Source organism: Cebidichthys violaceus, unplaced genomic scaffold (assembly GCF_023349555.1).
Source record: "Cebidichthys violaceus isolate CVI_PGR_0920_01 unplaced genomic scaffold, fCebVio1.0.p SCAF_39, whole genome shotgun sequence".
NCBI lineage: Eukaryota > Metazoa > Chordata > Actinopteri > Perciformes > Stichaeidae > Cebidichthys > Cebidichthys violaceus.
In genome coordinates this window covers 571394-640324 of record NW_027176583.1, presented here as the reverse complement: position 1 = coordinate 640324, position 68931 = coordinate 571394, and the positions used below count along the sequence as shown (strand labels likewise).

General features: G+C 45.7%; 6 protein-coding genes across 9 annotated transcripts; 4 read left to right on the top strand and 2 right to left on the bottom strand.

Annotated features, from left to right (window-relative positions):
* The first annotated feature begins 3623 nt into the window (after window positions 1–3623).
* Window positions 3624–16961, top strand: grhl1 (grainyhead-like transcription factor 1). Of its 2 annotated transcripts, none has more exons than XM_068726462.1 (16): window positions 3624–3784; window positions 5912–6101; window positions 6354–6532; window positions 6900–7033; window positions 7123–7358; window positions 7839–7921; window positions 8256–8409; window positions 8590–8701; window positions 8900–8994; window positions 10775–11018; window positions 11246–11373; window positions 12575–12603; window positions 12820–12905; window positions 14301–14386; window positions 14934–14998; window positions 15603–16961. In XM_068726462.1, exons 1-16 carry the CDS (start codon window positions 3765–3767, stop codon window positions 15715–15717), a joined length of 1956 nt encoding a protein of 651 aa, XP_068582563.1. In that variant the 5' UTR covers window positions 3624–3764; the 3' UTR covers window positions 15718–16961. The 2 variants fall into 2 exon arrangements, with proteins under 2 accessions (XP_068582563.1, XP_068582564.1); XM_068726463.1 differs by having other exon boundaries at window positions 3625–3784; window positions 6354–6427.
* A 9473-nt stretch (window positions 16962–26434) lies between these two features.
* Window positions 26435–29891, top strand: LOC137884591 (Krueppel-like factor 11). Its single transcript, XM_068726444.1, has 4 exons — window positions 26435–26606; window positions 27425–27700; window positions 28085–29021; window positions 29286–29891. The coding sequence occupies exons 1-4, from the start codon at window positions 26568–26570 to the stop codon at window positions 29585–29587; spliced, it is 1554 nt and encodes a 517-aa protein (XP_068582545.1). The 5' UTR covers window positions 26435–26567; the 3' UTR covers window positions 29588–29891.
* Window positions 29892–31519: 1628 nt separating this feature from the next.
* Window positions 31520–33752, top strand: LOC137884590 (protein kintoun-like). The gene is made up of 2 exons (XM_068726443.1): window positions 31520–33441; window positions 33521–33752. The coding sequence occupies exons 1-2, from the start codon at window positions 31723–31725 to the stop codon at window positions 33725–33727; spliced, it is 1926 nt and encodes a 641-aa protein (XP_068582544.1). The 5' UTR covers window positions 31520–31722; the 3' UTR covers window positions 33728–33752.
* Window positions 33753–33893: 141 nt separating this feature from the next.
* lrr1 (leucine rich repeat protein 1) lies at window positions 33894–36977 on the bottom strand. Of its 2 annotated transcripts, XM_068726454.1 has the most exons (6): window positions 36700–36977; window positions 36433–36609; window positions 35639–35737; window positions 35195–35447; window positions 34634–35108; window positions 33894–34543 (listed from the first exon to the last, which is right to left on the bottom strand). In XM_068726454.1, the coding sequence occupies exons 1-6, from the start codon at window positions 36790–36792 to the stop codon at window positions 34288–34290; spliced, it is 1353 nt and encodes a 450-aa protein (XP_068582555.1). In that variant the 5' UTR covers window positions 36793–36977; the 3' UTR covers window positions 33894–34287. The 2 variants fall into 2 exon arrangements, with proteins under 2 accessions (XP_068582555.1, XP_068582556.1); XM_068726455.1 differs by having other exon boundaries at window positions 36433–36780.
* A 901-nt stretch (window positions 36978–37878) lies between these two features.
* Window positions 37879–43219, bottom strand: si:dkey-13p1.4 (transmembrane protein 151B). The gene is made up of 2 exons (XM_068726453.1): window positions 42571–43219; window positions 37879–40375 (listed from the first exon to the last, which is right to left on the bottom strand). Exons 1-2 carry the CDS (start codon window positions 42697–42699, stop codon window positions 38753–38755), a joined length of 1752 nt encoding a protein of 583 aa, XP_068582554.1. The 5' UTR covers window positions 42700–43219; the 3' UTR covers window positions 37879–38752.
* Window positions 43220–43334: 115 nt separating this feature from the next.
* On the top strand, window positions 43335–53642 carry rpap1 (RNA polymerase II associated protein 1). 2 transcript variants are annotated; one of them, XM_068726390.1, is made up of 27 exons: window positions 43335–43404; window positions 43705–43919; window positions 44017–44165; window positions 44239–44331; window positions 44447–44582; window positions 44691–44855; window positions 45006–45224; window positions 46002–46117; window positions 46225–46323; window positions 46805–46906; window positions 46991–47158; window positions 47390–47572; window positions 47745–47879; window positions 47991–48161; window positions 48254–48411; window positions 48519–48689; window positions 48837–49032; window positions 49172–49281; window positions 49422–49617; window positions 49705–49851; window positions 49969–50111; window positions 50233–50662; window positions 50758–50876; window positions 50969–51200; window positions 51324–51500; window positions 52033–52089; window positions 52953–53642. In XM_068726390.1, the coding sequence occupies exons 2-27, from the start codon at window positions 43709–43711 to the stop codon at window positions 53103–53105; spliced, it is 4236 nt and encodes a 1411-aa protein (XP_068582491.1). In that variant the 5' UTR covers window positions 43335–43404; window positions 43705–43708; the 3' UTR covers window positions 53106–53642. The 2 variants fall into 2 exon arrangements, with proteins under 2 accessions (XP_068582491.1, XP_068582492.1); XM_068726391.1 differs by lacking the exon at window positions 43335–43404 and having other exon boundaries at window positions 43430–43919.
* The last annotated feature ends 15289 nt before the right edge of the window (window positions 53643–68931 follow it).

The following is a 68931-nucleotide window of genomic DNA, read 5'->3' as shown; positions in this document are numbered from 1 at the left end:
CAGGAGCAATGAGAATCCCTCAAAGTCCATAAAATACTGTTTATGGATCATCCAGATGTGAATAACAAGCCTGCACTTCATTCCAAACCTCAGCCGTCCTGTGTGCACATTTACGACGCCTGTTAACATTCAGTCGGATAAAGACCAACAGCGTGATGATGAGCTTCAAACACATTACAACACCGTTTCATTATTCACATAAGCTCCACAGCTGTTTACCCAATAACAGCAAGCTGCACCGTGAGCTCCCAAACCTCAAACCTTCACTGACGGTCCAGTGTGACTCAAACAGACCTCGACACAGTTACGGGCTCAGACAAGTGCTCACATGCTAGAAAAGTGGGATGGATTTGCATCTTATTTCCATCTCGGTTCGATGCCTGGAGAGAGGCGGGACGGCGTTAAAAAACCAACTGTCTTCCAGGAGCAGGGAAGTGGGAAAGGAGGGTTGGGAGAGAAAGGTCAGGGGGGGGGGGGGGGGGGGGGGGGTTGAAGCCCGCTAAGCAAATTGACAAAGATGTCACGAAGCATACTGGAGGGTTTGAGTCGTTGGAAACTGTTGAGATCGGCTCCGTGTTGCATCCAGGGTGTTGCCGACGCACGCTTGGATGTCCTTTCGTCTGTGGTTTATTGCAGCACCTTTCATTTCTCGCCGTGTGTTCGTGTCTCGCTTCGAAGCGGCGATGAGATCATCTCTTTGTCTGTTTGAACACCAGCAACGACCGTGGGTTAGGGTCACCTTCTGTGGCAAAGTCTCTACCGCCGATCTAGTAAACAGAAGAAAGACGTCAGCTGCTTCTAACAAGTGTGCAGATATCAAGCAGCAGAGAGCTGCAAAGCTGAGAAGCTATATGACTTTGATTTGGAACAAGGAAACACAAATAAAACCCGAGCAGAGGATCTCAGAGACCTGCCTGTCTATCAGACCACGTCATGAAAGTGAAATACAGCTAAAGTGTCGCTTGATAATACACCTTTAAAACTTCTTAATATGTGTAAAAAGCACAAGAGATCCTAGAACAGCACCCCAGAAGACAGATTCACAGATGAATAGAGATCTGACTTTACTCTAGTATTCATGTTACATTTATCTGACAGTCAGCATTAGTTATTAGTTCCAGATTAAGAAACAAAGTACATGATGAGTTTATTAAGCTTGGGATCTGTTGTCACGTTTCAGATGTCATCATTCCCCCTGTGAACAAACAATGGAGCGACATTTAGGTTGTGACGACCTGTTAACTGTAAATGAACTAGTTAAACTAGCTTCACCTGTTAGTGTCTTATTCTATCAGTACCAGGGGACATTCCTCTACCGGAGCACTTTTACTTTTGTCACTTTCAGGTCATTTTGTTGATTATTCTGAACTTTTAGTTAAGTTGGATTTTGAATGTAGGACTTTTATGTCTGTCGGTGACTTTTGCTGTTATTTATTGGAGTATTGTCGCACTTGTTACTCAAAGATCTGTCCAAATCTGCTTCTTTTACTTCTCGAGAATAACTCAGCAGATCTTTCCTCAGGTTTCAGTCCACTCGTTTTTGTTTTGTGTGTTTTCCCCTCATGGTTTGACCTCTCTGTCAAGTCAGCGTCAAGTCAGACCCACCATCAGCAGCCCAGGTACATATTCCCAGCCTCACACACACACACACACACACACACACACACACACACACACACACACACACACACACACACATCCTTGTATCCCTCCCTCCCTGTATTATCCCATGTCCTCAGTGCAAACACAAACAAGCTCCTGAAGAAGCAGGTGTCTTTCCAATGGGATAAATAAACAGTAAACCAGGATCCAGGAGCAGGAGGTTGAGTCTGTGTGTGTGTGTGTGTGTGTGTGTGTGTGTGTGTGTGTGTGTGTGTGTGTGTGTGTGTGTGTGTGTGTTACAGACAGTGAGTGAGTGAGTGAGTGGGGGGGGAGGGGGGGATTACAGTTAGTTTCTGTCTCAGTGTGTGTTTGTGGGGAGACACTTTGAATATTGCTGATAGCATCTTTTAAGCTCCCTAAGTTTCTAACAAAGCTGTTTGTTTTCACTCAGGGTGTTTCCTTTCATCTCCGGTTTGGGGGTTTTATGATTGTTTTGTGAATGTATGTTTACTTTTTTAAATCTTTTTTTTTTATCATCGCAGCTAGAGGATTATGAAAAGTAACGCAAATCTAGTATATGTCACATAGGCTCGCAGCAGCTTATTAACTTTATGAAGTTGGACACTAATCATTTATTTGCTTCATGCTACTTGCTGCATGACGCTGTGGAGTGGGCCCCTGATTTGGTTATGCACTTCTTCATCCTTTCATTTGCTCTCTTTGATGACTCTGGAGGTTTCGGGACTAATTTGCCTTTTTTTCTGATCTGCAGCTGTTACTATCTTATTAGCTGATGCTAATCTGTTCTCCAGCAGAATGTCAACAGCTCTCTGTGTTGTCATCCAGTAACGGTGACACAGGTGGGGAGTATTAGTTCATGAGATGAATAGAGCGGTTGACTTACAGTTTAGGAGGATGCTGAACTATAACGGAGTAAAGTCAACCTCACTTACTTTTACGTCTGATTTTACTTCATTTGATCTTTTTACAAATGTCCAGGCTCAGAAAATGCTCAAAGATGTAAACAGACATTCAGCCTTTTACAATTTAAAGATAGATACACATTTCTAAAATCATATGAATAATCAATTGTGTGTAACTCAAGTGATCCTGCGACATGCTTTGAAACTATTAATCAGAGGTTGAGAAAACTCAACACAAGGATCACTACACACCTTTTTAAGTCTGTCTCCGACCTGGACGACGACTATAAATAAAATATACTCACTGGACTGCTGCAGATTCATGTTGTATTCATGTTATATATCGACTTCAGAACACGTTTTGTACAAAACAAGCCCTCTGGATTTTGCTGCACATCTTTTACATTGAAAAAATGATTTATTTCTCCACAACAAAACCTGTTTCAATCTTCATTTGGGTTCCTGAACACACCCTTTATAACCAGCTTATTACATGTTTTAATTCTTAGCTTCATGTTAACTTGCATTAATGCTTATCAAGGGTTTCCATGAGCTCCATGCAGTGATGTTTACAGATTTTTTGGGAAAAGAGAGGCCAGGAATCTGATCATACCTGCAGATACCCGTGAGGTTTTTAAATTTGATTCCCGTTGAAGGGCAGGACTGAACTCTTACACGTACAACCATTATCACAGAAGAAGGGTGTTCCTTTGCTCATACAGTGTAATTACATTTTTCAGTTGTGATTCAATTGTAATACTGGTGCATCCTTGTTTGTTTTGTCCTTTTTTTATCTTTTAATTTAACTCTTTAATCACCTCATGCCAAAAAAATAATGAAATATTTGAACACACATTATTTTCCAAATGAATAAGCCAGCATGATGAAGTCCCAGCTGTTGAACCCTGCTCCTCCTCTGGCTCACCCTGAGTATCCTCCACTCAGGTAGGCCACCGGCTGAGCCAATCGCCACCTCAGAGAGGGTAATTGACAGTACGGCCCCGCCCTCCCGTCCACCTGTAATCCAATCCGCGCGCCTGTCACAGGTAAAACCGGCCTCAATTTCTCAGCATTGCCCCAAAAAAAAGCGAGAAAAGCCGACAAAACCCGTTCTCTCAGAAGGGGACACCTTGTTTGTTGCCGCAGCCCTCATCCAGCGTTAGCGGCGGAGTTTTCCACGGTAAAGAAGACGGATCGGATTTTCAGTACCAACTAGAAAGTCCAGTTCGACCGACCGAAATGTCACAGGAGCATGACAAGTAAGTGTCCTGACTCTGCATTTACAGCATGCGTAATGAGCACGAGACATTATAGGCTTGAAATACATACTTTTAATGTTGTGGGATTTTTTTACTTTGTTATTGTGGGTTCGTGGCACTGACGGGTTACTGAAAACCCCCTTTAAACACGGTGGTCCACCTCTGACCTGCAGCTGCTGTCTGATGTTTTAAAAAGTGTTCGGATTATTTTTTTTAGGGTTATTGATCATATCTTATTTTTTGTTCAGGGTGAGTTTACTCTAAGACTTGGCTGCCGAGCTGGAAAGCGATTCGATCTCGTAGTTTCCCATGGTGTGACTCCGCTGATTTCACCTGTCATGTTCAAGCCCGTACAGGTGTATCTCCACCTGTCGTGCGAGCACAGGCGCCCCGCTCGAATGAAACAACCGTCCCGTGATCGAGAGAGATGGGCGGTTTATTGTTTGATTTTAAGCTCGGAACAGTTATGTGGATAAGAGTCTCGATGATGTTTGTTTAGGAATAAACATGAACCTCAGCAGCGAGCTGTCAGCTGCAGAAACGGGCTCTGCAGATGGACGGTTGCACGTTCATGATCAACAGCGTCACCTGAACAGTAAAAGTAAAAAGCATGTTGGTAAAAAAAAAAAGTGCTTAGCCTGTATTCTGTATGGTTTTTGAGGGACGTTTTGAGGGGAGTGAAATTGTACACCTGCTAGGCGTTGGCTCGACTTTACTAACACAGACGTGAGTCTAAGCAAGCACAGGGCCACATGAGGCGAGTGGATTTTACTCTACAAATGTTTGAAGTGTCAGAAATGTCATACTAAATGCATTGCACGGTTCTCTAAATATTATATATATATATATATATATATATATATATATATATATATATATATATATTTTGAATGCTCTTGTACTTTAAAAAAAGAGAAATCATGCTACTACTTACTGACTACAAGTGAAATCTAACTTTCAATCTCTGTCTAAAAAAAACAATCAAACTCTTTTTTTTTGTTGTTTTTGTTTTAGTAATGGTTTACAAGCCTTTAGAGTTTTATTACCAGTAAATAATGGATATTATCAGGTTGCCGTTTATGAATAGCACAATTAGATATAGGATTACTAATTATCACTTAGCTTTAACAATTGAGTGGAACAGAAAAGCTGTATTTGTTGTAGATACTCAACATAGAAACTGAGCCAGTCAGCGTACACTTTGTCATAATCGCTTCGTAGAGGCAGAAAATCAGCCAGTTGGATTCAGTGGCCGGATGATTGAAGGCGTTTTGTAGATGTGTGTAGTTTCCAACAAGGAAAGCTCATGGTAGAGGAAACTTCAATAACAACGAGCTCCAATAATGACTTCACCTTGTTGGCTTAACACGTCTAAGTAAATATAAGCTGAGCAAACATTCAAATTTACTCCGAGTTCGGTGTTGAAATGATCAACGTTTGTCACTTGTTGATATTGTGTCTTCATTTCTTTTACCACGTTAAAAAGAACGTCACCAGCAGAAGAGACGCACGGAAACACAAGCCGCTGTGTTCTCATTGGTCCAACTCTGTCCTGTTGACAAAGCAGTGACCCTAAAGGCCTCACACGATGGAAGAGGAAGAGGAGGAGAAAAGACTTTGAGTGAAAAACTCGTGGTTCTCTTGCGAAAACACTAGCATGGCGCTGGAATGTGGCAGGGTCGGTTTGCGTCACTCGCGGTCAGCTTCTCAGCCAATGAGAAGTTCCCGAGTCGTCGCACCGGACGAGCCTGTAGAGCATCTTTCACCCGAGACGCCTCGGTGGTTTGATGGCTGAGATTTGTTACACAATCGTTGAAAAGCTTGAACAACAGGTCTTACGTATAAAGAACATCTAATTGGTTGATCTCTCGCTCTTATAACCTGTTTGTCTGTTCTGAGCGAGGTTGTGATTGCAGGTCTTGGCTTTGTGAAGTCGATCTGTGGAATGCTTGAGAAGAAGCTTTTTTTAAACACGTATGAGTAGTGTCCATCCGGTATGCGCCTTAAACTGTTGACAACGGAACAATAACGCGATAAAAAACAATTTAAATGCATTGTTCAAAAAGCTTTTAACAGCTTGAAAATGAATTTGTACACACCGCTTATGAAACTCTTGTCTCCTCACAGTAAGCGCGCGGTCCTGGTTCTCCAGAACGAGCCGGGCTATGGCGGCCAGCGTCGCTCCTTCACCACAGAAGACGAAGCCTGGAAATCCTTTTTGGAGAACCCGCTGACGGCTGCCACCAAGGCCATGATGAGCATAAACGGGGACGAGGACAGCGCCGCGGCTCTCGGCCTGCTGTACGACTACTATAAGGTAACGGGAGGACCTTTTAGCAGTGGATCTGGAAGCAATCAAAAGTGCAAAATCTTGTATCGGGAGTTAGTCACCAAAATCCTTACAGGCTTTACCTAAGTGATCTTTCTCCATACTGACACCCGACCATCAAGCAGCATCTGTGAGGCAGAGCTCACGTCATGTAACTGATCTATAGACAGCAGGATGACCCGGCGCGTTGGATGTTGATGTGGTCAGACGCTGAGCGGCTGTGTTTACCCTCCCATACAGGTGCCCAGGGAGAAGAGAACAATAACCCAAAGCAAGCCAGAAGCCCTGGTCTGTGATGTGGATCCCAACAAAAGGTACGCAACAACACGAAGAGCAGAGGGGAACCACGGCAAGGAGGCAACAGAGGGATTCGAGCCCCTTTCGCATTCTCCGAATTCTGAGTCCACATTTGCATACAAGTGAGCAGTGCAGAGTGCAGCCTTAACTGCTCATAAAAGAATTACGCTTGAGAGCTTTCAATGGTGTGTAGTACCTGAATCCAGTATTAGTGCGTTCATGTTGCTTGTCTACGCGTATTCAATCACTTTATTTGTCCCTAAATTGGTTGCACAGCAGTGAAAACATAGAATAAAAAACACAAATCCCATGAACACATATACAAAACAGGAAAAAACCATAGAAGTATACACGTTAAATTAGAATAGTGGTCCTGAAATGGTGGATGTGCTCATATCAGGGTATATGAAAGAGTTTTTATTGTTAGTGTGTCGGTTAACGAGATTCACAAAAAAGCCAGATAACACCAACAATTGTTGTTTGTTGCAGACACCAGATCCAGGCCGGAAACCCCTTAGGATCCCTTCAGGAAAGCGGTATGGAGAACAGGATCCAGGTCCTCAAGGGGCCCTTCAATATTCTTCAGCTGTCCCAGGAGAAGAGGGCCCAGTTCCCCTCACCAGGTCTGTTCGCACCCAAAAGCACGAACAGACAACGAGCAGCTGAAAAACTGAAAATCTGATTGTCGGTTTGCTGATTTTTTTTTTTTCAGACACGACCGTCACTGTTTCCATTGCCGCCGTGCCAAACTACCCGCCCGTCAAGACGGAGGGGCCCACCCACGGCTTCTCAGTGACCGTGCCAAACAACTGCGCCGAAACCGACGGCCACGGGGGCGTCTTTGACCGCCAGCTCACCCACAACGCCGTGCAGTTCAGCCCCAGCACCCAGTCCCGCACGCCCCCTGACTCCACCTTCTCCGAGAGCTACAAGGATGGTTCCCAGGAGGTGTGTGTTTCGATCCCCCTCTTTCTAAACCCCGCTAATGCTCTCCCTACAAACCCCCCCTCCCCCCTCCTTTCCTCTCCTCTCCGCTCTCAGATCTCTCCCGTCACACAATGGGATATTCACCTGATCCCATGGAGCCAGCGGTGGGCTCAGCCTTCCCTGGTTTTATTTGAACATGCCAAAATAGCGGCCAGTGTGTTATTATGCCATTGTCTCACCACCACAATAAAGTGCTGTACTCTTCTCCTTCAATAGCCAAAGCCCTTCCTCTCTCCTCTTTTTCTATTTTACCTGGAGGCGAATTACCTTAGAATAGAGTAACCCAACAAAACAACTGTACAGGGAAAAGTGAAGGGGGAATTAAAGGAAGGCTGTTAAAATGAAAATAAATCATTGGAAATCAAAGCAAAGTAGCTGTTTAACATCCTCTTCTTCGTGGGCCTCACGTCACTCTTGGTCTGTTTTCTTTGTGCGCTGCAGGTCTTTTCCTTCCCTGGGGAGATCCAGTTACGGATGGCGTCCATGGCGCCTGAGGACTACACTCAGTTTAACACCGTGCCGGGGTAAGTCGCGCCGCCGACTGCACCGCCGTCCGGCTTCCACCGCCATTCAGCTTTTTAACACAACGCCGCAGAACGGCCTCATTGATGGCAGTCACAAGGGAGACACCGGACCACCCTCGGCGTGAAAGACGAGAGTCTGCGCACACGGCCGTTATCTGGCCCCGCGCACTCGCGTTGTGATAAATGAAGCGTGCCCCATTATGCTTTGGTTTTTGAACGCTATTGTTGCATTGTCATCCAGCTTTACAGAAAATAAAAGCCTTTTCTACATGTTTTATTCTTGACGTTTGCTTCATTCTGCTGCTTTTGTTTTGTTTTTTTTACCGTATTTTAGGAATAACTTTGAGTACAGTCTCGAGGCGTCCAAGTCTCTGCGTCAGAAGACAGGTGACGGGACGATGACGTACCTCAACAAGGGACAGTTTTACCCGATCACCCTCCGGGAGGTTGACACCAAAGGAATGCAGCACCCCATTACCAAAGTCAGGGTAAGAGCAAGAACTAAATGTGGAACAAGACAGCAACATAGGATTAATCACTTTTAAATCAAATGCTAAATTATCATTTCAACCTCATCATTGTGTGTGTGTGTGTGTGTGTGTGTGTGTGTGTGTGTGTGTGTGTGTGTGTGTGTGTGTGTGTGTGTGTGTGTGTTCATCCACTGCCAGAGTGTAGTGATGGTGGTGTTTGGAGAGGAGAAGTGCAGAGACGATCAGCTGAAGCACTGGAAGTACTGGCACTCCAGACAGCACACTGCCAAACAGAGGTGTCTGGACATTGGTAAGAACCACTGTCCACATTCAAACTGTCAATCACATCAAGTAAACGAACAAAGAGGGCTGCAGTAAAGTGTCAAATGAGCAGCTTAGCAGTGTAGCTAACAGGGAAAACCTCAGCATGTCATAAATAAAGACAAAGTTTATCTACACTTTGTCACACTGCTGTTAAATTCACTGAACTGTTGTCTCATTGTGACAGCTGACTACAAGGAGAGCTTCAACACCATTGGTAACATCGAGGAGATTTCCTACAACGCCATCTCCTTCACCTGGGACACCAACGATGAGGCCAAAGTAAGACAGTAGAAGAGACGCCATACTCAAATCACAAAGCTGCTTCTGACATCATGTATGTAAGAACAAGACCAGTGTTTGGTCCACGGGGTTTTCATAACTCTTAATGCGAGCCTTGAACTTTTCACGTCGACACACTTAAAACCGTAAGCCAAAAATCAAATACTCCTCCTCCTTCTTTAAGGTCTTGTGTGTTTTGCCAAAGACACAGACTTCAGGTTTCAGGTGTTAACGCCCGTTTTGTCGGTGATCTTCAGCAGCTTTGTTCACTGTGATCCTCGTTAAAGGAGGCCAGGGGGCCTAAATGGAAGAGTGAGGATGCTGTCACGCCGTCCCTCCCCTCCTCTTGTGTGTTTAGTCTTGTTGCGTGGAGACATCGAGGTGTGTGGTGTGTGTTTTTTTTCTTGACTCGTCCAACCTGCCTGTCTCCCCTCATTGTGATGCTGTGTGTTAAGGTATTTCTGCACACCAGACAGGTGCAGCAAAGAGTGCAAGAATGAGGAAACTCAGCAGGGGGGGGGGGTGGTGGACGAAGACCGGATCACACAGTTAACAAACAGAATCCTGTTCAACGGGTAGGAGAGCTCCTGTCCTCTCTCCCACTTCCATTTTATCGTTTGTTGTTGACCCTCATGTCGGCGCTCAGTCCACCGTCAGCCCGAGATGGAGGACGACTGACGAGCTGAACAGATGGAGAGACAACCCGGCGCCGCGGCTCATCTCCTGCGGCTCGCTGTCCGTGGGCTACAACTACAACTAGTCACGTGCACAAACGTCTTTGCCGCACACACACACACACACACACACACCAGGATGTGGGTCTAACTGTCTCATGACTCGAGGCCTGTGTCCATAGGATGTTCATCCTTGTGTGTATTTTTGAAGCACCACCCTGCTGAGTTGTTTGAGCATCTCGTCAATTAGATGAGATGTTGGATGACAGATAAAAAAAAGTGTGTGTGTGTGTCTGTATTTACCTCTCTTTCTCATTTTGTGTGTGTGTGTGTGTGAGCAGGTGTCTGGCTCCCCCCCCCCCCCCAGGGGTGATTGCTCTGCAGCGTTTATATGTATTGTGGCGTATTTGCAAAAGGCAGCCCCTCCCTTATGTTTACCTGCTCTGGGGCAGTTGACTGATGTTATCAAAAAGGATGACAATTATTTCTTCAATGCTTTAAATAAAGTGTAAAGCAGCCAAAACAAATTAAAAATACAGGAAGAAAAAACACGTAGGCACATCGGAAAACGTACAAATCTTCACCCCAAATATTATCATAGAACAATCCAAAGTTGCAGAAAATATGATACGCAAAAGAATTTAATAAATACAACTATAATACTGCTGCTCGCCCTTTGGTTCCTCTCTGCTCGGTGCTTTTTCAAAATGTCAAGATTAACTGTGTTTTGTTGACACAATGATAACCTGTTTTCAGTACAAGCACCAGCAGGACGAGGGAGCATCTCCACCAGGGAGGGAGAAACATGAGCCTGTGATTACTGTAGCTGACCAATAGAGGGCAACACAGGACACTGAATGTAGTCTGAGGACTGAGCAGCAGAAAGGCCTTCAGTGTTTCACTATGATGCTGAACGTGAATGATTGAATGATTGATGAAAACCTTCATGATTTAGAAGCAGCTATTAAAGGAGTATAAGTTGACTTTAATTGACAAAAGCTTGTGGATGTTTTTATCGTATTTGTTTGTTTCTCCAACTTTGTGCGGATGAAGACGGACGTGTTCTCTGCGCTTTGTTAAACGCAAACATCTTCCTCCCTCCGCAGATCTTCATCTCCGTCAACTGTCTGAGCACCGACTTCTCCTCCCAGAAGGGGGTGAAGGGTCTCCCTCTGAACCTGCAGATTGACACCTACAGCTACAACAACCGCAGCAACAAGCCCATCCACCGCGCCTTCTGCCAGATCAAGGTCTTCTGTGACAAGGGAGCCGAGAGGAAGATCCGAGACGAGGAGAGGAAGCAGTCCCGCAGGAAAGGGAAAGTCGCTGAGCTCAACCCCGGCCTGGCCTGTGAGTCACTCTTGAGCTCTTCACCTTGTAGGACGTGCATGAGCGGAGGACTGAAACTGATATTATGTAGATTCTTTCCCCGCCTAATCCCAGAGTTTAAGTCTATGAGTCACAACAGATAAAAAGCTGCAGTCATCAATATTTTTTTTTTAAGTGAACAATATTCTTTACTTTAAAGACGCCTTATAAAAAACTAAACTGCTCCCTGTCGCGTCCTCTCCTTCCAGTTGTGGATGCCAAAGTTCCCATCCTCCAGAAACGCAACGACGTGACCATCTTCAAGATGATGACCGACCACGAGACCCAGCCCGTCCTCTTCATTCCCGACATCCACTTCTCTACCTTCCAGCGCCACGTGAGTGCCGGCCTCAGACAGCGTGGATCAACATGTCTCGCCTTGTCATTTCTGACCATAAACATGTTGTTTTGTAACATTCGTTGCATCTTTAGATGGTTCCATAAACACTTTTATTTCTGCCTCCGCCCACTCATCGGCAAGCTGGGTCGAGGTGACACGATTGCTTGCTAGTTGGCAGGAACATTGAGTTCTGGGTTTGGAGCTCTGAGCCCTAGATACCAATAGCTGTGCTTCAGACTGCTTACTCTCGGGATGAATCATTTACCGGTAACTCAAAAAACGAACCGGGGGTTTTGCAAGATACTACCTGTTTCTGCCAACTTCACGTGTTCGTGTGCTCAGAGGAAAATAAAGAGGTAGAGTTAGAGACGAAGGGACGACTGCAGACTGCAGTGTTGACGATGTGTAGATGCTGTCTGTGGCAGATTTTACCGAGGTTTTTATTTCTTCCTCTGATTGGACTCTGAGCTTTGCTTCTTCCAGTCAGGATGAACACGTGACATCACACTTTGAGTGTGTGTGTGTGTGTGTGTGTGTGTGTGTGTGTGTGTGTAGGCCTGTCCTGAACACATCATTTCAGGCACTCTTCATGTTTTCTCTGACGTGTAAGGTGAGCTGCTTTATTTGCAGTAAATGTATTTAACTACTCGTGACCTTTGAGTGCCCCCTCCTGGCCGCATTATGAGCTGTCCCAGCTTGCACTAACGAGGCTGAGGGAGGGCCGGGAGGTTATTTTTGGTGTTGCCGAAGGACATTGAACCTGACTGAACCGCTATCAGTTTCTGATAAACTCTTGGGTTTACAGGGTTTCCTCTCAGAATAGAATTCTATTAACAGCCGTGCCTGCAATCAATACAGCTGCAGAGAGAGAAAAAAGGCTCCACTAAAACAGCAGCTTTTTACATTTTCTGTAGAACTGAACACAGCCAACACAACTTGTTGCTGCAGTGTAACTCTGACCCGGCTGACTGGATTGCAGAATTAGTACTGCAGCAGTGACAGAGTTGCACACGTTTAAACATACATTGCAGGATATAAATTAAGATAATTTAATTTAATATTGGGTACCCAACACTCTGATGTCTATAGCTGATACTATTCACACTTCAAAGCCATCTCTGAAACTATATTGGTAGTTTATTTTAAAATCTCTTATCTTCCATGTGAGTTGATTTTTCCGTGTCTGTTTCCTCTGCAGCCGTTCCCGACAGAAGACGGAGAAGACAGGTGAGTTCACCGAGGCGCTGATTTCACGCTTGCTTTTTGAAGTCGTTTTGAACCGAGACAACCTTTTGGCTCCTTCCCAGTAAATGGAATACGGAGATCCATAGGTTGTTTCTAGGAAATGAGCGCTGGCATTGTGTGCATACGTGTCAGTTTTACAGCCTGTTAGCTGCTTGTTAAGGGCATTTCAGGAGTGATTTGTGTGTGTGTCCACTGCAGCTCGGGCATGAAGAGATTACCCTTCAGCGACGAGGAGTTCGGTGCGCCCCCAAACAAGATGGCGAGAGGAGGGGAACCAAAGAAAGGTATTGTCTGTGTGTGTGTCTGTGTGTGTGTGTGTGTGTGTGTGTGTGTGTGTGTGTATGTGTAGTGTAATTCTTTGACTGTTCACATGCTGATCAGGTGAATTATGCTCTTCTCAGGGGGCAAATCTGTGTGTTAAAGAGTGTGTGTGTGTGCTAGGGTCGGCCCTTGGAGGCAACATTCTCTCTCTCTCTCTCTCTCTCTCTCTCTCTCTCTCTCTCTCTCTCTCTCTCTCTCTCTCTCTCTCTGAGCCATGTGATCATTCCAGGTCCTTCAAAACACATACACGTGTCCAAAGCCTCCACTGACCCAACAGCATACCACTGATAACTACGTGCACACACCCATGCAAACAAGGCTATGCCCTTTACCCTAAATACTATTCATAGGCAAGTAACATTTTTTCAATACTAAAATGTGTAAATAAATGCTTAAAGATGTGTTAGAAGCAACAACTGCCCATAACTCGTGTATCACTATACAGCCATACAATATAAGCCTCAAATGAAGCATGATTCAGCAAAAAGCATGACCAATTGACCTTAAATCAACTCAAATCAACTTAACTAAATTGAGGTAATGGTTTAGGTGGAGTTCGAGGTCTTTCCAGGACAGCTGTTGTGTTTTTCCAGTTAAAAAATGGTCAGCGCTGCAATAGTTTGGAAGGGATCATGTTGACGTTGGACTGAAAGAGAGAACTGCCAATGTGCTGAACAGCTTCCATGAAATTATGTCCTGTCTCAACTCAGGCAGCTCCAGACCACAGTGAACTGTGGCCTATATATGCTGCATTATGAAACGCCACCATAGAGTCACTTATCGTACTGTTTCACTTCTTTCTTATTCGGTTTCGCTCCACTCTGGAGCTCAAACTAGTGAAGAAGAGTCCTATACACATAGTTACGTCTTTAAATATTTGTCGTATTTAGAAGCCAGGTTGGAAAACAACACAAGAACAACTATTTAGGGCATGATCTATTTTAAGGAGACGGAGTGTTGTGAATCAGAGGTGGGTATACTGAGTGTGTGCTTTCTAGGTGAGCTTTGTCTGGGCCTAGTGCCACTTCTTTGAGCCTGGATGAGTGCCTGTAAATTCTGGCAGGGTTGTGTTTTAGCTCACAACAGCGCATCTTTAACTTTACTAATGGATTAAACATGTGGGTGCGTGTGCTTCGCTGCTTCAAAATGGAGACAGGGATGCAGTAAAGCCCCCGAATCCTCAAATGAACCAAACCAGCAGTCAAGCTGTTCAGACTAACGCAGATGCACGCTTCACTCCTGCCAGTGACTTTTGTCTGAGGCCTGATTTTGCGGTTTGCTTTCGTGTCCAACCCATGAACATGCATGCTTTGCTTTGACGAATTCCCGTCTTTTCTTTGTCTTTTTCCGCCACGCAGTCCTGCTGTACGTGCGCAAGGAGACGGAGGAGGTGTTCGACGCCCTCATGCTGAAGAATCCCACGCTGAAAGGCCTGGTGGAATCTGTAAGTTGACGTCAGATCATCGTGCTGGTGGTGGCTTCATGTTTTTGTTTCATATTGGAGGTCTCGGGCCAATGCACTTGAGACCTCCAGTTCTCTCTGTGTGTCTGAGAAACAATGGAAGGTTAAATAATCTGTGAGAGGACATCGACTGTAGAATACAAGGAGTGGATCGGGGAAATAAAGAGAGAGAGAGAGTTAAAAAGGGACACAGGGGGACAATAAAAGCATGCGGTAATGGAGGGGAGGGGCGGGAAAAAATGTTGTGGAAAAGAGCAAATGGAGGCGTCCTGTGAAGAAAGCGGAAGAGGAGAATGTGGAACAAGGGTGTGTAAAATGCAAAAAGAAATAGAAGCATGAAGAGAGGCAGGTGTGAGGCTGCTTCAGGGCTACAGGGGTCGTGTTCAGTAATTATGGAGAACCAGCAGTGGAACTGATGAGCTTTAACAGATGAACCAGATGTCTGTTAAGGATTTGAATTGTCTTTGTTAAAGCGTTTATGTTTCTTTCAATAATCTAACATTGATTTTCATTTTTTTTTAAAAACCAGATTTCAGAGAAGTATGAATTACCTTTGGATAAGGTTGGAAAAGTCTATAAGAAGTGCAAGAAAGGGTGAGTTTCATTTATTATCACTGCGCTGCATTATGTGTAGGACCTTTTGTGAAGGACCTGACATTAAATAAAAACCAAATATTCCTCCTTCAGCAGGATTTTTCCCAAATTCATCATTGGCTGATTTATGTCATATCCCCCTTTACACTTACGCCAAACCACACTGACATTTCTGCCTGATTTAGCTTCCAGACATATTTCTAAATGGGTATTTATTTGGTAATTTGCGAGTGGATTGAACATTAGCAATCAGACCACGCTGCTGCTGTGATGCATATCAGCCAATCACGAGCCGTAGGAACAGACGACACACAGGCTTGATTGACATCGCCATAATTGGCATGTCGAAGGTAAATTAAATTGTGCAATGATTGCATTTGCATATTGGAGGTAGAGCCATGCTCTTGCTGTAGCGCAACACATCTTAAAGGAATGTTTGACTAAAGGAAATGGCTAGCCTGGCTGCACTTATTTTACAGATATCCATACATACAGTAGATGTATTTCTTTGTGCGTTGTTTGATTTGGGACGTTAGTCCTTAGTTTTTTTTGGGCTGAGGATGAAATGAACAGGTCACTAACGCCCATGTCTGATGTATAATAGGATCCTAGTGCACATGGACGACAACATCATCAAGCACTACTCCAACGAAGACACGTTCCAGATCACCATGGAGGAGATGGGCGGCATGTACAAGCTCACCCTCACTGAGATCTGATTGGATGGGAGGAGGTGACATCACCCAGACCAGAGGGATGAAACGAAGCCGTCAGGAGTAGTGGTTTACGCGTCTAGCTATGCAGCGATTACGGACTTGATTTCAAACTTAAATCATGTTGTCTTCATGCTGTATAAAAACGTCAAACAAATTCTAAAAGTCCCACAAGAGGTATTTAAACAAAAAGCCATAGCTCTTAATAGATCACAATGTTGATTAGATTACATTTTGATTCATTTTAAAACCTTTTTTTTTTGTGCATACGAATCAACAAGTGAGGACAGGTTTTATCGCTGCGACATCTTTATTTTGTTTCCAGTAAGCTGCACCTCAGATAATAACGCCTACTTTTGTAAATTGTTGTGTGCAGAGCATTTGCGGTGCTGCTATACCTCATGCTATGCAAGCAGCAGCGTTTCTTTTTATAAGGGGACAACGGCTCGTCTTTTGCTTCCTAAAGCCATAGCACTGATGCTTACCATCTGTAAAGTTGGGGATTCTGTGCCCAAAATGAAGACGGCAAATTGTTGACGGAGCCCCAGTGCTTCAGTGTATTAATACTAAACAACAGTATTTAGTGTGCAAAACTCTCCAACCATTATATGCGATTAGGGTAGAATAATGTAAATGTTTGTTGTACTTTTTTTTAGCGTAGGATCCATGTTGTTTGTGAATGAAATGACTTAAAATATGTTTTTTTTTTTTGTCAGATCAATATATAAATGGCCTCTTTGTAAGTATTAAATAGTCATTAAATATACATATATCTTCCCCTGTAGAGTCGTGTTCTGACTGTCGATGAAGCAGGTCAATGAATGTCTAGTACAGTCAGGCTGTTCTGGGAGTGCAATATGACATTTAGGTTCAGACACATTCGGAAAAATAACATCTCCTCTATTGCCATAACTATGGTATATAATACATATTATCTGATAAAACTGATTGTTTTTTAAGGAAATATTGTTGTGTATATATCCACTGAAAAAAAAATGGATCCATCCGATCCCTCCTTTTGTATTTCAGTACTTGTGTGTATATATTTATTAAGAGATGGATGTGGGTCATTGTTTTTTTTTTTATTTACTATATATATCCAAATGTCTATTATTCCTATTAATATAATGCTTGTTTTCTCCTTTTTATATGAAGTTATTCTAACCTTACATGTCAAGGGATAAAAAGTTATTTTTGTGTTTTTTGTAAAGGATTTGATGCACAAAGTGACCAATAAAAGTTCTCCAGCAGCTTCTGTTCTGGTCGAGACCTTTCCTTCCTCGTGATCTCTCGCACTGTTTCACATATTCTCATTCCTTTTCAAACACAGCCCACACACAACTCAAACGGTCCATTTTACAACAGACCTGCACTCTATGAATGGGACATGGTTTTAAATAAGTTACAGTAGATCTGTCTGTGTTGAGCTGCAGCCAGTGTTTTCTGTGTGCGTCCACGGGAACAGATGTCTGAGCATCGACCTTAATCAAGTATATACTGTTTGCACAGGAAACGGACACGACAGGCTGGTGCAGAGAAGCTGCTCTGTCGGAAGCCTTGCCGCAAATTCCTGCGTATTAGTCACATTACTGGCGATGTCAATCTGATAGATCTGATCATCTATTGAATGGATTGCCATGAGGCTCGGGTGTGCAGGTGAGGTATATTTGGTTATATTTCAACCAACTGGCCATTTTCAATTGTTTGTAATATTTAAATGTCGTTCCTCATGTCACATCCAATGTCCTCTATTTTTGTAGTCACATATGTCATAAGACTGTCTGTAGTCTTCATGGTGTTGCGTGATATGCAGTTTCATTGCAACTTCTCTCACATGGTGAACTGACTTTTCCGAGGTTAAGTTCAGAACCGTTTTGGGTTCTGCCCTCTTAAATTGCACACTCTGATGATACCGTGTACCCGAGGCCGACCAGACCACAAGTGACCTACTTTGATGCTGTTCAAACATTCCAAGTGCAGCTCAAGCCGCAAGCTCTAGTTTGGCACTTTGAGAAAACTAAACAAATTCCTCCTTCAACACCGCAATGCTTCTCAAGTTGACACCGATTTGTCTCGTACCGTATCTGGTATCAGACCGGAGTCACGATAAATATGGTAACGTCTTCAAACCGTCTCCATCAAACATCTCTGTATGTATTTTTAAAAACTGCATTGTCCTCACCGATTGAGTCAGTTTGTTCCAAGTCTTTGTATGATTCATATATTTCCTCTCCAAAGTAAAAAAATCCCTTCTGCTGTGAAGTTATTCACTCGCCAATGTGGTGACATAACAGGAAGTGTATTTTTTATTTTGCCTACTGAAAATATGATCATTTCAATCTGTAAAATATACACACACACCTACTGCACCCACACAGATAAACCATGACCTGCTACTGTTCTCCCAGTGTTTGTAACACTGCTAATAATATGAGAAGCTACCTGAATATATTGTGGAGCGGAGACCACCTTCTGCAGTCAAGCACACCTACAGTCACTGAATTCATCCAAACTTCATTTTCCTATCAGGGTCTTCTTTTATCGTACACACACACACACACACACACACACACACACACACACACACACACACACACACACACACACACACACACACACACAATGACAGTGCAGTTGATACTTATGAAGTCCATTTGCAGCAGTACATCGAGTACACATGAGTCAAGTATTAAAGTGCTCCGTGTGTGTGCACAGCAGCAATGGTTGTGTGTTTGTGTGTGTGTGTGTGTGTGTGTGTGTGTGTGTGTGTGTGTGTGCACAATGCGTGAGCTATCTCTAAAATAAACGCTCCTTCGTCTCAGTGAATGAGAAGTGTCCCTTTATTCAAACACCAAACCTGTCCAAGCCATTAATGCTCCTTTCCATCTGAATAGAAAAGTCAAAATGTACGTAGGGTGTTGTATGTGGCACACCAGGAAAACCTCAAATGTATACAGTTCAGAGTTATTTTTTAGAGATCTGACTTTATGTTGCGTTTATTTGATTATGGGTTTTACGCCAGATGTCGTGACAGCATCTGTCTCTCCCAGGGACGTGCTATAAATGTAATGTCTGTATGATTCCAATCATTTCAAGCATTTTTATAATAAAAATCTCTGAATGATCTCATGTCCTGTTCAAACAGAGGAGACAGTGAGGTGAGGCAGTGACCAGCTGTTCCTCACCTCACACTGTGAATCCTCACTAACTGTTGAGTCTTTTTCTTTCTCATTGTTTGTCACCACTGTGATATCTGTACACTCTTTTATTATATGTCCTTTCTTTACATAGAATAATGTATTTCAAGTGTGTGTAGAACATATTTAGAGTTGCTGATCTGACATTAATAAACCGCAGTGAAAAAGCACAGAGAGGCAAACAGTACCTCTGACTCACTGAAGGGGGCGAGCGAGAGCCCACGGGTCGAGTTTATGCTTGTTCTGTCGTTGCTCTTCTTCTACACTTCTCTTCTTCTTCTTCTTCTTATATATTGCTTTGACCGCGAAAATGTAAGATTCAATATCTAAGCTTAAAAATGTCTCAAAAAACAGTGAAATGTGACCAAATCAACAGCAGTTCATCGTCGGACAGGTAAAGTAACCTTTTATGTGTTTGTTGTTCTCTTTATACATCCGGGGTTGTTACGCAGATTATAGCGGGTGACGCCCGCGAGCGCTCCGCTTCTGAAACGTACCTTATCTATATGTGTGTGTGTAAAGAATGCTGATATGAAATATGAAAAACAACCAGTAGTCAATGTGCAAGCTGCCAGTTGAATGGTGATTGAAGCTCCTCTACTGGGTTCATATATTTGTAAATCTGACTTATGTAGCGTCAGTACCTCGCCGCACGTCACTGGTGTTCACATTTTTCCAGAGGGCGTGTGTGTGGGTGTGCGGGCGCGTTCCAGCGAGCTCGCGCGTGCGGGCGGGCGCGTGCACGCGTTGGAATGACGCATTCCTCATTTGTTTTCATTTGTATTCTCAAAGAGCTCAATGATAAGTCAGTTTGTTTTTGAAATCAGCGTTTAGTTTTCACACCCAGTTGATTATCTAAACAGACCTGAACCATTTACACACCCGAGCAAAGCAGCCTTGTGAAAGATGATTTCTCCACAAATGGACCAAACAGGAGCAAAGATGGACACGTGCACTATCCCAAAAGACGTGATTCTGCCCATAGTGAAACGATTCTTCCGGTCAACATCTGTGGTACAGTGGAACATGATAGCTGCAGAGATCTGGGACTCAGACACACAAGCTAAACTGGTTGATATGTGTACTGGATTCGTACAGACAATCTCCACAGTCATCCTGAGAGATCTCCTGCCAATGCTAAAGAAGGACAAAAGTGCATTTGAGGCTAAAGTAACCGCAGCTTTGGAGAACCTCACCACTGGTATGGGAGACTCCCTCACTGGTAGCTTCGCTGCAGCTCTTCGTGTACCAGAAGAGAAATGTAAGAGTGCTGAACAACTGGCAGCGCTGATCAACAGCGAAGTTGCAAAGAAGGTACAATCGGTCGCATCCGTGGCCATCGACAGCTCTGTTTGGCCCACACGGCCAGCCATTTTTGTCAATGGCACCATGTCCAACACAACTTGTCTTCATCACATGGTGTGTCATGCTGAACAAATTCTGAAAAGACATTTACGTAAGCTGACACTGTGTTGGCACAAAACACATTCTGAGATTGTTTCACCACGAACCCTGGAAACAGAAGAACCTGAGGAATGTGAATCATCTCAGAGCGTAAAATCGTTGATCTGTGTTCCATTAGCGACTAAAGCCGTGGGTGAGGTCCTCATGAAATGGTCCGGTGAGACACCAGACAGCCAACAAAAGACTGGAAATGCTCTCCTGCCCCTCAGCATATCTCTGGATGCTCACTTTGCAGCGTTTGAAATTGTCAACGGCATAATCACTGACCTGCACGGCAGGGAGCAATGTGGCACGCCGACGCCTCACTTTAACACGTGGTTAATACTGGAGGAGGTGAGCACGTTTTTGGCTTCAGGGGACGCACACTCAGAAGATATCAACGTTCGAAAACGCAACTTTTTCAAGTTCGTTCAAAATCGTTTTGAAAGAATCCTGCCAGAGCTGAAGAGCGAACAAACGACAAAAGACACAAACTTCCTCGTGAGTCTGAAACGGCAAAGAATCGCACAAGATGGAGCTGGTGACTTCATTCTCCTAGGAGCTGTTCCAGATACTCCCAGCCCCAAATGTGAAGCAAGCCGTCTGAGCATTGTGAGAAAGCAGCCGTCTTCTCGAGTCGATTTTGAGACCTTCAAAGAAGATGTCGACCGCTTGTTTAATGACTTAAACCCGTCGGGGAAACCTGCAGCAAACGTTCGTAAATCACTGGAACTCATGACGTCCAGTGACGACATCGAGAAGTTCTCAAAGAAGCTGACGGCTAAAATGTACGACCATCTGATGGCGGGCCCGGCGTATCGGATTCCCACGATTCAAACCGGTAAATATCTCTCTGACTGTGTCATCTCTGAGGTCAGGAGGGAGGTGGATGCCACTAAGTCCGCCTTTTCGCCTGAAGTTCTGTATGCCACGACGGAGGACACGGTGGGAAAGTTCTTGCAGCAGGTGCTGCTCTGGTTTGAGAAAGAGCCTTCAGAAAGAGCAAGTCACAGAGACGAGGTTTCTGGTGCACTCACCGAAATCCAAGACTTAATCGCAGCAATGCTGACCCCGCCCACCTCCCCCGAGCAGGAGCCCCCTCAAGACGTCCACGGTAAGACTACAGCGTCCTCTTGTTTAGGTCTTGCACCATCCGCTGGTGATGAGGCCACCTGCCATGACCTTGACGGTGGCGTGTTGAATTCCAAGTGCCAAGTGCGTGTTGATGTTCCGCGTCACAAAACGGATGAATCTTCAAATCCAAAAGAGAAGCTCTTCCCGGAGAGTTTGGTCGACAGCCTCGTCACTACTCTGTTGAAGAAATCCTCTCGCAAAACCAAACGCAGAGCGCCGGTCGCAGACGTCGACGACTTCGTCAGAAGCGTGTCGGACAAGCTGCGGAAGGAGTTCGGCGTGCCGACGTCCGCCGCCGCCGCCGCGAAAGTCGCCGACGCCGTAAGTAAAGTCAACAAGGCCGTCATCAAAGACCTGGAAAAGGAGTTCGGCTCTCGGGAAAACCTGCTGAGATGTGCAACGGCGTCAAACAATGCATCTTTTGAGGACGCTGTAGTGAAGAACGTGAAGATCCGTCTGACCGCCCTCCTCAGCCCACACCCAAAGAAGTCCGCCGTTTCCAGGGTTTTTTCAGCAGTGAGGGAAAACTCTAACCAAGTCTTTGGAGCGGTCCGTCAGTATGGTCCCCTATTCGTTGTGTTTCCACAGAGTCTTCCGGTTCTTCAATTTTAATAAAACTTTAAAAACATATTTTCATTTTGGTTGTGTAATCCTCTGCTGGTATAAATATTAATCTCTGATTCTAAGAAAACAGATTGGTGAATGTTTGCATTTCTCATTTTGTGGCTCAGCTTGATTTAAACGGCACAAAAAAATGACTTTATTTGACCAATAACTGGTTTTATGTTTTATGCTTCCCTTTGTGCTAGCGAGGTTGGGTCTAAGTAACACAGTCCAATGCAACTAAATGAGCTTCACGACGCACGTTGTGATCTTTTGTTAACACTGAAAAGAGCTCAATCGGTCTCCAATCTCCATCGCTGCACAAAAGCAGTGAATTATAGGTATGCATGAACATTAAAAGCATTCAATAAAATGTGACCTGAGTCATTTGCAGACTTGAAATGGACCAGGGTTCAATACACTACTTTGGGTCTCTGAACGGAGATGATGAATACAACAGTATGTACGTTTTTAATAGAGCATCGTATGGAGAGCCATAGCAGCAGAATAACATATTCCCCCTGCAGCCAGACAAGCAAAATCAATAAGTACAATACAATATGAGGACACCAAGATATAGCAGGTATAATCATTACAGTTCAAAAGTCACTCGTGGTTAAAAAACATACAGACATTTGTTCCAATGTTTCCAAAAACAAGAAGAACACTTTGTGTCACTTTGCGTCGGCTCACTTAAGGCCAATAAAATAATGTCGTCCTGACTCAGACTTTTCATTTTGATGAAATGTATTCATCAAAATGCATTTCAGCCTCCTGCTCCTCACCACTGATGTATAAGTCTATCATGGTGAAAACTACAACCAAGAAGGACGACAAAAAGCCCAAACTGAACCAGCATGCAGGGCTAAATGAGCTAATGAAGGAAGCATTGAAGCACCTTTCCTTTGCATTTAGAGAATTCAAACGCCTCCTATCGCTCAGCTAGGAACCTTTCCTAACCGAAAAAGGACGACTCCACCGCAGCCAGCGTCTCATAGCAACAGATGAGAATCCCATTCCGACCAATCAGGAGCCTGCTGCTTGTAGAGGAATCCCTGTTGTCTCCCCATTCAAACGTGTAGCAGAGGAGAGGGTGGGGCTCACGAGTGTTGCGCGCGGCACACAAAGCGTCCCTCAGTGGAGTGTTGACTGTAAGAGATGGCTCCAGCAACAGGCCGTCTGTGGTTCGTTGTCAGGCAACCTGCACACAAAAAATGTTGTCCAAAAAAAATCTCTGCGTTGGCTCCGTTCCAGCAATGACTGATCATCTGATCTGATTTGACAGAAACCAAAGATTGTTGACGTTTAAGAATCCGAGGCTATAAACCACGTCGGTATACGAGGCATCGCTCTCTGCAAAAATAAAATGACTATCATCTGTTCACCCTGGTTTAAAGCCTTAACCTCCTCCTGATTGATTAAGACCACTCGACCTTTTGACCTTCCCACATAGCGTTTGCAGCATTATCCGAATGTTTTGTTGCCATGCTATTGAAATGTGGTTTTGTTTTTCACACTTAAACACAAAGCCGAAAGCCGTTTTTGCATTAATCTGAAATTTAAAAAAAGCAATCAAAGAAGGCTACAAAAAGAGGAGTGGAAGGAAGGAAGGAAGGAAGGACGGATGAAGGATCCTTACTCTAGAGGTTGTCTACACTACCTGGGAACTTGTTGCTTGCTGTGCCCTTTCACCGAGATGCCAGCTTGTAGCGGTGGTGTGGGCGGAGCTTGACAACTGGGTATTTGGACAACATTGCCATTATCTTCTGTGAATAAGATACCATCACTACATCTTGTGAAGTTATCATGAACAAAATGTATTTCAGAGGCATAAGAGCCAAGTGACAGCAGATTATCGTCAACAATAATCTGAAGAATTCAGTTTGACTCTTGATTCCGTCGCGACAAACATGTGAACCCATTGACCAGAGATTTCACAACTGTTTCCTGTCCCAATAAACGTATAAAATCATGAAAATAAAACTAAAAAGGGAATAATCAAGTGAGTTGTGTGGCTCTTCTGTGATCTAGTTGAGGTATTACCACGTCGACAGCTCTCTTTAAACATGTTATCAACATGTAATGCATTTTCAGCCCTCAGTGTGAGTTTGGTCAAAATTGACTGAGACTTAAGTGTGTGCTCTTACACGAATGTAAAACAATGTAAATCTAAATGTATGAACTCAGGATATTCTTTTTAACTAATATGAACTCATAACATTAGTATGTTTTGTGTTGATTGACGTTCTATGGCTGCCTGTCAGAGCTCAGGGGCTTTGGGTGATATATTAAATCCTGCTGGGGCACCTTCCCCCCTGTTTGAGTCCGCTCTGGGAGTTCCTGAGTTGGGGGAGTCGGCCGGACAGGGGAGGTGTGCATGTGGAGGCCCAGATAGGGCCAGCGTAACCTTTCCTCCAGATTCCATAACTGAGTTGAAGCGGCCTGCCCCACTTATATCACAAACAGGCTGCCGTGCTTAGGCCCCGCGCTGCCTGTCATGCCGGCACGCTAACGCGTTTTTTTTCCTTTCCTCGTAACTCCTCCCTCACCCGCTCTCTTCTCGCTAACTGCTTGGCACTGCAGCCATGCGCCTGCAAACGGTGCCAAGCCCTCGCTGCTCCCTGAGGTCATGCTTGTGTGAGTCATACTGAGGCACACGGCCTCCGCTAGCAGCCCAGGCGCTGCCAGGGCCGGGCTAACACACCTGCTTTTCCTACCTTCTGCGGCAAACAAAACACCAAATTACCAATTTCATGCCAGGTGTGACCGTGAGGTCATAGGAGTTTTGTTTATATATAGAAGCAGGGAATATCAGAGACGGAATATGAAATATCATGAGTCTGATGCTCGTAGAAAAATGACAAATCAGGGCTTCCAGAAATGCATTAGGACTTTTCTCTTTGCCTAATTGCAGTTGGTGATATAACAGCACATGTAGGTCAAGGCCAATTTGAGTTTGACATGTGCTCGTGGGAATGATCTCATCGAAAATTGTCAGACAATAGGCCACAGGAAAAACAGCCCAACATGCATTACCTTTACATAAAGTTTAAAGAATATGTTTAGTAACAGGAGAACGAAGCACAATATCCCTTTTCTTAGTGGAGTGCATCTGTGCACTTGAATTCCCATGAGAGTGAATTTGTCTGCAAATGTAACAGTAATAATATAAATCAAAACTCTAATATAGTGCACACTTATATAATGGGTCACTGAGGTTGGCTCCACCCCAGAATGCCTTAAAGAGTGGCGACACCCACAGACAAAACAAGTGTGAAAATCACGCGAAATCATGCCAAGAATAGGGTATATAAGCTATATATTTGATAATTTGTATTATTTATAATTGGTGGTCTGTCCTGGCTGACCTGATTTGCTGCAAAATCACATTGAAACGTAGTTTTTCATACTGACAGTGATACATTATTACACCGGTGACATGGTCATGGGCTACAGTGATAACATGGATACAAGAAATAATTTAACTCACTATAAATCTTATTGAGTATGTGGTTTGTGCAATGTGTTCATTCAAGCACTTGTTTATCTGCTTTTCCTGTGAGAAAGCTGCACAAACAGCTCAGAAAAACAAGACAGAAACTCAGCTTCAACGGGACACTGGTGTTGCATTCAGGTATTGTGGGAAACGTGGGACAAATAACTTTCGCCTTGCGCTCCTCGCTTTCAAGTGGACAGTAGAGCTTGGCATTTTTCCCCTGGCAAGTAGAAATTAAATGCAATCAAGTCAAGCGGAATATATCAATTTATTATACTCTAAAAACATAATCCTGTGTTTATAAAGTGTTATAGTCAACGTAGCCTTATTAATATAGAAAAAAGAGATTCTGTGTCGATTATTTTTTACTTAGCTGCCTTGTAGTCCTGGCACTTAAGCTATATTTGCAATTCCTCTCTATCAAAACATATCAATAACACTTTATGCTCAGCGATTATCTCCGTTAACGAAACATTTTTTCCTTCCTGGGTGATTTGTACGATGTTATTCCTACAGCCCCTGAACGCAGCATAGACTGGATCGACCTTTCGCCCAGTTAGCGGATGGCAGTTCATCGGGTTTACCCTGACACTGCTGACTCTCGCGGACACGCCCACCAACGGCCACGCACCCTATTTCCTCCAACCGTGCTGCGAGCACGCACTGTTCACGCGCTCCCCGCCCTCCCATTGGCCGAGGCTCCGCACACACTCAATTGTGATTGGCTCAGTGTTGCCACCCCGCCGGTGCGGTGTTGTGAGTTTTGTTTTCCTTTTTTTTCTTCTTCTTCTTTCTCTCCCCCACCCTCCCACCTCCCCCCCCAGTGTTTTACACACACAGCTGAGAGAAAAGGGAGTCAGTCAGAGAAAAACGCGACCTCAACCCTACCCCGGTACAGGCAGCAGCTCTGGCAACCGCCGTCTCTTTGTTCTGTTCGGGCTCTGACAACCGCAAAGTGACATTTAGACATTTTGTATTCCTCAATGCCATCGCGAAAATTTACAGAAATGGACTCAAACGAGGTGAGATTTTCTTTTTTACATTTTTTTGAAAGCTGTTTACGTTACTTCAATTTGGGCGCGACATTATTTTTTTTTGCCGTCCAGCAAACTACTCACCTGTTTACAGATTGTTATATGTCAGTACTAACGCTGTGTCGTAAGCTAATTCAACATATTTAACGTTAAACAAATCTCATTGATATCAGTCAAGTCAGCGGCGCAGCGGAGCCAAATCAACCAAAATCTGCACCCTGTGTAATAATGTACATTCTTTAGGTAGCTAATTACCTCCACGTATTCATGGCCATCTCTTAATTTAACTTAAACAAGTAGCGATGTCATTGATGACAAATGATCAAATCGGGTTGCGTGTCTCGTGGAGGATCGGTAATGTGCTTTGTTCGCCGTAAAAAAAAAGAAAGAAAGTGTGTATTAAAGTTATAACGTAATTAACAGAGGTTACTTCCTGATGCGAACCCGCTTCATGGGGATTTCACGTCGCTCATCTCGGCAGCACGTCACTGTTTGGTCTATATTTGGCGATGGGAGGCGTCCTGGCTGCGAGCCAGAGGCGGTGCATGCTGGGCTGGGGTGTAGCCCCCCCCCCCCCCCCCTCTCTCTCTTATTGGCAGCATCGTGCAGCTTGAATGGGAACTTTAGATTGGGGAACAGTGACAGAGCAGACCTTACCTTTTTGTTTGCATTTGTGCCGCGGTCACATCTCGGTCAAAGTTTGAATCGACAAAGCAAATTACCCCCGATAACCCAATAAGGAGGCACCAGTACTTTCATTTTGCTTCCTTTTTGTCTGAAGCTTATTTATCGTTTCCTTTTTTCAGACTGAGTATATGGATCCTTGCGGGTCCTACGCAAAGAGAAGGAGGCACGACAGCGAACAGTCTGTCCCCGGTGGAACCTGTGGCCTGGAGTACACTGACCTGGAGGCCGCCGAAGCGCTGGTGTGCATGAGCTCCTGGGGCCGGGGCCACTTCCTCAGCAGCCGGCCAAACCCCTGCAAGCCCAGGCCCCTCACCCCAGCTTCGGACTCCTGTGACTCCCTCATGCCGTCGGAACTTCCAGAGCCCCCGAAGGACTTTGTGTCCCTCTCCTCCCTGGTGAGTGGCTTCTCATGCTGTACGGGTGTCAAACTATATATATAATAATACGTAGGTTAGTAGCCTCTTAATAACAGCAGACACTGACCAGGTTCCCTTGATGTGAATGTGGAGAGATAAGTGTGGGATCCTGGTTTATTATGTGAGACTCGGGCAGGTGAGAGGTGCTGCAGCAGGACACGTCCTGATCCTGTGAGGAGTGTCTCCTCTCTGTCATAAAAATCACAGTTTATAGCTCTTTATAACTCTGATTGATCATTAGTCTTGTGTGTACCTGCTGTACTTGTCTCTGCAAACACGTCCCACCTGTACATCTTATGACCACGTCATCAGGGTACACCGGTTAACCCCCTCTAATGCTCTCCCCTCCCTTCTCTTTTCCAGTGTATGACTCCCCCTCACAGCCCCAGCTTCGTTGAGGCGCTCCAGTCGAGCTCTGGCCCGGCCGTGTCCGGGCTCCATCAACCTGTCCCGGCACCCGCTGCCGAAAAGACGGCCTCCCTCCCTCCTCTGCCACGGCCCTGCAGAGCCATGGCGACCAGCGTCATCCGCCACACCGCAGACGGCACCCACTGCCAACACCGCATTCCAGTGGCCCCCGATCCAAAGAAAACCGGAGACACGGTAACGGCTGCAGCGGTCTGCCTGCAGCAGCAGCAGCAGCAGCAGCAGCAGCAGCGTATTACAAAGACTGAGATAACCACGCCTCCATCTACTCCTCTCACACCCGCATTATTCGCCTCAAGAACAGAGCTGCACGCCAGTCCCTCTAAACCCTGTTTGAACAGTGTCTCCACCCCCACTCCTGTCAACATGCGACTGCAAAGCAGCCCACCGACTCCCGCCGCCCTGTCCCCTCCCTCAGTCCCCAGCCCTCAAATCATCTGCCAGATGTTCCCCGTCAGCAGCCAATCAGGTATAATCTCCGCCTTCATCCCCGGTGCGGTTCAGACATCCAATACTGGGATTCGAACCGCCGCCACGCCCATCCTCCCCCAGCCCGCCTCGGCTAACGCCTCCCCCGTCCAGCAGTCCCTCATCGTGGGCTCGGCGATGCCCCAGGGCACGGTGATGCTGGTTCTCCCTCAGTCCTCTATCTCTCAGGCCCCTCACTGCTCTCAGACGGTCATGACTCTGGGCAACACCAAGCTGCTACCTCTGGCCCCGGCCCCTGTGTACGTGCCAGCGGGGCCCAGCTGCGGTATAACGGCAACAAAGATGGACTTTTCCCGCAGGAGAAACTACGTCTGCACCTTCCCGGGCTGCAGGAAGACGTATTTTAAGAGCTCACACCTCAAGGCTCACCTGAGAACACACACAGGTGAGGGTTCACGGCACGCACACACACACACACACACACACACACACACACACACACACACACACGTGTGTTTGGTTTGGTTGATGCTCGTGAGGATGTGGAAAAGAATTGGGACCACGGATGAGTGTTGCATCCTGTTTGTAAAACATTCCTTTCTTGGCGTTGTTGTTGTTGTCGATGAACAGAAAGTGAGCTCATCGTTAATCTCTTATGACTGCAATCTGACTCCCTGCTCTCTCTCCCCTCCATGTTTCCCTCCCTTAGGTGAGAAGCCGTTCAGCTGCAGCTGGGACGGCTGTGAAAAGCGGTTCGCCCGCTCCGACGAGCTCTCCCGTCACCGGCGGACGCACACGGGCGAGAAAAAATTTGTGTGTCCCGTGTGTGACCGGCGATTCATGCGCAGCGATCACCTCACCAAGCACGCCCGCCGCCACATGACCACGAAGAAAATGCCCTCCTGGCAGGCCGACATCCGCACCCTGAACAAAATGGCCGCCGGCAAAGCGCCTCCCCCGAAACCCGGCCTGGCCACGCTAAGCATGCTGGTACCTGCCGGCTCAAAGTAGACAATGGACGCCCGCTGTCCTACCCGAGATACCACAGGGACACAGGGATCAGCCAAGCACACACACACACGGCTGCTGCTATTTTACTCATGGGAATGACAGAAAAACATGCACTGGACTCTTTTATTCCTCTACTGCTCATTTGTACATTTGTCTTTAAAGGATTCTTTTGTTTACTTTGATATATTTGATAATATCAATGCACTCTTGCCAAAGCCTTTGTATGAAGTTTGTCTTATACATTTCACCTTCCACCCCTCTTTCTTTGTTTGTGTTGATATTGAGATATATATATATATATATATATATATATATATATATATATATATATATATATATATATGTCTAGGAATGTATTGTTTGTTGTACTATGAAATGCATTTATTTGTCATTTTTGGGAAAACATGCAAACATGATATGAATATTAACCATCAGTACTATGATTATACCTTGATTATATATCTCCCTGTCTAGCTTTTCATATTATTTAATACATATTTGTAATAAAAAAACAGATTAAGTGAGTCATTTCTTTGTGCTTTTTTTGTGACTTTTCTGATGTCTTATTCCGGTAAAAACTTCTGGTTTCTCTGGGATCTCGGAATAGTCAGCAATCTTTCCCACAGTGGTGCCGGCCCACATCCTGTGTGCGTCACACTGTGACTCCTCCCCCCCACCCCACCTCCACCGCCCTCTTTTGGTCGATTGGCTGAATGAAATTCGGTGTTATAAAAGCTCTTTGCTGAGACCATCTAGGGGCATTGTGTCCCGCTCATTTGCTGGGAGCCAGATTGTTGATGAGTCAGCAGACAGCACAGGTTTGTTTGCCTTGATTCTGAAGTTTATTAACTGATCACATGACCCCGTCCCACTGTCACACGGGGACGAGGAGGCGGTGGGGCTGTGGGGCTCTTGCATAATAAAGGAAAATCTGGAAAAGCATGTCTTGTTTGTGTGCTTAGTGGTTACAAGTTCTTAGTAATGTCATAAGCACAACAATTACTGTGAAGCACACGCAATTCTTAGTTCTCGGGTTCCCTCCAACAGCGCTACAACGACACACACATTTACTTTTTATACATATTTGTAAGTAAAAGCTTACTATAGATTATAAAGGCACAACACAGTGCAGCAGTTAGAATGTAGGAGTAAAACATCATATATAACACTGTGGTAGATGGTGTACAGTCATAGTTTAATGTATAGATTGTAATGTAGTAAATGTATTTATGCGAAATTAGCAAATTAAAGGAGGAAGATTGCTTGTTCATAACCATCCTTGGTCATATAAATTATTAACGTAGAAGACGTTTTTCAGCTGGAGAAATTAGGAGGATGCAAGTGGAAAATGTGTGAATTAAACAATAGAAAGAAACCCGTTAAGATGCTGCAGAACCACAGAGTGGTTCAATGTGCTGCTGCATCCATCCATTCATCCATCCGTCCATCCATCCATCCGTCCGTCCATCCATCCACCCATCCTCTCTCTCACCTACACATCCATAAGCAGTGGTCTTACACCCAGTAACAGCACAGCCCTTCCAATCAGACAGTGAGGAATATGAACTGTTGGGGGTGCGACCAATCGCTTCTCTTTCCTGCACATCCGCCCTTTTGCCTTACTGACCGACTTTACGCACACTGGCTCTCTGCCACTCGAGCGGTGATCTACAGCGACATCTGGCGGCGGAATTACGTCATTTTACGAGAACATTTACTGGATTCAACTTTTATTTTGAACTAAATTACATTATTTTTCTTATGATTATCTTTATTCAGTTAACTATTTTCATTAATTTATCAAATCTGTCGGATCTAAGCAAAGCAAAACAAACAGTTTCACCCGGAAGTGTTTCCTTGTTGCACCAAAGAGTTTCATGTTGCTATGGCTACATCAACACAACCAGGACGGTTTGCTGGAGGTCCAAAACTAGGTAAACAAACGGACATTGACTTAAAACGACGCCAAATTCTGCATTTTTCCACCCCGGCCAGCTCGTACCACCTTTTAGTATTATTATTAATATTAATTAGCTCACTTCTGGACTTATTTCTTGGACGTTAAGCTCACGAAAGTTGTGTTTCCGCCAACTTCATCCGCCTCAGTGACCTTATTTCTCCTCGCAGTCATCAGCATGGAGGTTGGAGATAAGCTGAAAGAACTTAACATGACAGGAGATGAAATTGACCGACTGACGAAGGCGCTTAAAGACGAGAAATTCGGGGAAATGCTGCGCAGTTACGCACACGAATTATCGGACCCGGAGAATAAGAAAAGGTACGAAGAGGAGATCAAACTTTTGGAGAAGGAGAGAGGAAACACGATTGAGTTTATCCACCCGGAACCGTTTCGGTGTCTCAGGACGAGTGTGAACGGCAAGCAGAAGTGTTTCATCAACATCTGCGCCAGTGGAAAGGTTGGCAAGCCTGAGTGTAAATGCGGGGTGTCTGAGGACGGCCGCAGAGGACGGTGCTGGTCCCTGCCTCACAGCCTGCACCCAGGGAGACAAGACACGGACCCCAAAGGGAACAAGATCGTGATCTATGACGTGATCTTCCACCCGGACACCGTCCACATTGCGAGCAAAAACAAGAGATTCATGGACACGGTGGACAGCACCGCCATCCAGGGAGTCCAGGATGCTTTCAAAGTGACTCTGGATAAAAACAATGTGAGGGAGATGAGCACTAAATACAAGGGGGCCCCTCAGCCGTGTGTCATCCGAAAACCCATACCTGGATACAAATCCAAGGAGCCCTCAGAGGAGCCTGACCCTCTTGCATTCCCATACCCAGATGAAAGAAGACCCACCATGCACCGGCAAACGAGGCCCACAGAGTCGCCTGCAACACAAAACAGCAGCGATGCTGAACCTACAAGCTACAGCATTCAGCCGGAGCAAGTCAGAGAGCCCACCAAGCCAAACTACACAGTCAAATATCGATCTGTTGTGGATCTACAGGACTTCAGATGCTCCAGGGACTCTGCCCAAAGCCCCAGGCCCAAAGAGATAGTGGTCACCATCTCCGTGCCGCTTCTGAAGGCGGCCTCAGACGCCAGCCTCGAGGTGAAAGAGAGACGGCTGCTGCTGGCGTCCCGGAGACCAGCCTACAGACTGGAGCTGCCCTTAGCCTACCCTGTGGATGAAGACAAAGGAGAGGCCAAGTTCAACAAACAGAGGGGACAGCTTACAGTCACACTGTCTGTTCTTTCCTCTGATGAAGCTTTTGAGTCAGCCGGAGGGTCTGCTCAGACTAGTGTCAGTGATGATGAGGTAGAGGAGGAGAAACGAGAGGTGGACGAAGAGGAGGAGGAGGAGAGGGAAAGCAAGAAAAGTGAAGAGGAGCAAAGAGCTGTTGAGGAGGATTTTCAGCAGCAGACAAGGGGAGAGAAAGTTGAAAAAGAGGGTGAGCCTGGACAAGGAGAGGAAGTAGATGAAGGAGTAGTGGGTGAGAAGGAAACACGGGAAGGAGAACATAGTGGCGAAGAAGAGAACATTGGTTTGGGGGAGGAGGCAAAATGGAAAAAGGAGAATAGAGAAGGCCAAGAAGGTGTGGAGGAGATATTGAAAGAGCAGAAACAGGAACATGAAATAGAGGTTGGAAACTCTAACTTACAGAGAAGGCAGCAGCCTGAAGATAAGGAGGACTCTGGTCTAAGTTTTCAGCGGGAGGCTGTCGGTGTTTCCCTGCCTGATCACAGCAGGCTGGTGGTCACACCAGAAACGGATAACCAGCTCGTTTTAATCCCCGCTGAACGTTTGAGCTGCGACGAAAAAGAGGGAGAAGTCCATCTGAACTCTTGTTCGGAGTCACCGCCCAAGATGAAGACTTCAGACATCAAAGAGGAGAAGGTGAGATGCATCCTAAATAAATAGACGAGGAGGTGAACGTGTGCGCTCCAGCTAAGCCGTCTGTATTTTTCCTTCGCAGGCGGAAACAGACGCTGCATTTCTCGAGAATATCGACCAAGACGACCGGCCAACGGCGCAAATCCTCCACAAAGCAGAGCACGGCAGCGAGCCGCCACCGGTGTTCTTAAGGGAAATTGATAAAGATGGAAACGAAAAGATCATCAGTGACCACTCCACCTCTGCTGGGTTCATCTTCCAGAACTCCCTGATGTACGAGCTGGACTGAGGGTGCAGAGGAGGTCTGTGAAGTGGCTTTTCTTGCAGGTTTGAATGCAAGTTACGTTGTTAAATACAACAATAATAAAATGTTCATATTCTCAAAACCTGTCACTTCATTCAAATGCATGACACATAAATCATTTAAATGTCTCTGAATAAACCACTTAGGACAATAATGTGAATACTTTTATTTTATTGCATTTTTTTTTCACATGAATATAAAAAGTTGTGGGTCATTAGCACAGTAAAAACTCCCTTTAGCCGACGCCCACGGACCCTGAGGCACTGTGTTCAGGAAGAGCCTCCAATGGATCTAATTGTAGGGGAGCCTGCAGTCTGCTCTAAGAGGCAGGAAGGACGATGAGTAACTGTCATGTTGCGTCAGTGTGGCTGCCCGCTATCATCCGGTAAAGTCTGTGCTATTCAGTTACAGGTGGAGCAGTTAAGTAAGGAAGTGCAATATAAGCTGAATGCGAGTGTAAAACAGGCTGCTTCAAGCACTTTTAAAGCCTAGTAGAGTCAATATCCTACTTTCATTTGAACAACAAAAAAAGAGTTTGTTCCTCCTCATCTGATTCCTCTCTGGAGCGAGTTGTCCAAGAACTCGGAGTAGCAGGAGAGGGAGCAGTAGTGCTGCTGCACCGGAGCGTCCGTGCCCCCCATGTCGTCCACCAGCACGACCGTGTGGGACACCTGGTGCAGGTTCATGCTGACCGCCGTCTCGATGTAGAAACTGATGCAGACCCGGCCGCAGTCGCACAGCTTGGCTACTTCGAGGTCCCGACACAAGTGGGCGGGGATGAGGTGAGGTCCGTACGGTAACCTGCGAGGTGAAGCAGAGAGGATAGAGTTGGGAGGCTGCTGGGAGCACCACAGTGAAGATACAGTACGGTATACCGGGGTCAAGTCTAACCTGAGGTTGGCCACGGCTCTGGAAGCCATCTCTTGAAGAGGAAGTGGGAACGTGAGGTTCATCGTGTGGTCAAGAGGGTTCGGTTGGACAAACGGATTCCCAAACAGGTCCAGGTTCTCCAGACTGAGCTTACGGAAGTCCGAGGGCAACATGGCTAGCTGGTTGTGCGCCGCCGACAGGAACCTCAGCTTGGAGAGTCGGCCCACGTGGAACGGCAAGCAGACGAGCTCGTTGTCGTCCAGCTTGAGGTTCACCAGTTCCTTGAGCTGGCAGAACTGAGCGGGGAGGGACTGCAGTCGATTCTGGCTGAGGTCCAGGAGCTGCAGGGTCCGCTGCAGGGTGGACAGGCAGAGGGCCTCGCTGAAGGCCTCCAGGTGGTTGTTGTGGAGGACGAGCTCAGAGAGGCAGCCGAGGTCCCCGATGGTGGCAGGGAGCTTCTTGATGTGGTTGTTGCTGAGGTCCAGCTTTCGGAGAGCTGCAGAAACAAAAAACAAAGAAAAACAACTTAATCCAGCTACGGAGCATTGCACAAAGTATCGCATAAAGTTAAACTCATTCTACCTTTGAGAGACAGCATCCGCATGTCCACCCGGGACAGTTTGCAGTAGGAGACCTGCAGCTGCTCCAGAGAGTAGGGAAAGCTGGAGGTGAGGGGGTAGTCCTTCTTGGAGACGATGGAGAGCTTCTTCTTGGGCTGCTCTACGTCTCTGGCGCGAACGGGAGTGAGCGTGGAGAGAGGAAGGCTGCTCGCGTCGCTTCCTCTGTCGGCCAAACGAGCCGCCGAGAGGAAGTTCTTCAAGCTGTTGGCATCAGCCTACGAATAAAAAAGGAGTAGATGAAGATACGGGCGGATTAATGGATTCAGGCATCAGCTGCAGTCAAAACAACCGAATGCGTCTCAGTGGATAAACGAGTAGGTCGAGTCTTGTGACATTCTATGAAGTTGCTTCATCAGGAAAAACCACACACTCCTCACTTCTAAACCCTGTGGTACTCAGACCATACCTTGCTCAAACAAATGTCAACAGCAGGTTCCTTTAGTCTCACGGTGGCCTTGCCTTCCTCCACAAACCAGGTGAAGAACTTCTCGATGTTGTCTTTCAGCTGCAGGAGAAAGTTGGCAAAATGTCAGCAATGGAAAAATACATGACCCAGCAAGTGTGGACGGGAACACTGAAAGCCTTTGAACCTTTTTCCTCAACGCGCAGGTGTCTACAGAGCTACGGCGCTTTTAAATCAGAGGCTCCTGAAGAGCACCTGAAGGCAGCATTTGCGAACATGAAAACCATACTATATATGAGTAATAGAGGAATAAAAAGTAAACATATTGAGTGGCATGGGTTTGAGTCAACTGAAAACCAGAAACACAGGCAAAGTTGCTGGAATGTGTTGCTAATGCAATGTTTAATACTGTTTAAAAAAAGTTACTGTAGAAACCTGACGAACAATATGACATGAAGATCATTTACCGTCTTATTGAACTATACTTATTGAAAAAAAGCATGTGCCTGACCTGTACGCTGGATGTACCATGTTGTGTGTCAAAATGTTACAGTATCAACAAGGTGCATCAACTCTTGTTTAGAAGACTTGTGAATAATAAAATAAACATATACGGTCAAATTCAGCCATTGCTATAACTTTTAAAAGCCTCTGTTTATGTAACTGTGTGATGATGAGGTTACTCCTTTTAGACTTCAGCCATGAAATGCTCTTTGAGTGATGAATACAGTTCCCTGGTATTCAGTTCAGTACGAACAATCATCAACAACAACAGCAGCAGCAGCAGCAGCACAGACCTTGTACTTGGAGCCTGCTCTGTCCTTCGCGGTGCAGATCATCATGTAGATGTTGCAGCGTTGATTCGTCTTGTCCGCATGCTTCCCGATGGACAGCACCGCTCTGGTTCCCTTCCCTCGACTTTTCATCCCAAACGAGGGAAGCATCCGGTTCACCACCTCGACATCGCACTGCAGCTTCATCACAACCGAGTAGAAAAAACAGAAACTCCTGAGGTCCCGGGCTTAAGGCCGAGTCAGTGTTAAACTAAGGGTTTAAATTCATACCAGAGGGGGAAGAAAAAAAAGAAATGAAACTTCCGCGGAAAAAGCGTCCTGGAGCTCCCCGGCGGGCACAACACACACGTCCGTCCCCGTCATGGATGTCAACAAGCTGGTCTCCACCGAGCCGCGGCGGCATCAGACCGGCCGTCGAAGACACCACACACAGCCGGTAGACCGAGTCTACAGTCGGGCAACCGCGGTGAGTTTGACGGTATCTGGACACATTGTAAAAAGCCCCGGATGGTTCTCTGTTGTCGGCGAGTTAGCTGCTGTTAGCAAGACATCGCTCGCGCGCGCGTGGGAAGTGACGTCATGGAAGCGCTCGGGGCCCTGGCTGGCGCGCGTTTAGCAGCGGGGGGCGGAGCCTACTTCCATAGTCGGACGTTTTTAATAAACAATATATAAAACGTACATTTATTCAAGCACTGTACAGTTCTGAATAACACAATAATAATACTTGTATTAATAATAATTCATTATTAATAATTAATGAGCTGCTGCACTTGATTACTTACTATTTATTTAGAAATATATACATTTTTAATTTAAATAAATCAATGTGGTATATCTATGTATTATTATATTATCATATATAATATATATATATATTATTATTATTATTATATTATAATGATGTATTATATGTCTTAGCAATAGCGGCATCTAGTGGTCAGCAGAAAGAGGAGGGAGATATCGCTGCATGTATTTGACAGCTGGTGTTACTTTGTAGATTTTCAAAATAAATCACACGGTCATCTTATAAACATGATGCATTACAATGCTACACATACTCATTCATACATCGGTGATAATAATCCCGAGAAGCAATACACTGTGTAGTATTATAACAGTCTAGAATTATTTTGGTCTGATAGTACTTCTGTACTTTTTCTTGTAATGGAGTGTTTTTTGAAGTATTGCTTTTATCATAGTGAAAGTATAGTATTGCTTCTATCTTGCCCAGATGGCAACAACATTCTGCATTCACACTTTTGCTTGCATAAATGGTATATTTGTACCACAAAGAATGAAGTCAGTGCAGTCATTCCAGTGCTTCCTTCCTTCTAGTTGTACTTGAGGAACCAGTGAGCTGAGAGTATCTGTCGCCTCAGATCAACATGATCACAGGACAAACTTATCTCTTCTTCTTCTTCTTCTTCTTTTTATTCATCAGCACACACACAACAGGGACCGTATACATTTGTTTGCGACCCATAACTTGAAATATAGAAATTTGCAACAGTGATATGATTCAACGTATGATTTAATCAACGGATTTGAGTGAATAAAACGCCACATCATTCCCTTCAATCTGACACGGTACAAGTCACAATACTGCTCTACAAAAAGAATTCGTCAGGACTGCTTTTATTGCTTACATTTTGACATTCAGTTCATGTTCTCATCATATCCCTCAACAATAAAAGCCTCGTGATGTTGAATAAAAAGTCTTTGGAAAAACAAACAAAACAGAAAAAAAAATGTCTTTGGTTTCACTATAAATCAACTAAAAGACAAAAGCGTATGGTAATGACATGCAACTTTACTTTATTCTTTATTCTTTATTATTCTCACCTCTAAGTGGCACAATCCTCACACACATTATAACACACACAAGGTCAATGTAAGGTCAGTGTGACGTTTTGCATCCTGTGATTTTTGAGAAATGTGAGTGATGAAAACGGTAGGATGCTGATGTCATGCAGTTTTCATGTCTCAGTGGCACGTGTGCACCATTTAATCCGGTTATTATTGTGGTTATACACGCTGCAGCTGACGGCCCTGCAGAGGTGATGCGTTCAGATTCAGGTCTGTTGTCATAGAGACAATTTAACTGTAATAATATAGACGTGTGCAATTCAACGCGAGGATTCTTTGACCTGTTGGTGACTGTGTTAAAAAATAGAAGTGACTAGTACTTCACTTACAGTGGGATTTTCTGAAAGAGCTCCATGCGTCTTCATTAATGTCATTCTGTCTATGGAGCAGACCAACATCATCCATCATTCCTGGTTTGAATCTTATCTCGACTCATCAATAAGTGTCTCTGTGTCCCTCACAGATCCGTCTCCACGCAGGACGACCCCCTGCGTATGTAATACCGCCTCACGTCCCTCCCGTCCTCGCCGCCACGGCCCTCAGACCGATGCACGATGAGCACCGGGAAGAACCGGGCGTCCCTATAAGTCGGCGGACTGTCGCTGAGCGCCAGCCGGCTGGAGTCGGACCGGCAGCACTGCTCGTCGGCGCAGCAGGGGTCGGTCAGGTTGCTGCTGTGGCTCCTCCACAGAGACACGGTGCGATGGGAGCCGTACATGCGGCAGAGAGAGAACCGGGACGTGTCCGAGGACGGGTGCGAGCGCAGCAGCGCTCCCCGGCAGGAGAAGATGGAGGAGCAGCTGGAGCTGGCGATGGTCCTCCTCCCGCCTCCTCCGTCTCCTCGTCCGTTCGGCTCCTCGCATTGCTCGCAGTCCTCCTGGCTCTGCAGAGCGCCGTAGCTCTGAGCGGCCTGGCTGCTGTCCAGAAGGAAGCAGTTTGAGGACGAGGTGCATTCGGTGTCTTGTAATGAGTTGGAGTCCGCTGTGCTCATGTTTATCAGCATGGCCTCTGAGTAGCTGGGAATCACCTGACGGTTACAGCGTATGTGCCACTCCATCTCAGTGCTGTCCAGCGTGTCTACTCTGGGAATACCGCAACCAGTATTATTCCCCAGAGGCCTGTCTTCATCTAGAGGAGAGGCGCTGTACTCTAGCCCAAATAGTTTCTCTATGCGGTAGTGCACACAAGCAGTGCGGTACTCTGTCAGCACTCTCAGAGGCCAGGACAACATCAGCAGAGCTGCCAGCCAGAAGGCGACCTGGGAAGTGTACCAAGGCATCCTCTCTGGGTCCACATAGGCTATCAGGTTTTCTCTGAAGTCCACGTTCTTCAGCTGCATGCCCTCCCTGGCCTCCATGTAGTCGTCCAAACCTTCAATTTCAGAGAAGAACCTGGCTCTCTGGTTGAGGTAATCGTTTTCTGGACCGGCCTCCGTGAAGCTGAAACATTTGGTGAAGCGCAGGCGAGTTGCCGGAAGTCCCTCCAAGCCTCTGAGGTCGCGCGATACATCTTTCATCCCGCAGTGGCTGTAGTCAAACTCGCCCTCGGCCACGTGGGTGTTCACTCTCTCGTGGTACACCTGCGTGGTGGTGTACGCGTCCCCGTTGCGGTATCGAGTGACTTGCCGAGTCCGCCGCACAAAGTGGTAGCTGATGGCCTTCCACCATATGCAGGGTTGGGCCTGTCTCATCCGCAGCACGCGCTCATACACGCTGTCCACGTCCGCTTTGCTCTGCAGCTCGCTCCGGGCTCTGCAGTGCCAGCACTCCACCACGTACAAGACGTAGAGGATGAGCAGGAAGGCCAGAGGGATGTAGATGTAGCCGTCAGAGCAGGGGCTGTCGTGGTAGATCATCGAGTGTCCTCCGACGCTCATCCCAGAGGCCCCCCGCAGGGAGGAGGTGAAGGAGGCCGTGAAGGAGGAGGTTAGGGCGGAGTTGAAGCTGATTTTGGTGACCCGGGTCAGCTGACACCAGGCCACCGCGCCCAGGCAGCTGTACATGAGCAGAGAGAGCAGCAGGCAGCGCCAATGGGACTCCCGGCAGATGCAAGCGCCCAGGGACTGCTTCACCGGACGCTGCTGCAGAGAGAGAGAGAGAGTAATGAGAAAAGGGTACTTAGAGCAATGAGGCTCTGAAAGCTGGCAGTGACATGCAGTAGAAATGCAAATGAACGTGGCTCCACTTTGGACGGCCAAGCTTTCCCATACCTAAGCACAAAGTAAATCAAACTCAAGAAAGCTCACAGGAATTCAATTACACCACCCAGTGTCCCCGGCAGGCTGTGAGTCAAAGCAGACATATGTAAATATTGAGAACGTACATAAATGTTAGCTGAGATGTCTTCACACATCTTCCTCTGAAATGAATTGACTGTATATTGCACATGGGCTAATGTACTAGCTGGTAAAGTTGTCACGTTAACATCACACTTATAATCGCACTCGTGTATACGTAGACAACATTCCTAAAAACATTGGAGATTAAAATCCATTGCAGAAAATGAAAAAATAAATGAAACATTTACCTCGTTCATCAAGGAAAAACTCCAAATATTTCTGGGTCCAAATGTAAGGATTCACTGCTTTCCCCTGTTTAATGTTTTTTTTTATGAAATACCTTTAAGTTTTGGACTGTTGGTAAAAAAATCTAAAACATTTGTGGCACTTAAATTTGTGACGTATTTTACATGTAATGTGGTATTTTTAAATTCAGATTTTGATTCTTTTAGTCAAGAAAAAAAAATCTGAATCCTTCTCCCAGCACTGCTTAAGTACACACACACACGCACGCACGCACGCACGCACACACACACACACACACACACACACACACACGCACACGCACACACACACACACCTCTGGTCTACATTTATATGCTGAGTATCGGGTGATTAGCTCCGGGCAGACGAACAGAAACAGAAAGTGCTTACATTCAGCAAAGACACAATGGCCTCAAGCTATTTCATCAGCAACACTAACAGTGAAAGAAGCCGGAGTGTAACCCTTTGTGCACAAAAAGAGCAAACCAGGACACGTCTGATGTGTGCAGCTCTTACTTTGGGAATTTCACACGTTCAAAAGTATTTTGGTCCCATCTTGTCAGTCACATTTATCATAACTTCTACACGTCTTTATGGTACTTTCTGATATATTTTTGCTTTTTGTGGTGACAATCGTCCCCATGAGATCCTGTGTTCTTTGTAGACTATACCTCTGGTGTTTTATGGAGTGAAACAATTTATGCTGACAACCAGCCCATCCATTACTGCGCTGACACAGGGGTAGGGATGTCACTTTGCGGGTTCCACCTCAGTTATTTATGGCGCAAACTGGGATGCAATTCTTGTGTACGAGAGAGAGGATGGCATTCAGTAGTCCAGGCCTCTGGACTGCAGACATTACACGCTATACATACAGTTTAGATGTGCAGGAGTCTCACTTTAAATAGTGCTTCTTAGTCAAATTTAAGGTTATACCAATCCAAACAATATAAGCCCTAATAAACTACATCTGTTGGCTGAAGATAAATAGGACGCTTGTGGGAAAAAACACGAGTTGCTTGTAACTAAATTGTACTTTAATCTAGTCCGCAGTACAAAATAGGACCTGGCAGTTCCATGGACAATGGCTGTGAGGTAAGACAACTCGTGCTCTCTTACTATCTGTGCACGGCTGGCTGCACACAGCCAATCCCCCAGATGGAATCACAGTAATCATTCCGTGACAGTAAAGACAGAGGGCATTGTGGAGCAAACACAGACGCGTTGCATGTACAACACTCCATCAAAACTTTGAAATCGTGGTCCGGCTTTGCAAAAAATATTTGTTTGCTGGCTTGACGACTCTCTTTGGGAATGTTATGCATGCGTTTGTGAGAGTGTCTTTCCACATCAATGGATTTCTACTGCCACCATGTGAAATGGACTATTCTGACATGTCATCAAGCAGAGAGGCTGTCTGGCTGCAGGTGGAAGCATTTGCACTATGATGGCACAGGGATGATGTCAATATAGTATTTATTTTTCCAGTGATCACAGAAATCAAATATGTTTAATATCTACATTTATCTACAGTATATTTAAAGGCAATAATAAGCATAAGCGTAAGCAAGTTGCACTTAAGAGTGGGCTTATTTGTAATGCACAACAATAATGGTTTGGTTCGTCATTGCTGTTATTTGTTATACTTTTCTGATTCATTTATAAGAACCGCTACCATTTAAAAAAAATATGTTTTAATGTTTATATTTAAGCTAATGAATGACTACACCTACCTCCTCCAGGACATCACTCTCAGCTGGTGAGTCCTCCTCCTCCTCCTCCTGCTGCTGCTCCTCTCCCTCAGCATCATTGGGAGCGCTGGCCGCCGCGTCCTCCGCAGAGTCCGGATCGGAGGAGAGCATGCTGCACTTGTCGCATGTCAGGGAGAGATGATGAACTCACTCCTTCTTGCTCCGTTTCTCCCGGGTTGCTCCCCCTTTGTGCGTCCCCTTCAGCCCCACGCCGTCTGGGCCGGAGCCAGCGGGCTGCTGCTGCTGCACGGAGCGGGGATCCCTCGGTGGTCCCGCCTGGCCGGACAGAGGGGGGCGGGGTTGAGGGATTTCACCGCAGCAAAGGCAGCAGAGGTTGACCATTATGCAGTAAGCGAGGCTTGTTGTCAATGGCCACTTTCAATTATCTAATACAAATCAAACATAACAGAAAACGTCACTGCGCAATGTTGATCCAGATGATCCAGATGATCCAGATGTCGGTGCCCAGTGTCCCGGAGAAGGGAGGAGGATACCGCGAGACATACAGCTGAGGTAGGAGGTAAACCCTGCGCGTGACACGGGATAAATCAGCAAGGACACATTAACATATTTCCCAACAACTTCAGATACATCGCGTGTGCCTTCCAAGCCTCTAAATATCCTATTAATATTCGGGAGAAATAAGGGGGATGTGGAGAAAAGGAAGTCGCTGCGCATTCCTTTCTGTTTATTCGGGCCGAGCTTTTATTGTGAAGGTGGAGTTTGGTGTCACATTGTAACTCGTCCGTGTGGTCCACCCGGGTGTTGTGTATTCACGCTGGTAACACGGACCCAACGCTGAAGCGTTAACTGAAGGTTAGCTACCGCAGTTGTGACATATTTTAGAACAACAAAGACCGCCATGTTGTGATGACTCGGTTTGGCTTCGTGTTGGATAATTGCACCTTCAGCTGAGTTCGGTTCGACGTTTCAAGCTAACGTCAAGCTAACGATAGCTAACGTCAACTGCGCGTGTCGGATGTAAACTTAACTACCGTCACGCGCGCCATAACACTTGTTTGGCTTCACGTGGAAGTGTACACGGACGTACATGGACAAAATAGATCCAACAGTGTGAATGTATTCAACGTGATCTTGTGTTTGTGTCCTTTTTAGAGGGATGTTGCGGCGTCCCAAGCCATCCGACTGTGAGGCAGACCTCCTCAGGGAGCAGGAGAAGTTTCTGACTTCTGGTGCTCCGCCTGCTGCCACTGTGGTCCGCAGACCTGACAAGAGGAGAGGCGAGGCTGGAGGAGGAGGAGGAGGAGGAGGAGGGGGGGGCTGTAACAGGGAAGATGAAGGAAGACAGAGGGATGTTGTCACCATAGAAGGCAAGAGATGCGTCTCATCAACAGTTGACATTCTGTGTTTTTTTTCTTTATATACTAATATGTAAGATTATTAAATAACTGTTTACGGTTCCTCTAGATCTTCCAGACCAGCTCCCGTCTCTGACGCCGGCCCCTCCGAAGAAGTCTCGGTTCAAAGCCAGCCGGGTTACTTTCGAGGACGAGGACGCTGAGGAGAGGCTGGACAGACACGACGTCCACGTCACCGCCGTTCTCTCCAGAATAGTTGTAAGTGCCTGTTGTTGAAGGCAAATGCCAAGTGTATAAATCATGGATCTGTAACGTCCCTCTCTGTTTGAAGGAGAGAGATACCAGCTCTACTCCGGTGTCTCTACCAGCGCTTACAGGCGTGGCGTTCCCTAAAGTGCTGCACCGATCACAAACCAGCAGCCAGGTGAGACGACGTTAATGCCAGTTCTCTGTAAGGAGCGTGATTCTGACAGTGTGGAAATCCTTTAATGACAAACCCTTTAATTGATCTTTTAACATTCGTTCGTCCATGCGACCAGGTGCCACTGTCTTCCGCTTTTGGGAAGAAGAGCATCTTTGCTCGTCAGATAGCAGCTCAGAGGCTAAAGGAGGGAAAGACACCTTCACACTGTGCACCTGAAGCTGCTCACACACCTGAGACCAGCATGGACACGGGTCAGTGTGGATATTTGGGATTTGGTTTGCTGTATCTTTCTCCACAGAACCCCCCTCTTCTTCACATTCTTTTTGTCTCCCTTTTTGTCTTTTATCTTCCCTCTCCAGAGCCAACTGCAGTGTCAGGTCCCGGTCTGCTGTCTGGTCGGGGTCTCGGGGGCCCGGATAGCTCAGGAGAAACCACAAGGATCCACCGGGAGAACCAGGCCAAGCTCCAGGCCATGTCTCAGTCGGAGATACTACAGGAGCAGAAGAAGCTCTTATCTCAGCTTGGTAGGCAGTCGTGTCGTCCACATGATGCTTCATTCACATATAATACACATTGAGATGAAGACATGTTATGTGTCGAGCTTGTATAATAACTAGTAAAGTACATTTTGTTGGTTCCACTGCGTCTATAACACGATTATTTCTGCTTCCCAGATCCCAGACTAGTGGACTTTGTTAGATCTCGCAAAGCCCAGAGCGTCCCGTCCAAACTACCCCGAGGCGGCGGCAGCAGCAGCACCACGGACCACTTTCCTCTCGAAGATGCGAGCAGACAGTCGGCCTCCTCTGGTGCCGCTGTGCCGTTTCAGAAACCCCGAGAAGTAGAGATGGAAAGAGAGGAGGAGGATCCGCCGCCACCGCCTGCTGTGATGGGTAAGATGGATTCAAAAAGCAACCTTTTGTTTTTTTCATCAGGTCTACCTGGTCAGGTGTTGCTGGTCTCTGCTGCTGCTGCAGATAAATAAATAAAGTATGGGGATGACTATGCTGTTATTTCACACCACTTCTTGCCTCCTTAGACTCTCTCTCTCTCTCTCTCTCTCTCTCTCTCTCTCTCTCTCTCTCTCTCTCTCTCTCTCTCTCTCTCTCTGCTCTCCCTTCCTTCCTTCCTCTCAAGGATCCATTCTCCTAATTGTATAGTTAATGTGCGATGCTTCTGCCGCAAGGCTAAAATCCCCGACGTAATGCTGATCACCGACTTCACTTTGTGTGATTAGCAGAAAGGCCAGACTGAGCCAGAAGTAGCCACTCTCTGCAATGACGTTACTGCAGAACATTCTCAGAACCGTCCCAGCTCCGGTGAAAGTGTTGATAACGGGTCGTATGAAGGCGGAGCTTGGGCATCAATTTTATGAACCAAGCTGTGTTTTCTGTTATTATGTTTATTCTGGCCAAACATGATTTATTAGATGAGTAGAAGGCAACACACACACACACACACACACACACACACACACACACTCCACTCATCAAATCAGCATTGATTTATTTAAAAAGAGTCGTCGTTTTGGTCTCAAGGACCTTTTTCAAGATGATTTATTGCCTTCTCTACAGCGGTGTCACTTTATCTGTGCTGCCTCCTCCAGACAACATTACATCATACGTAGATACGAGTCTCGCTTGTCTCTGTGTCTCTGTGTGTGAATCCAGAGATGGACCTGCTGCTGAAGCCTCACAAGGAATGGGTCCACATGGACAAGCTGGAGCCAGAGAAGCTGGAGTGGATGAGAGACTTGCCTGCACCCAGAAGGAGAGGAACCAAAAAGGTCAGGAGATGTTTCTCAGAGGCCATTTTTTTTAAATGAATTTCAACTTAAAGCTTGAGTTTTTTCAGCGTTGGGTCAACACGTCCTGTGGTTCTGTGTACTGATAGGCCATGCAGGCTCGGTTTGACTTCGCGGGGAGTTTGATTCCACCCACGGAGGATCTGCCCACCCATTTAGGCCTGCACCACCACGGAGAGGAGCCCGAGGTCAGTGGACAATAAGTCATTTTACTCATATCATTACATTTGTATTTTTGTGTCCTTAATGTTTATTGGAATGAACAGATGTTTATAACGCCATCAGGTCTCTTCTTCATGGTTTTATTGTGGGTTTAATGACGGGGGTTTGGCTCACAAAGCACAACAGCGGTACCGGCTAACTGCAAAGTTAAGTTCTGAACATTGCCTGTAATTGTAAACCTCGTTACGGTGGCTCATTGCTCCGGGAACGGTCCTTTTTAATGGCCTGTCTTGTTCATTTGATTGCAGTGTTTTGCTTGGATCTAATTTTGTAATTAGAACTTGGAGTAACGGCGAACTATCGATGAGCGCGTTTGTAGCCTTCAACACGACCTGCTCTTTAGTAAAAGTTCCACTCTCTGCTTTATGACACCTGAAAACCAGATTAGTCTCAAAGTTAGAGTTTTAGACCGGGCTCTGGGTCCTAACATTGAGGATTCCTCTGCAGCGGGCCGGTTACTCCCTGCAGGAGCTGTTCCTGCTGTCTCGGAGTCAGCTCGCCCAGCAGAGGAGTCTGGCCCTCGGCACTCTGGCCAACGTCCTCTCAAAGGTACGTAAACGAACGCGACGGTGCAGCTGCAGAGGTGCGCAGGTCTGTAGTCACTGAAGCGGCGGATCTTCTGACCCCCTGTAGGCGCGCGGCGGGGAGTACCTGTTGGTCCTGAAAGGCAGCGCTGTGTCCACGCTGCTCGACGCCGGCCTGCTCTTCCTGCTCCGCTTTGCGTTGGACGACGGTGTGGAGGGAGTGATGTCTGCAGCCGTGCATGCACTGAAAGCCCTCCTTGTGTGTGAAGACGATGAAGTAAGGCGATTCATTGAAACATGCAGTCTTTTACATCATTTTTATCTGCAAATACTACTATAATTTGATTAGGAACTGCAGACATTCTCACAAAATATGTCAGAAACACAGAAGCAAAGACGTAACATGTAGGAGAGATGATACACTTTGGTTTTCTGTTACCGTTTTCCTACAAGAGTGTCCAAACCCCAATGTCTTGTCCCTCGTGTTCGAACACCTTTGTCCTCTCAGGAGTGTCTGGACTGCACCTTCTCTTGGTTTCGCGGCCTTGCCTCCTTCCCTCTGCTGCCGTCTGCTCAGGAGGAGGAGGAGGAAGAGGAGGACGAAGGGCTGCCCGAATGTATGAAGGAGACGGCGAAGGAGAAGGAGGAGAGGAAGAGTGATCATGATGTGGCCATGCAGGACGTCGTCAAGGTAAACGTGTTTTACTTTTCACTCGTTTTCCTCGGCTTCTTCACATGTTATTAACCAATGCTGCGGTCTGGAAATACACGCGTCATATGCATGTATATATATATATATATATATATATATATATATATATGTTTATATATATGTATGCCATTCGGCGGTGTGTGTGTTTCAGGGTCTGTTAAAGATGAAGCTGCTCCCCCGGCTGCGTTACATCCTCGAGGTGTTCCGGCCGTCTCCTCGAGTGGTCCAGGACGTCCTGCAGATCCTGACTCGCATCGCGAGGCACTCTTCCTCATCTGCCACCCAGGTAACAACAGCAGCAGCAGCAGCAGTCACTTAATCAACTGTTTTGTCGGCCATGCTTGTCGTACAATTCATTGCTGTTTGTATTTTCATCTCGATTGCACTTCACTCTCAGGTGCTCGACTGTCCTCGCTTGATGGAGACGGTGTTGTCGGAGTTCCTTCCCGCTTCCTGGACGGCGCCGTCTTCTTCCATTCCTCAGTCCGTTTACGGACTCCCGCTGGCCAGCGCCGTGAAGCTGTTGAGAGTGTTGGCTACCTCTGGCAGACACGCCTGTGCCCGACTGGTGAGTGCAGAGAATGGAATCTGCTAGGGCCAGTGCAAGCAACAGTGTTCGCTCGCTTTGTGATGTATTAGAATGGCCTTTGTCTCCCCCAGTTAAACTCTCTTGGAGTGAAGGAGCGTCTGCCTCGTCTGCTCAGCGCTGAGCCCGGTGAGCTGCTGCTGGAGCCGACCGAGGCCCTCCGGATCTCCACCGAGGCCTACAGGCTGTGGGCCGTGGCCGCCGGCTACGGACAGGCCTGCAAATTATACATGCAAGTGAACGCATTCAATCAGAACATCCTCTCCAGGGAGTGTGGAGTAGCTCGACGCGCTCCGCCTCCGCTCCGCGCTCACAGTGCATGTCGTTATGCCTCCACAGAGACCTGTATCCGGGCTTAGCGAAGACCTTGCAGTCGGTTCACACGGTCCTGGCCCGCTCAGATCCTCTGTTGCCTCTGCGGCTCCAGCGGGTCCTGGCTCTGCTCTCTCTGCTCACGCAGGTCACGCACACGGCTGGTTGCCACCAGGAGCTACAGGCCGGCATGGTCGGGTACAGAAGCTTATTTGAGGACGTCAACCTCGGCTTTGGGAAACACTGTCCTCTTTCATATACATCGATTAATAAAGAAAGTAATCGACGGTGAAGATGCTTGTCAGTTGCAGCCGTGAACACGTTGCCCTCTCTGTTTCACCGCAGCTCTCAGGGGGAAGAGTGCCCGCCTCCTCCTCCGGTATCGTGGGGTCACGTCACAGGGTTGCAGGCGTCCTTGTTGGGACATCTGAGGGGCTTCGTGAAGAACCTCGACGATCCCGTTCAGAAAGACGTCAGCCTGGTGCTCATTCCAGCTTACTTGGTCTACCTAGAAGCTTACTACCATCAGCTCTCCAGACAGGTACCGCTTCCTGCTTTGCGTAGAGGACAAATCAAGTCATACTTCCTACAACTAGTGTGTCGTTATCTCTCAAGTAGCTCACGTTGGTTGAACTCTGCGTGCTTTACCGAGCTATGAATCCATGAACTCTCTTCCTCAGAGCGGGTTCAAGCCAGTAGAGACCCTTCAAGAACTGGAGCGGCTGACGTCCGAGGTGCTCCTCCCCCTGCTGTCCCACCATGTCGTTCAAGGCCTGATTAAGAACCTAAAGTGAGACCGGTGTAGTCCTTGTAGTTCTTGTTGTTGTTCCTTGTCATGTTTAAATAATGAAAACTGGTGGCAGTTGCCTTTTGTTTTGTTCTTGATCTTTTATCAGCACAGTCTTTGATTGTTCCTTGTTTTTACACCAGGTCTTGCTCAGTGGTGTGTGATGTCCGGTCTAGTCATCCGGGCCCAGAAACCACTCCCAGCCTCCCTGGCCTGGCCTGCCCAGGATGGAGGGACCGGCCGGGTCTGGTTGCTCCGAGCTCCCCCTTCCCTCTCCTCACGGCCCTCGGGCTTCTCCTGGAAACGATCACAGGCGTTCACAAAGGCCTCAGCCTCAAGGTACATTTATAGGGAGAGTTTGGGAGAACTTTAGAGAGGTTTTTTTTTTTGTATTTGTATTTTATCTCGACCCATCTCTCTCTCTAGTTCAACGCCCTCCTCCTGTCAGAGCCTGTGATTGGTTACCTGAGAAGTTGCAGTCAGGCCATGCCCACCCTGTCTCACACCACAGCCTGGCTGCTCCGTCATGAACACCACCTGCTCTACCTGCTGCTCCGGCTGGCACACAGACTGGTAGGCTCCATCTCTGATCACAGCCCCGTAAATGACAGCGCCGTCTTCTGCTGTGTCTTTTTTAGGTTATGTTACCAACCGAATCCACCTCTCGTCTACTTTTCTGTCTCTTCTCAGGTTTCCATTGAGCCAGAAGTAGCCAAGCACGCCTCACTGTACCACCAGGTGGCGCTGGTTCTGCTGCCGTGGTTGTTGCCCGGCAGTGAATACCTGGGACATGAGCTGTTATCCACCATCATCTTCAACAAGGACTTCATATCGTAAGTCTGCGTCACTCACTTTCATTCTTAATTGATTACCAACACAATCAACATTGATCTCCTTTTCCGTACATTCTTCCTTGTGACGGTATTGCTCAGTTTGTGTTTGTTTGCCTTCCAGAGAGGGCCACAGCGGAGGCCCTGAGGCTGTAGAGCTGGGAGAGCTGAGGCTCCAGGAGGAGACGCACCACACCTCTCCCTCTCTGCAGACGGTCGGCGCCCTCCTGAGAGAAGCCTGCGTCCAGCTGCCGTCCATACGAGGCTGCTTCCTCACTCACCTGGCCCACCTAGAGCCGTCCGTGCTGACGTCCCGAGACGCTCTCCTCGGCCACAGCCCCTGGATCCGTTCCCATCTCCTCCCGGAGCTCGCCGGTCCCTCCGTGCCGTCCGATTGGCCTTTCCTGCCGCTCGTCGGCCTGTATGAGCGGGCGGGGCAGGCCGACGGTGGGGGGTTGGAGGTGGAAGACCTCCCACAGGGGGCTCTGCAGGCGGTGACCCACTGTCTGCAGTGGCTGCTGCTGCTGGAGGTCTGGAGGGAGGAGGCACTAAAGGTACACAAACAAGTTCATTTAGCAGACTTATCGGAAATATATGTTTATTACTGATTTGCCAATTACCAAATATTCTAAACTTTGTCATGTTGTAGGTGATCCTTCCTGTAGCCAGACTGGCCCGCCTGTCCTGTGTGTTCCTGTGTTCCAGTGACTTGTTCCTGGAGAGACCTGTTCAGAAACTCACCTGGGGTCTGTTCAGACTGCTGACCAGGTCTCAACATGTTTTGATATCCTTATTCTTGCAGCACAAACGCTAAATTGAGCGCAGAGAACGGCGTTAAACCAAAGCTCTTCCATTTTCAGGCGATCCAGGCTGGACTCTTTGGACCTGAACGTCCCTCCTCCCGGTCTAGCTTCCTTCCAGGACCTGTACTCGGCTCTTTTGACCCAGTACGAAGCCGTGTCCTTTGGAGACCGGCTGTTTGGCTGCTGGGTGCTCTTGCCCTTGCAGCGGAGGTACAGCGCCACCATGAGGCTGGCTGTGTTTGGAGAACACGTGGGAATGCTGAGGTCACTGGGAGTCACTGTGGAACAGGTGACGATGAAGACGTTCCTGCTTTTATTCTCATGTGTTCAGATTACTTTTAGAGTCATTTATCAGTTGTGTGCCTGAATATTCCATGATTCATTTATCATCTTTCTGTCTCGTCGTTTGAAGCTCTCCATTCCTATCGAGCGGTTCACCTCCCCCCCTGAAGACTCCCTCCCTCTCCTCTACCTCTACTTCCGCTCTTTGGTGACGGGGACCCTGAAGCCTCGCTGGTGTCCCGTCTTGTATGCGGTCACCTTGTCTCACGTCAACGCTTTCATCTTCTCTCAGGACGCTGCAGCACAGGTACAGAGCAACTGTCGAGGAAGTCTGCTGCCCTGCCCTCTCTGAATTTCTCTGATTTATTTATTAATGTTGTGCTTTGTGTGCCTTTTGTCAATGTCGGGCCACAGTAAAACAAACTGCCACATGTGTAGTCATTTAGCTGCACTGAATAGAGGGTTGGATTTTGCGTGAGTGTCGAGTGTTTTTAACGAGGATTCCTGCACCAAATATGAGCTCATTGGATGCAAAATCCTTCCGATTTTATGCAAAACTCACATGCTGTTAATTATCTGTCAAAGGGACATCCTCTGAGTGGGTCTCGCACATTCCACTCGGCTCTTTCACGATCCTAAATATTGATTTAAGTCACAATTATTTAACTGGTCTGGGGGCGAACGCCCTAGAAGAACACTTAAACTTATTTACTCCATTCACAAAGACATTTTTTTTTGTACAGCAGTGTTGCTGTAAACGCTCATGCATGCAGGTGTAGAATTTATGAAACGTACACTTAAGGCCTTTTGATCTTTAATCCTCTCGTCCTCTTCTCCAGGAGGTTGAAGCAGCTCGGCACAGCATGCTGAGGAAGATCTACTACCTGACCGATGAGGTACTCCACTGCTTATTTCATCCTTCACACCCTCTGGTCTTTATACGCTGCGAGGTGTTTATTGATTGCACCAACTCTTCCCCTCGCCTCCCATGTAGCTTTCTGAGGGTGTTTTCTCCACATTCTTTTTTTATCTCTTGGTACGGTTCAGGTTTAGCTTCAGGTGGTTCGTATCGTACCTCCATAATCGAAGTTTTATTGTAACACTCGGGGACTTCAACTCCAACAGTCACAGATTAGTGAGTGGGGTCCCGCAGGGCTCCATCCTGGGTCCTTCTCTATTTAACACATGCTTCCCCTTGGCTCCATACATGAGCAAACATGACGTTAGCTCCCATAATTATGCAGACGACGCGCAGCTTCTATCCGCTGACAATTTCCAACCAAGTCAGCTGCTCTGAAGACATCAACCACTGGATGGCAGTAAACCTCCTCCAGCTGAGCAGTCAGAAGAGTGATATTTTTGGTGGTGGGTGCTAAAGCTAAAGTCTGTGAGTACCTGGGATCTGGTAACAAGGTGGACATCTCCTGCATGTGTCCGGAGCACTTTGTAGTTCCTGTGAGATGACTTTCATGCATTGCTCTAAGACTTTTAAATCCAAACTACAGACCTTCCTTATTACTCGAGAATTTTCTTCAAAATTCACGTTTTTATTTTAAAGCACTCTGAACTGCTTTGGAATGATATGCAAAATATATTTAAATTTGATTAATACCTCGTATCTAAAATGTCGATATCCATGTTTTAATCGCATCATTCTTTTCCAAATTCGCGGAACTGCTCCACATTTTTCCCCGCATGTGTCCTGGAAACCACAACCTCCGCTGCTCTCCTCACCTTTTCCCCTTCGTCTCATTTCCAGGTGTTGAGGAACCACTTGCTGCTCTTCCGTCTGCCACAGCAGCGCTCCGAGTTGGGCTTTGACTTGTATGAGCAATTGCCTCCAATTAGGGCGAAACGTCTGGAGAGGATCCTGAGACGGCAGGACGGCAGCGGCGACGACAAAGGAGACTGAAGAGCAATAAAGTAGAGGACCAAAAAAACAGCGGTTCTGGAGGAGGGACAGTGTGGGACTGAGAGATGCTGGAAGAAGAGAAGGACACAAAGTGAGACATTCATTTCAAATTCTAAAAGAAATCTTTTTCTTAAAGGAAACCCAACCTGAGATAGATTTGACCGGCCCTCTGCTCCGAGCATAATAGAGGTAACGCTTATTATTCATTTAAGTTTCCTCAGGTTACTTGAACCTGTCTGAACTGAACAACAAACAGTCGAGTCGACACAAAGGTTAAGTACAGATCCATTAAGAGCGGTCGCGGCGGGGCGCAGGTTCACAAACCTTTCCTCTGAGCAAACGGAAAGAATTTACTTTAATTGTAACACCAGCATGTTGCCAAAGTAGGTGTGTGTGTGTGTGTGTGTGTGTGTGTGTGTGTGTGTGTGTGTGTGTGTGAGAGAAACGGTACAGGATCTCAGAGTAAAGACTTCTTCTTCTTTACAAGTGCCTGAAAGTGTCTCTTGTGTGAATAAAACAAAGTTTTTCAAGTTTTAACCTCAATTTATTTCCTCTTTAATCACACAATGCCCCTGGTTATATCCCATCACGTAAAGCAAACCCACAGCAGACGTGTTGTGTTCGGCGGGTTTAAACTTTAAATTTAAATTACAGTCGAGGTAAAAACCCACATCCAGCCCGGCTCACTGGATGTGGAGATGAACATCGTTCCCTCTGTGTCACCGATCGATCACACTCTCTCTGAAGTGCTTCACTCACAAAGAACCTGTTTGAGTTCCATTAACGCTTGTCTAACTGTGTGAAGTCAGTTCGTTAGATCACAAGTTCTGAAGTTTAATTATGTAACCAGTATATATATATATATATATATATATATATATATATATATATATATATATATATATATATATATGATATCCTTGGGTTTGGATATTTTTAGATGTAACTTGAGGAGAATAATGTGGGTAGAGACACATTCCACAAACTGTTGATTTGCAGTATTTCCATCTTTATATCCATCTTCCGCCTTCGTCGTCTGTCCTCTTCGTGCTCGTGATGTCTCGCAGGACATGGTCTCAGAGGGACCAGATGCACTTAAGAACAAATAACAAACACACAACATCTGCAGATCCCCTCAGGGACTGATGCAGAAGTAGAAACCAGCGGAGAATGAAGGGATTGCAGAATCAGAATGTGTTGCTGCTGGCAAAAGGTCTGTATTTTTTCACCCATTAAAAGCGATACCACTGCTTCTAAGATAACCATAATAAATACTCCGGAAATTGATTCTGGGCAATTACCATCATCTGTTCAAATGCCCGTTTTTTTTTAATGCATAATCTTCTCAATACGATCGTATTGCAGCTGTGAAATCTCCTCTCCACTCTGTCCACTCGTCTGGTTTCTAATTGAGAAAGGTCTCTGGAGGGAGGTCCAGTCTGCTCCAGAAGTAAACGGCTCACAGACGCTTCGGAGCAGATCGTACAGGTGGAGTCCATCTTCGTCAAAATGAGCAGCAGGTTTTGCGGTTAGCCTCCAAACTCCTGCTTGTTAAAAGGGATTTAACAAGTTCTCACTACGCTCCGAACATGTCGGAGCAGAGACACACACACACACACACACACACACACACACACACACACACACACACACACACACACACACACACACACAGACACAGACAGACGGACAGCTTCTTATTCAGGGCCTCCTTTGTTTGGCTGCCTCTGATAAACTGCCCCGACCGGATTATTGTTTTTACTTTTGAAGACAAGAAGCCGATTGATTTATTGGCTCCATTGTTTCCCAGTAAAATTCCGTTGCGTGTAATTGGCCGGTGGAAGACGACGGTATATGTGAGGTCACTGCTGGTCGCGGGGTTTCGCTCCACCTCTGGTCCGTGTGCTGCGCTGCGAGAGAAGAATCTGCAAACGGTCCCGCCGAACTTAATCGTAAAATTATTATTATTCCAAGATGATCTCAACAAACGTCTTCATGTGGATACCAATAGAGAAAAGCCTCAATGAACAGAAATCCTCTATTTTTTTTGGTCTTAAATACAGAGCGCTTCGTCCACTCTCTCTATAATCATTCTCCCGTATGAGCGTCTCAATAATGTGTTCAATCTGTCACGTTATGTTCCACATGTGAGTGCGTATGGTTGCACAGTTTTGAATGACTTATGAACGCTGTTTTCATTCATCACATGTTTCTGTAAACGTTCTTGTAAATAGGCTTAATGCCTGGCTCCTTTATTGTTTATTGTTTTCTTCTATGCGGAACATAACGTGGCAGATTGTGCTCATGTTGAGAGACACAGATCCACTCTGTTTTATTCAGCCACAGGGATCTGGAGGCACTTAAATCCATACCTCTGAGAGCAAAGCTTCAAATAAAGAGGTTGAATAATTGGGAAATGAGTGGGTGCTTAGTTTTTATATCGGCTCGTAGCGGGAACGTTTCGACACCCGGCGCAATTATTCCTATAATAAAAGTCTCTTTCAATTATTCTCAGGCATGTAAATCAGAGCCAATAAGTGGACATTTAGACCTTTGTTTTTCTACTAATCCAGTCAATTGGAACGTGTCTTTTAGTGCACGTGTGTGCACGTGAGTGCATGGGAGTAGTACCAGGATGTGCCCAATGGCTTGCATGTTGCAGCTGTGACCATACGGCGTCCCGTCCCAGTGTGATTTAACACTATTTATGTACAAATATGAGATTAATACACAGATGATGCAGTCATTGTATTTTCAGAACGACATTAGAATAGAAAACGCTTCATCGATGATCGTCTCCGTCTTTCATCAAGTCCTTTAATTTGAGTATGAGAGGAGTCAAGTCCTGAAACATGAATCCACCAGAGCTGCTCCCAGATGAGTTTGACCATGAGCACGCTGATTCAAAGAAAACTGCCCCCCCCCCCTCTTCTTTTGACATATTCATCAAATATTCCTCCCTGATCTGAAAGTGTTCTGTTTTGAAGTGACTGCAAATGCAAAAAAAAAACCTCAGAAGTTCATTCCTTTAGAAAAAATATGGGGACCATGTCCAAGAAAGTGGCTAACGAGGTCTCTGTGATAATAAAACACACACACACACACACACACACACACACACACACACACACACACTTTGAACTGTTAGAAACAATATATTATTTTGATCGAAGAGGTTGAGATGGTGTGAATTATTAATTACGACCACTGTGTTGCTAAATGCCTCAGCTAGAATGTGTGTGTGTGTGTGTGTGTGTGTGTGTGTGTGTGTGTGTGTGTGTGTGAGAGAGAGAGTGTGAATAATAAGCCTTAACTGTATTCTTTTTTGCTTTTGGCAGCAACAGAAGTGAGCTTTGAAGATGATTAGTGAGTGATGCAGTGTGTGTGTGTGTGTGTGTGTGTGTGTGTGTGTGTGTGTGTGTAGCAGCTCACTCTCATCAGTCACAGAATCACATGCGGAGCGTCTTCAAAGGTGCATGAGGGGCCATGAACGTTCAACACGCTAAGAGCACCACTGTACGATACCAGAGAAGGTTCAGCGCAGGTATGAACACGTGACTTAAATACTTAACGTGAAAGTGGGGATGATGTTCGACCAAAGTCTCAACAAACGTGTCTCTTTCTCCGAGGTTTTGATTTGCATTCTGGACAAATAAGTTAAATATTTAATATGACAAAATTGAGCTGAACTCACTTAAACTCCTTGAACGTCCCCTTCAGACAGATTATCGTATTTTAAGATAGTGCCTGGAGTGAAGATAAGAAATCCTCTTTGAAGAATTTGGAGTGAGATTTTTAGACGTCGTTGGAGCATCGCTGTAGTTCTCCTGTCTCACCGGGAAGAGACGCTGTTCAGACAGATGTCACTCTCTCGGGTCCAACTTCCCAAAGTCGGAGACATGCGGTGGACCTAAGTGGACTAAAATGAGTGTCACCAGGTCCTAATGGCATTAGGGCGCTCTTATAATTCACTGAGACTGATTATATTAGAGGACATGATGCTCTCACGATGGCCCGCCTAACAAAGCCTGCCTTCAGGCCACGAAAAACAAGGGGGGGGGGAGAGAGAGAGAGAGAGAGAGAGAGAGACGGAGAGAGAGAGAGAGAGAGAGTTGTGACTTTACAGAGCAGCTGGTGTCAAACTTTTTTGAAAGGGATCGTGTGTGTGGATGAAAAGCTCAGCATTCATTCATTCATTCATTTGACTGTGCTAATGCGTGGCTACATGTACGTGTGTAGTGTGTAAATGAACTGCGTTTGTTAAAGTACATCCCATAATGAGTGTAGATTAATGCCGATCGCCGAGCGTCGGAGAAAAAGAACACACTGAATTCATTAATCTTAATTTTAAGGAGCTGGTTCAACAGTGTGAAGCGTGTTACACAAACTTCAATACGATGTTCTCCCTCGGCCATTCATTAAAAAGTATAAAACAAACCGAAAAGAGAGCATAACACGTTCATCAGTGTCTGCATTTACCCATTTAATCTGCTTTATTTTCACAGTAAAGCTGTCTGAAGTGTGCTTTACACCCTCAAACTTCTGCTTCCACATTCAAAGCACAGCACTGACTCACTGCTGCTACGTGTTTATGTCACGTCTCTCTCTCTCTCTCTCTCTCTCTCTCTCTCTCTCTCTCTCTCTCTCTCTCTGTCTGTCTGTCTGTCTGTCTGTCTGTCTGTCTCTTTCTTTCTGGTCCTCTGTCTCATATCTCTCTCTCTCTTTCTTTCTGGTCCTCTGTCTCACATCTCTCTCTCTGTCTCTCTCTCTCTCTCTCTCTCTCTCTCTCTCTCTCTGTCTGTCTGTCTGTCTGTCTGTCTGTCTGTCTGTCTGTCTGTCTGTCTCTTTCTTTCTGGTCCTCTGTCTCATATCTCTCTCTCTCTTTCTTTCTGGTCCTCTGTCTCACATCTCTCTCTCTGTCTCTCTCTCTCTCTCTGGTCCTCTGTCTCACCTCTCTCTGTCTCTCTCTCTCTCTCTCTCTCTCTCTCTCTCTCTCTCTCTCTCTCTCTCTCTCTCTCTCTGGTCCTCTGTCTCATCTCTCTCTCTGTCTCTCTCTCTCTCTGGTCCTCTGTCTCATCTCTCTCTCTCTCTCTCTCTCTCTCTCTCTGGTCCTCTGTCTCTCTCTCTCTCTCTCTCTCTCTCTCTCTGGTCCTCTGTCTCATCTCTCTCTGTCTCTCTCTTTCTCTCTCTCTCTCTGGTCCTCTGTCTCATCTCTCTCTCTCTCTGTCTCTCTCTCTCTGTCTCATCTCTCTCTCTCTCTGGTCCTCTGTCTCATCTCTCTCTCTCTCTGTCTCTCTCTCTCTGTCTCATCTCTCTCTCTCTCTGGTCCTCTGTCTCATCTCTCTCTCTCTCTGTCTCTCTCTCTCTCTTTCTGGTCCTCTGTCTCATCTCTCTCTGTCTCTCTCTCTCTCTGTCTCTCTCTCTCTGGTCCTCTGTCTCATCTCTCTCTGTCTCTCTCTCTCTCTGTCTCTCTCTCTCTGGTCCTCTGTCTCATCTCTCTCTGTCTCTCTCTCTCTCTGTCTCTCTCTCTCTGGTCCTCTGTCTCATCTCTCTCTGTAGTTGGGGGGAGTGTTGAATATTTAATGTCCTGCTAACGAGGGGCCATGCTTCTCGATCAGGGCCTGAGACGTGTGAAGCTGAAGGAGCCGCGGTGTCCCGGCATGAAAGGTGTTTGGAACATAAGTATTTGCATTTTATCAGCTATACTGAATACTTAATATCGAAAGTTAAAGACCACTGAATTCACAGCATTGAAATATTTCACCTCTTTCAAATTGAGATATGAAATTTCTTGATTTGCAATTTAAAATTTTTTTTTCAATGTTCATAAATTAAAAAAATAAAAGTTTCACAAATTCAGATTGCTCAAACTGCGAACTCCAAAAGTTCAAGTAAAATATTTTTTTACCATCCGGGCTCCCAAACACAGGATAGGCAGTTGAGCCTGGATGCAATCGAACCGACTTCTGGCCTATCGGAGCGCGGCCTGCCGGTCATGTGATCCAAGAAAGTTTCATCTCTAATATTTACTCTTAAATATATCGTGAAGTCGTCTGAAGAGTGAGTTGGAAGCACAGAACTGATCATGTTAACGTGTTTTATTTCATTTGGGTGGTTCGGTCACTAAACTTTGATGTATTTAAAAAAGGGGAATAAAACAGATTGTGATCAAACACACAATGCTCACCATGTGTGTTTAGGAGTTCATGTTAACAAGGCTGAAGCGATGCGTCAAACTCTTCCTGACCCCTGACCTGTAACGACCCCCCCCCCCCCCCCAGACAACTAATCCCTGTTTACATGAGAGCGTTAAAAACACATTAACATCCACCGAAATGGAACGAAGCTTTTCCATTACAGCCATTAACCTACGGCGAGGACAGCAGCGCTGCGACGAAGCAGGACTTCAGAGGGAGAGAGTCTGTGCAAACAAATTAATTAGAGCGTGTGTGTGTGTGTGTGTGTGTGTGTGTGTGTGTGTGTGTGTGTGTGTGTGTGTGTGTGTGTGTGTGTGTGTGTGTGTGTGTGTGTGTGTGTGTGCACTTATAAACCCATTAAAACCGTCAATATTGAAGTGATCACTTTAAACAGGAGCTTTGTGTTAATCACTTTCTCTTAATCACCCTCAGTGTGATGGGACACACATACACACACATGCACGTTCAAACAAAGAGAGATATTGATTGTGTGTGTGTGTGTGTGTGTGTGTGTGTGTGTGTGTGTGTGTGAGAGAGAGCAGGAAGTGCGGGACGATCATACTTTAGGATTAAGTCGACCCAGTTAATGACCCAGCCTAGTGTGTGTGTGTGTGTGTGTGTGTGTGTGTGTGTGTGTGTGTGTGTGTGTGTGTGTGTGTGTGTGTGTGTGTGTGTGTGTGTGTGTGTGTGGTCATGGAGGCAGACTTTTGGAACCACCCAGAGGACACAGTTGACTGAGTGAGGACTTGGTTCTTGTTTGTTTTAAACCTGCTACATGAAGCATGTTGAATGGAGCGGTTCACCCAAAATTAAACAGAAACAAAACAAACAATGGGTGGGAATGTTTTTTTGGGAGTCACAGCATCGGAAGGTTACATTAAAAAAGAACAAAACATACATAACTTCACTTTTACTGGATAAAATAACCACCCGTTGATCATATTTTCTGTGGCTTTCTTTTCTCTTTCACCTCCCAAACCCATAACTCATAAAGTAGTTGTTGCATTGCATTACATTAGAGTTATTATTATTAGAGTTGTCGTTAGGCAGAGCCTCACCTGTCATCATGAAAAGTAAAAAACAAATAATGCTAAAATAAAATAAATATTAATATCTCTCTACTGATCTGTGCTGTAAATGTAATTTCTGTATGATTTCAAGCATTTTAATAATAAAAATCTCTGAATGATCTCATGTCCTGTTCAGAGGAGACAGTGAGGTGGGGCAGTGACCAGCTGTTCCTCACCTCATCTGTAGACTCTTTTATTATATGTCCTTTCTTTACATAGAATAATGTATTTCACGTGTGTGTAGAACATATTTAGAGTTGCTGATCTGACATTAAACCGCAGTGAAAAAGCACAGAGAGGCAAACAGTACCTCTGACTCACTGAAGGGGGCGTGCGAGAGCCCACGGGTCGGGTTCATGCTTGTTCTGTCGTTGCTCTTCTTCTACACTTCTCTTCTTCTTCTTCTTCTTGACCTCAGACATGTAAGATTAAATATCCAAGCTTAAAAAATGTCTAAAAAAACAGTGAAATGTGACCAAATCAACAGCAATTCATCGTCGGACAGGTAAAGTAACCTTTTATGTGTTTGTTGTTCTCTTTATACATCCGGGGTTGTTATGCAGACGCCCGCGAGCGCTTCGCTTCTGAAACGCTCCTGGTGTAATCAAATATGTACTTTACCTGTGTGTGTGTGTGTGTGTGTGTGTGTGTGTGTGTGTGTGTGTGTGTGTGTAAAGAATGCTTATATGAAAAACAACCAGTAATCAATGTGCAAACTGCCATTGAATGGTGATTGAAGCTTTTCTATTGGGTTCATATATTTGTAAGTCTGACTTATGTAGTGTCAGAGCCTCACCGCACGTCACTGCTCCAGCTTCATACTGCGGGGGAATCTGGAACGGACCCCCCCCCTTCCAGCTGTTTAACTCTCACGTGGTTGTGATGTGATTCCTTGTGAGAATTTGATTTGGTGTCGATTTTGGAAAGCTCTCAGATTGATATGAACTATTCCAGACAAGTAAATCTGTTGGACAGGCGGTCCTCCTCTCCTGCTGCTTTGGCTCACATCTAGCTGGAAGCTCGAGCCACATTAGTTATGGTGTGTGTGTGTGTGTGTGTGTGTGTGTGTGTGTGTGTGTGTGTGTGTGTGCATGTGCATGTGCGCTGCTGCTTTGTTGTCATTCCACGTGTGCAGACGTCCATGACGTTCCTGGCTGTGTGAGGCCCGTGTCATTCCCATTCTCCACATAATCCTCTCAGGTCTTCTCTTCACATCAGTCAGAGTAAACACTTCTCGGATCAGATTCAAGTGGATTTCGTCACTGCCTGTTTTTCTTTTGTTCTTTGGAAAAAGAGAATGCTTCTTGTGTGAGTAGGGTGGGAATGTAAACAGACCGGAGATGTGGTTGGACCATCGGGGATATATCTGATGCTGGTGCCTTGGATTGATTATAATGAGGCTCAATCAGGAAGTCTTTTGCATGCTTTCGGCCTGTAGTTCCCTCCTCTCACTCACGCTCGCTCGTGATTCCGTGCTGTCGTTGTTCAGGGCTGTCGATTGTAATATCGCTCTCGTCAGCTGGCCGCTGTCTCTTTTTTAATAAGATTCTCTCTCCTCCGCCTCTCGCCATCGTCGCCCATCGCACCTGTTCCCGCTTCCCCTCCTCAGCTTTGACACGCTAAGCTAAGACGCTAAGGACGTAAGCGTGTTAGCTTTTGAGATCGTTAGCACGTTAGCGAGCTGACGTCATCGGCTCAAACAAAGGAACGGCCTCGCGGAGCCACACACCGGGACATCGTTTTTTTTATTAGAGAGCTCTGGTTCCTCGATGTTGGCCCTCACAGCTGCTGCACACGGATTTAGTAGAATTGGCGCTATAGAACTCCAGTTGACTCTACTTGAAGCAGATTAAAATACCAGGTCACGGAAGGACAAGAGGAGACGCTGATAGATGCAAGTCCAAGAAATGTTTGGCTTGAGTTCTTCTCGAAAAGGAATGTCTTTGCTGATCATTTTCGTCCAGAAAGAAAACGCTCATAAATTATCGCAGAGCAAGAGACGTCTATCCCGAGTGGAGCGGTGGACCCGACGAAGACCAGCGCTGCGCTCATTAAGCCCCATACTTTGTTCTCTTCTGGGTTGAAAATCCTCCTCTGTCTCCTCCTACCTCCTGACATGAAGCTGACACAGCGAGGTATGGCTTCTCCATGCTGGATGCCTGTACAGTTTGACCTGTCAGATTAACCAGCAGCAGCAGACGCATACATTCTCCAGGGATTTCTTTCCTTGCCTCCGCTTGGTGACGCAAATACTGTAACTGTGGAGTCCGTGGGAGGAGACACGAGTGTAAGGAATGTCCTAAAGTCTGCTGCGTGGATACGGCACATATAGAGGAAGCCCTGAGATCTGTCGGCCTTTCAACGTTTTCACTTGACGGCACCATCTTCGTGCTGATTGGGATCATTTCTTGTGGGAAGCATAAGCTAATTGAGCAAAGGCATAAACATAGCATATAACACTGTTAACTGCGGCGCACACACACACACACACACACACTCTCACAGTAAAGGTTGTGTTGACTCTGGAGAATCACCGGCTGCGTCTTTGATCACTCAAATCAGATTTTTGCTGCCTCTGCTCCGTTCAAAAGCCAAATCCTGGAGACGAGTGTGAGAGAGGTCGGCGGGATGAAGGTCGATCGGGTCCCTCTCTGTCGGTCCTTATTGTTCCCTCATCACTTCCTTTAATGGATCGAAAAACAGACGGTCAGCGTTCCTGAAGTACTTTCAACGCAGTCTCTTGGCTCCCCTGTTGCTGGAAGTAGGATACTTAAATTCTGCTTTCTTAGATTACATACGTATATATTCACGTTTAAGTTTGACATGTTGAGACATACGCTTCTTTGCTTCCTTGACTTATGTGAAACGGCAAGATATCACATGTTTAATGACGCCAACTAGGATGATCTGCTGCAGCTCAAAGTATCCTCAAACAATATCTAATCATCTTTCTTCTATCAGTGGTTGAAGTGCTGTTAGAACACATGGAGTGACTCCCGTTTGACTACTTCCACTGAATCGTCTGTGAGGAAACATCACGGCCAGCTTCACTCCTGACGTTCTTAGGATGCTCTGGTTGGGATGTTGATGGTGTGGCCTATATATCTCCTCTTGAAAGTACTTTCAGTATGTTTGCATTCTGCCACTGCTGTGAAATACAGCAGCTTGTCTCTAAAACATGATTTGGCTTTAATTGCACAGCCAAAGCCCTGGTGTGCTAAGAACAGCCTTAAATGAAGCGGTGAAGCGTCTGCTCGGTCCTCCATCGATGTTTTAATGGAGCTGTTTGTTACAAAGCGCAGAGAGGCTCTAATAATAGTCCGGTGGTCTTTGTTTTTGACCTGTTTTTAGGCCATTATGTCAAAGGCTGTGCTGGGCAAAGCGGTGAGTTTCCTATTGACCTTTGAAGCAGTCTTTGTCACTTTGTGAGTCCGGTACATAGGAGGTCGTAGTTTCAGGTCTGCAGAGAGGCAATCGTCAACAGATTTGGATTAAAAAAAAAAAAAAAAAAATCCAAATATGAGCCTGAAAACAGGCGCTGTACACTACTCAGGGTAACGATGGTGAGCACTTTGCAACCACATGTAGCCTGTCTGCACAGCTTAACCTGCAAATCACCAACATTTCAATGTGTCAGGATGTAAGCGCTGCAGTCTCACACCCCTCCTCTTATTGTTATGTGTTTTACAGGGAACGAGCGTAGAACAATGACAGAGGAGGAATATACATCTAGTGTATATAGCAGGAGATACTGTATGCTACATTAGATCATAAAAATATCTTCAAAGCAGCTTATCTGTTGCAATTCCTGAAGTTATCCCCCATAATGCCACCTTTAACCTATATTATAATTTATAATATTCAACCTATAATGCTGAAAAGCATAGAAATAACTCTTTACTTGTGTATTATCATAATAGTCTATATAGCTGTGGTTGAATCACAGTCCACCGGTGTATTTTGGGAGATTTGTGGCAGAGATGACTACTCTTCTTCTTCTATGACTGAAGAAGTCACTCATTCACGTACTCCCAAGATGGCGCCAGATATAGAAGTCACTCATTCATTTACTCCAAGATGGCGCCAGATATAGAAGTCACTCATTCATTTACTCCAAGATGGCGCCAGATATAGAAGTCACTCATTCATTTACTCCAAGATGGCGCCAGATATAGAAGTCACTCATTCATTTACTCCAAGATGGCGCCAGATATAGAAGTCACTCATTCATTTACTCCAAGATGGCGCCAGATATAGAAGTCACTCATTCATTTACTCCAAGATGGCGCCAGATATAGAAGTCACTCATTCATTTACTCCAAGATGGCGCCAGATATAGAAGTCACTCATTCATTTACTCCAAGATGGCGCCAGATATAGAAGTCACTCATTCATTTACTCCAAGATGGCGCCAGATATAGAAGTCACTCATTCATTTACTCCAAGATGGCGCCAGATATAGAAGTCACTCATTCATTTACTCCAAGATGGAGCCAGATATAGAAGTCACTCATTCATTTACTCCAAGATGGAGCCAGATATAGAAGTCACTCATTCACTTACTCCAAGATGGAGCCAAATATAGAAGTCACTCATTCACATACTCCAAGATGGCGCCAGATATAGAAGTCACTCATTCACGTACTCCAAGATGGCGCCAGATATAGAAGTCACTCATTCATTTACTCCAAGATGGAGCCAGATATAGAAGTCACTCATTCATTTACTCCAAGATGGAGCCAGATATAGAAGTCACTCATTCACGTACTCCAAGATGGCGCCAGATATAGAAGTCACTCATTCATTTACTCCAAGATGGCGCCAGATATAGAAGTCACTCATTCATTTACTCCAAGATGGCGCCAGATATAGAAGTCACTCATTCATTTACTCCAAGATGGAGCCAGATATAGAAGTCACTCATTCATTTACTCCAAGATGGAGCCAAATATAGAAGTCACTCATTCACATACTCCAAGATGGCGCCAGATATAGAAGTCACTCATTCACATACTCCAAGATGGCGCCAGATATAGAAGTCACTCATTCACGTACTCCAAGATGGCGCCAGATATAGAAGTCACTCATTCATTTACTCCAAGATGGAGCCAGATATAGAAGTCACTCATTCATTTACTCCAAGATGGAGCCAGATATAGAAGTCACTCATTCATTTACTCCAAGATGGTGCCAGATATAGAAGTCACTCATTCATTTACTCCAAGATGGCGCCAGATATAGAAGTCACTCATTCATTTACTCCAAGATGGAGCCAGATATAGAAGTCACTCATTCACGTACTCCAAGATGGCGCCAGATATAGAAGTCACTCATTCACGTACTCCAAGATGGAGCCAGATATAGAAGTCACTCATTCACGTACTCCAAGATGGCGCCAGATATAGAAGTCACTCATTCATTTACTCCAAGATGGAGCCAGATATAGAAGTCACTCATTCACGTACTCCAAGATGGCGCCAGATATAGAAGTCACTCATTCACGTACTCCAAGATGGAGCCAGATATAGAAGTCACTCATTCACGTACTCCAAGATGGCGCCAGATATAGAAGTCACTCATTCACGTACTTCAAGATGGCGCCAGATATAGAAGTCACTCATTCACGTACTCCAAGATGGCGCCAGATATAGAAGTCACTCATTCACGTACTCCAAGATGGAGCCAGATATAGAAGTCACTCATTCACGTACTTCAAGATGGCGCCAGATATAGAAGTCACTCATTCACGTACTCCAAGATGGCGCCAGATATAGAAGTCACTCATTCACGTACTCACTACTAAACTATTCCAACAACGCTTCAGTCTGACGTCTATTCATCGCTTCGATTGACTTCACTGATCGATTGGACGTCAACATAAAGGTTCCAAATGTTCCCTTTTTAAAGACATCGATTCATGAGCTGAATAACAAAAGATGCTTCTGAGAAATGCATTCAAAGGAAAACAGATGTGTTTTATTGGGCTTAAAAGCAGGACCATTAACTTCTCTTCAGAACTTCTCACCACTGATACGTTTTTATTTGTGAATTTATTACTTTTCTGCCGCTGGGACATATCCACTGATTCGGAAATATTTTTTTTAATGTGAAGTCAAGTTTGGTGAAACCTGCATGAACCAACATGTTCCCCTTTTTCTGCCTCATGACAGTAGCGCCACTGTTCACCATTGTTAGCAAATGTCGGTGCTGGTTTTGCAGCAGTAAAAAGAGTTGCCAAACAGTCTCTCACTTCATTCCTTTAAAAAAAAAAAAAAAAAAAAAAGTTTACCACATTCCAATCCTTTGTCAAAAAAAGAAAGCTACATCTGGTTTCACACATTCCAAAAGTCTGCAACGGATTTGGCGGTCCTTTTTAAAATGGACCTCTGGACTTCTGTGACACCTGAACCGCAGCAGCTGCAGGAACCCGGCCCGTCAGGTGGAATCCTGAATCCAGCAGTTTGGTTTCCACCGTGTCGTCCGAGGCGACGGTGCATTTCATGGTATTTTATTACCACGACCCATCTGGAAAACACAATAGCAGGCTTTTATGTGATACGCATTGTCACACAACGGAGGGGAGACAGAGCAACACGAGCCCAACTGCAAAAAGTTCTGGTTTTTCTGATGGTCCGTCTTTGCGGCTGCTCTGAATGCAGACGCCGTTATCCTACAGCTTCTTTGATCAAAACGAAAACAGGATTCTTGATTTCAGATGATTCAAAAGAAAACATACTTATTAATATTATATTACATTTGTGCCAATAGATCCCCCTAAATGCTACACACTGCTCCTTTTGTGTATTTTTTTCCTTTTCATTGCTTTGGTAATCTGACAGCACGACACAGACGATAAATATTCATGTGAAAATATTTCCTTTTTATTATAGAAATGTTTGTATCTCCACAGTGGCAGCGCTGCTCCATCTGGCAGGTTGTTATGGGAAAAGCAAAGAACACAATAATTAGGCCAATATGTTCGTATTTCAATTGCATGTGGCTTTACAGTGTGTGGTGTAAACTGAATGGGAGCTCAATGGTCAGAGTGCATTCTGGGATGTAGAGTTCCGGAGAGGATCGATGACATTCTGGCGACAGAGATGTCTTTTAGCTGACCCCCCCCCCCCCCCCCCCCCAAAAAAAAACATAGAACCTGATCCGCTCATATGAACGATTCTGTCGTCCCAAAGTTTGGACTAATGAGACGTCAAGAGAGACGATCAGCGTCGCTGTGAGGTGTGTGGGGAGACTTGTTTACCGTCGCTGGAGCACAATGAGTGAATGAACACTGAAGATGGAGGAACGCGTCCCGACTGTCCCGTGCAGCTTCCTATTTCACATTTATTAGATTACTCATCAGGAGCGAGTCGCTTCCTGCCGATCGTGGAGATAATGTTCCGCCGCTGCATGACGACGACTGTCACTGCATCTGTCCGTTCACTAACAAAGTCATAAAAGAAGTTTAATATGTCGTAAACTTTTAAAGGGATTAAACAGGGAACATATGCATTAGTGACATAGCTGCAGCTTTTAAAGGTCATTTTCATTAGTTTCTGCCCTTTATGTTTTATCACATCAAGTAAATATGCAATGAAATCCCATCTAGAGATGATATATAAATATGTTCTAAATATGCCCACAGGGAATACATTTATTATCCTACAGTAAGTGAGGTTTTGAACATTTAGGTCATAATGAAAACCCTGCATTCATAGCCTTTCTAAAGGTCATGTGATCAGCTGCACACATGTTGAGTGGTAAATAACTTGACAAGTAAGTATTCTGTATTTCTGAAATGGCTCAAGTTAATATCTTTCGCTGAAATTCAGCTCCAAGTCGCGTTCCATTCACTGCATGCACTGTGGCACACATATTTATTTAGCTGCAGCTTTGCCGTCGAAGAATCCGTCTGCAGACGTCCGCCGTGTGGAGAATACCTGCGAGGCTTAAACGAAAGCAGACCATGTGATCAATCACAAGGAAAAGCCGGTTTCAATCAGTGTTTGTTTTTACAGCAAATGTCCAAAATAACAAGCTTTTCTTTTCCCCCACAAGTCTTGCCCAAACAATGCTTTATTGGGGTACAAATGTTTCATCATTGTTCAGCTAATCACTAACTTTTGTTTCAAACAAACACACAAAGTAACAGCAACAGATGAATCCTCCTCCTCTAATGGAAGAACGTTTTTTGGGGCTTGATTTCTCAAAATGAAGATCTTTTCTACTTTCCCCTCCTTCTCGTCCTCCATCATCCCACAAACCAGACTGTTCACGGCAGAAGAAATGTCCTGTAATGAGACCTGAGACAAAGCTTCACTTCTGCAGGCGATTCAAAGTAATGAGGTTCTTCTAATTGAATTACATGATTAGATTTGAGATCATCCTGAGAGATGGTAGCCTATACGTAGTCAGACAAAGGTCAGGGGGACGTGGTGAGAGAGAGAGAGAGAGAGAGAGGGAGACGACAGCTGGGTGACCGTCTGACGTTCAAGGAAGACCTGGAGATGGGCCTCGCAGTTTACGGCTGTGGAGGCGGAAGACCCTAAAGCGTAAAAAAAG

Coding starts and splice junctions, on each gene's coding strand:
- lrr1 (XM_068726454.1), bottom strand. CDS start 36,792: ATGACGGGGACGGACGTGTGTGTTGTGCCCGCCGGGGAGCTCCAGGAC. Junction 35,448..35,638: donor TTGACATTTGTTTGAGCAAG/GTATGGTCTGAG, acceptor TTTTATTCGTAG/GCTGATGCCAACAGCTTGAA. Junction 35,109..35,194: donor GCGGATGCTGTCTCTCAAAG/GTAGAATGAGTT, acceptor TTGTTTCTGCAG/CTCTCCGAAAGCTGGACCTC.
- LOC137884590 (XM_068726443.1), top strand. CDS start 31,723: ATGGAGGTTGGAGATAAGCTGAAAGAACTTAACATGACAGGAGATGAA. Junction 33,442..33,520: donor CAGACATCAAAGAGGAGAAG/GTGAGATGCATC, acceptor TTTCCTTCGCAG/GCGGAAACAGACGCTGCATT.
- si:dkey-13p1.4 (XM_068726453.1), bottom strand. CDS start 42,699: ATGCTCTCCTCCGATCCGGACTCTGCGGAGGACGCGGCGGCCAGCGCT. Junction 40,376..42,570: donor AGAGTGATGTCCTGGAGGAG/GTAGGTGTAGTC, acceptor CTCTCTCTGCAG/CAGCGTCCGGTGAAGCAGTC.
- rpap1 (XM_068726390.1), top strand. CDS start 43,709: ATGTTGCGGCGTCCCAAGCCATCCGACTGTGAGGCAGACCTCCTCAGG. Junction 47,573..47,744: donor CCATGCAGGACGTCGTCAAG/GTAAACGTGTTT, acceptor TGTGTGTTTCAG/GGTCTGTTAAAGATGAAGCT. Junction 50,877..50,968: donor CTGTTCAGACTGCTGACCAG/GTCTCAACATGT, acceptor TTCCATTTTCAG/GCGATCCAGGCTGGACTCTT.
- grhl1 (XM_068726462.1), top strand. CDS start 3,765: ATGTCACAGGAGCATGACAA. Junction 3,785..5,911: donor ATGTCACAGGAGCATGACAA/GTAAGTGTCCTG, acceptor GTCTCCTCACAG/TAAGCGCGCGGTCCTGGTTC. Junction 11,374..12,574: donor TCTCTACCTTCCAGCGCCAC/GTGAGTGCCGGC, acceptor TTTCCTCTGCAG/CCGTTCCCGACAGAAGACGG.
- LOC137884591 (XM_068726444.1), top strand. CDS start 26,568: ATGCCATCGCGAAAATTTACAGAAATGGACTCAAACGAG. Junction 26,607..27,424: donor CAGAAATGGACTCAAACGAG/GTGAGATTTTCT, acceptor TCCTTTTTTCAG/ACTGAGTATATGGATCCTTG. Junction 27,701..28,084: donor TTGTGTCCCTCTCCTCCCTG/GTGAGTGGCTTC, acceptor TCTCTTTTCCAG/TGTATGACTCCCCCTCACAG.